Source organism: Chelmon rostratus, chromosome 5 (genome assembly GCF_017976325.1).
Source record: "Chelmon rostratus isolate fCheRos1 chromosome 5, fCheRos1.pri, whole genome shotgun sequence".
Classification (NCBI taxonomy): domain Eukaryota; kingdom Metazoa; phylum Chordata; class Actinopteri; order Chaetodontiformes; family Chaetodontidae; genus Chelmon; species Chelmon rostratus.
This window is the reverse complement of record NC_055662.1, coordinates 204,434-276,103: the sequence shown is the minus strand read 5'-3', so window position 1 is coordinate 276,103 and position 71,670 is coordinate 204,434. Positions and strand designations below refer to the sequence as shown.

The 71,670-nt window shown below is 42.5% G+C and overlaps 3 protein-coding genes across 6 annotated transcripts; 2 read left to right on the top strand and 1 right to left on the bottom strand.

The window, feature by feature from the left end:
* Positions 1–16,255: 16,255 nt before the first annotated feature.
* On the bottom strand, positions 16,256–32,783 carry ube2l3b (ubiquitin-conjugating enzyme E2L 3b). The gene is made up of 4 exons (XM_041936286.1): positions 32,757–32,783; positions 27,235–27,330; positions 26,966–27,152; positions 16,256–17,900 (listed from the first exon to the last, which is right to left on the bottom strand). Exons 1-4 carry the CDS (start codon positions 32,781–32,783, stop codon positions 17,746–17,748), a joined length of 465 nt encoding a protein of 154 aa, XP_041792220.1. The 3' UTR covers positions 16,256–17,745.
* A 1,527-nt stretch (positions 32,784–34,310) lies between these two features.
* On the top strand, positions 34,311–48,634 carry pias2 (protein inhibitor of activated STAT, 2). Its single transcript, XM_041936269.1, has 14 exons — positions 34,311–34,347; positions 37,055–37,239; positions 38,236–38,323; positions 38,504–38,554; positions 38,973–39,063; positions 39,162–39,296; positions 39,433–39,538; positions 41,393–41,466; positions 42,186–42,346; positions 43,716–43,849; positions 44,354–44,537; positions 44,825–44,961; positions 45,052–45,089; positions 46,579–48,634. The coding sequence occupies exons 1-14, from the start codon at positions 34,334–34,336 to the stop codon at positions 46,795–46,797; spliced, it is 1,617 nt and encodes a 538-aa protein (XP_041792203.1). The 5' UTR covers positions 34,311–34,333; the 3' UTR covers positions 46,798–48,634.
* Positions 48,635–64,874: 16,240 nt separating this feature from the next.
* Positions 64,875–68,991, top strand: LOC121607099 (coxsackievirus and adenovirus receptor homolog). 4 transcript variants are annotated; one of them, XM_041937777.1, is made up of 10 exons: positions 64,875–65,751; positions 65,964–66,066; positions 66,277–66,327; positions 66,410–66,565; positions 66,731–66,878; positions 67,091–67,120; positions 68,288–68,379; positions 68,559–68,603; positions 68,691–68,829; positions 68,930–68,991. In XM_041937777.1, exons 1-5 carry the CDS (start codon positions 64,880–64,882, stop codon positions 66,863–66,865), a joined length of 1,317 nt encoding a protein of 438 aa, XP_041793711.1. In that variant the 5' UTR covers positions 64,875–64,879; the 3' UTR covers positions 66,866–66,878; positions 67,091–67,120; positions 68,288–68,379; positions 68,559–68,603; positions 68,691–68,829; positions 68,930–68,991. The 4 variants fall into 4 exon arrangements, with proteins under 4 accessions (XP_041793711.1, XP_041793713.1, XP_041793710.1 ...); XM_041937779.1 differs by having other exon boundaries at positions 66,788–66,878; positions 68,691–68,842; positions 68,930–68,986; XM_041937776.1 differs by having other exon boundaries at positions 68,691–68,842; positions 68,930–68,986.
* The last annotated feature ends 2,679 nt before the right edge of the window (positions 68,992–71,670 follow it).

Sequence of the window (71,670 nt, the reverse complement as noted above, 5' to 3'; positions counted from 1 at the left end):
TTCAGCCAACAACCTGGTGCTGAACACAGGGAAGACCAAGGAGGTTATTGTGGACTTCAGAAGGTCCAGGAAGACGGATCACGCCCCCCTCCTCATGGAAGGAGAAGTGGTGGAGCGTGTGGACAACATCAGGTTCCTGAGCCTCCACATCACATCTGACCTCTCCTGGTCCATGAACACCTCCCGCCTGGTGAAGAAGGCACAACAAAGGCTCTTCTTCCTCAGGAAACTGAAACGGGCTGGACTCTCCTCTCGGTTGCTCGTCAACTTCTACAGGGCCACAATTGAAAGCATCCTCTGCCTTAGTGTGACAGTTTGGTATGGCAGCTGCACGGCACAGGAGAGGAAACAACTGGCACGGGTGGTTAAAACTGCACAGGGCATCGTGGGCTGCCCCCTTCCTGACCTAGACTCTATATATGAAGGCCGGGTCAGGAAGAGGGCGAGATCCATCGCCACGGACCCCAGCAATCTGGGCCACAGACTGTTTGTACCGCTACCATCAGGAAAGCGGTACAGGAACATCCGCACCACCACTAACAGACTGAGGGACAGCTTCTTCCCCAGAGCTGTTAGAGCTATCACCCCCAGCAGCCCCTCACTGGAGTGAAAGACTGTGAGAACGTGAACCACTGCACACCGCACTTTACACCTACACCTCCACCTGCACCTGCACCTTCTGTGTACTTAACTTTTAGGTCCACACATATACTTAACTAAATTATATACATTTTAGTATATTGCCACATTTCATTTTCATTGGCATATTTTATTGTCCACTGGTATATTTTATTCTGTCGGTACATTTCACTGTGTATATTTTATTCTGCTTGTATATTTTGTTCTGTTTGCACATTTCACTTCCATATTTTATTGTTTATTGTTTAGTATATTTTATTGCCTTAGTATATTTTCATTCTGTTATATTTTTAATTGCTTTACGAATATTTTTATTGCATGTTGGTTTATTCAATTTTATTGTAGTTATCTTAATTTTATTCTTTCTAGTCTTATTATCTTTCTTACTATCTGTTCCTAACATGGGGGTTGCAATGAAAATTTCATTGGCATGCTCAATGACAATAAAGACTCTTGAATCTTGAATCTTGAATATGTTCAGTGCCTTGGAAATTGTGCCCATGGTTGCAACATGTTCAGTCAAGAACGCAAGTTCTGCAGGGCTGAACCTGAAACACAGAGGCAAAACACCAAAATGTTGTATGTGAATAAAAGATCAAAATGATTGAAAACATCTAAGTAATTAGATGTTTTCAATCACATTAGGAATTTTCTCAAGTTGATCTTGCTGAAATTATCATTCCCCATTTTTAATATCAGAAAGTAATTTATATGGAACATTTCAATATTATGCTTATAAATCTGAAAACAACTTTAATTTTCACCATCATGTTTTTACAAGATTATCTGTTTGGTTGTGCAAAATACTTAAATTATGAAATGCTAGTATCTCAAATTAAGATCTAGTTCTACAAACATGAAACAGGTGGTTGATAAGATGATTATGTTCAAAATTATCTAAACACAGTTAATAATACAGTTACTTTAACAGCAGTCCCCAAACCTTGGGGTAGATGGTAAATCAATTACAATATTACTATACCCATACATGTGTATCTGCTCCCAGCCACACTTACATGGGGGGTTTAAGTGCAGTGGTCACTGCTCTGATGGCTCCTTCTCCACTCTCTCTAACTATTCGCAGGATCCGTTCAACAGAAAGAAAAAGAGTTCCACCTAGTGCCAACTGGGCGAATGAGTTGCAGCTTGCACTTCCCCTCAATGACCTCTGCAGTTGTAGAGGAACGAGAGCTCCTATTCCAAAGTGATGAGCACTTAGCAAATGCTTCACGACTTATTGTCTTGTAGATGTCGTTGGATTTGGCATTTTGGACGTCAGCTGTTGAGATGAAATTAAGGAGATGACACGCACAACGGTGATGCTTTGGAAGCTAATATTTGGCACACTCATCATCTTCTTTATTCATGAAAGCTTCCACTTCAACAGCCTCTGTCTCCACTTCAGGAACTTCTACTTCCTTCTCACTGTCATTCACATCTTCACATCTCCCTTCAGCAGGACTTTCTTCATCACACCCATAAACTCTGAAGGCCTTGATGAAATTGGAGGTATTGTCAGTTGTAGTTCTGACAGTCTTTTCCAGAATATTGTATTCCATGTGGATGTCATTCAGGGCTTCAGTTAGTATATCATGGGCATTGGATCCTTTCAGCCTTCACCATGCCAGAGCAACAGAGCATCTCTCCAGGCTTTTTGGCTCGATCCAGTGGGCAGTAACACCTATGAAGCTCTGATGGTGGGCTGTCCAACAATCTGTGGTTGCTGAGATGTATTTAATGTTCTGCATTGCATTCTTCACATTTGTTTTCATTTGCAGATTTTTTTTCCTATCCTGTCTCTTAAAGTTGAGTCCGTGACATCACTGTGTAGTTTGGCTGAATATGCTGCATGAAAGATATGAGTCCAGGTTGCTCCACTACTCCAAAAGGCTGCAAACCCTGAACAAAGTCATTACTGCAACATCTGTGGTCATTTGAGAAGCTTTTGTGTCTACCACCACCAGTTTCTGCTGCATACTAGTTGAAGGGTCTTAGCCAAGAGACAAGCTTCCCTTCCTTTTAGAAGTCGTTGCTGTCAGGTCATTATAACGCTGGAGATGTGATCTGTGCCTTCTCTGAAAATAAATCAACAATAATAATATATTGCTCATTAATATTAATTCTGGGGTGGGCAATGTTATCTAAAATTTCTATCACTGTATATATTTTTTTGTTTTAATGGTATTATATTACAGTACTATAGGAATTGTGAGAATAGTAGTATTGATACAGGGACACCCCACATATTTTTTAATTTAAATCTTATAACCTTAGTTTGTGTGTCATCTAGTTTTAATATCTGCTGCTGATTTTATTTGTTAGGGTTATAAGTAATTGTGCTCCAACAAGAATACACAGGTATGGTTCATGCTGGGTGTAGTAACCGAGGTTCGCCACAAGATGGAGTTTACTGTTTGTGAACACTCTGTCCAGGGAAAGCCTGCACAGCTCTCACATTGTTGTGCAGTGTTGTGATGAGAGTGCAAGCATGATGCAAACAGTGTCGCGTGTGTATATTTATATGGTGTATATTTACAGGTAAACTGAAAACACTTAAAGTGAATTAGAGGAAGTTGGCCGTTTCTCCCTATATTGTGTAGGCGTGTAAAAGTTAGTGTCATGCTATCAGCTAAGCTGACAATCAACTGGTGTGAAACTGACCTTGCAGTGGTGCTGGCGTAACATTGCTTAGCATTACCATCTATCATGCTGTAAACAGTGTATTAAAACAGGAGCCACAATAATTTAATAACTGTATTTTGTTGTTGATTACACATATTGCTAAGCTGTATTTTAGAAGTTGGAGAGATATGTTTGGGAGAAGATATATAGCTCTCACATTGTTGTGCAGTGTTGTGAGTACGAGCTTGATGCAAACAGTGTCACTATGTCTGTGTTGTTTACAGAACCCACTGAATTAATGTTTGCCTCCAAAGCACACTGAGTGACTCATTAAAGTGTGCTACAAAAATTGGTGGCAGAAGTGGGATCGTGGTGCTTCTGAGAAGACAGTGAGATTGTAGCGCCTACACGATGAAGCTGAAAAGACTGCAGGACCAGCTCAGTGAGTCCCTGGTGCAGTTACAGTTTGAGCAGCTAAAAGAAGTGTGTCAACACGCGAAAATTTCAACTGAAAAACAAGCCAGAAAGAAGACACAGATCAGATTAATAAATGAAATAGCTGATGCAGCTGTTGGATGTGAGGAACCATAGTTGGCATCTGAGTTCCTGGTGCGTCTCATAGCTTTTGCCAAAGAAGTAAAAGAAAGAGATGCACAGCCACAGGGGGCTGAAGATAGGACTAGTAACTCTCTCACTGATGTGAACTCCTCCCCTCAGGAAAACAACACACAGACACTTTAATCACCACCAGTCGTTAAGCTAACTTCTTTCTTTTTGCACTACCATATTCATTTGCACTACTACATTCTCTTAATGTGTCATTGTTTAGATTGTACAGTGTTTATTTATTTCTTTTTAATATATGTCTTGTCACAGAGGTTGAGAGTAACGTAATTTCGATTCTCTGTTTGTCTTGTACATACTGCAGAATTGACAATAAAGCTGACTTTGACTTTGACTTTGAGTAATGAGGATGTTGCATTAGCCAGCCCCCAAGAGCAATATGCAGCACTGCAGCTGAGCCTCCAGACCACAACAAAGAAACTGAAGGAGGAAAGGACAAGACTGACAAATAAAGGGATCACCCAGGAACCTAGCAATGTGTTGTCGCCTCAACCAGCTGTCTTGATACCCCCACAGCCACCTGAAGCGACTGTTAGACGGGAATTTAAGATTAATGGTCAAACTGGGGAGAGGGATCAGCGCTAACAATCAATCGGTGTGAAACTGACCTTGCTGTGGTGCTAGCATAACATTGCTTAGCCTTACCATGTAGCATGCTGTAAAAGGTGTATGAAAACAGGAGCCACAATAATTTAATAACTTTATTTTGTTGTTGTTGACACATATTGTTTAGCTGTATTTTTAGAAGTTCTAGCGAGAAGACTTTTGGAGAAGATGTATAGCTCTCACATTGTTGTGCAGTGTTGTGATGAGAGCAGGAGCGTGATGCAAACAGTGTCACTATGTCTGTGTATATTTCCAGAACCCACTGAATTAAAGTTCATCTCCAAAGCACACTGGATGACTCATTAAAGTGTGCTACAGAATACGCCACTGAAAATATGATTCCACCTCTTCCACTCTATCAGCAATATAGTAGAACATATCCTAACAAAGAAAAAAATAAATAAAAAACAGATACAGATTTCCCACAGGTTCAATATAAATGCTGTCCGCCACATAATAATTATTCATTTTTGGAGCTGTGCATCTCTTTCTCACTCACTTATAAGTGCACCGTCAGTGAACAGGTGGTGTTATATACTCTGATACAGACAGTAGATTGCACTGTGGCTTTTAGTCTGTCTGGAGCGGAGTGGTGCTAAGACTGACCACACCTTTATCTGCTAAAGAGCTCAGAAGAAAATGTACAGCAGTGGTTTTTCATTAATTGACTGGACAGTGCTGGTCCACAAACTCACAGCCCCCCCCACAAACACTATTGGAAGCGATCCATATTAAACATGAATGTTGTAATGTGTTGTAATAAATGCTAAAGTGGTAAAGTGTTTTTACCACCAACAGGTTCAGATTGTTGTTATAAGTGTATGACAACATTATGAAGGATTCCTATAGAGACAGGGCTGCTGTTCAAGGGTCACAATAAAAAAGACAAGACAAGACTAATTTTACCTGCACTATCTAGGCAATGTGCAAGTGCAAACTTGTCCATTAATACTAATTTCACAACCTAGAAAAGCGAGACTCTATATTACACTGCAAGTGACGTCCAGCTAGGATATGTGACAAGCTAACCTAACTTACCACCTTACGCTCCCATGGAAGTTAGCTAAATAATGAAAATATATATTAATATATAATATAATTGCATGTTAATATTATACTAACATGCAATTTGCTAGATTAGAGCATTTATAACATGCCAATAAACAAAACGAATATAACCTTGGCTCACATGTATAAGCCCAAGAAAATAACTATATTTGAGGTAAGCAAGAGCCCTGCTTACCTCAATGTGTTTCTTCAGATTTGACGGTGAATTTTTGAAAGCCAGTAGTTCTTTTCGTTGCGGCAGACAGAGACACTTGAATTTCCACGATTCATTCCTGGAATCTATATATTTAAACAATACCTGTAAATAGGGCCAAGGGTGGCTCGCCTCAGGGGGCTCCATCTCTGGGCCAATACTGAATGTTTTTGTTCAAATCACACTTGAGCTTCCAAACGCACGCTCTGCTGTCATTGGCGGTCATTGGGATAGCAGTACCTGATTGGTTTAAACTTCCACTTTGGTGACTGATCAACCACAAAATGTAACAAGGTTCATTTTGGAAATGTAGTGGAGTAGAAAGTACAGATAATTGCTGCAAAACATAATGTAGTAAAAGTCAAGTATACTCTATACTTAAAAGTACAGAAACATGAAAAATGTACATAAGTACAATCAAGTATTTGTACTCCGTTACATTCCACCACTGCATACCAACCAGGCATTGGTGTGGAAGATGCAGTCATCTACCTGCTACAACGATCTTTTTCCCACCTAGAGAGCACCGGGAGCACAGTGGGGTCATGTTTTTTTTAAATTCTCTGCTTTTAACACAATCCAGCCATCACTGCTGAAGGGGAAGCTGGAATGCCCCCACCCTTCCTCTTACCACTCTCCGTCGCTCACCTGTCCGCTCTCAGAAGGTGAAATCTGTCCAAAGCGATATGCGAGTCCAGCGTGAGTTCATTCAGCCATGTCTACATGAAGCACATGATTCTACACCAGGGGTCGGCAAAGAGCCATTTGGACCCGTTTCCCACAGTAAAGAAAACACAGGGAGCCACAAACTCCTTTGACATTTAAAATGAAAAAAACACTGCCTATAACGTTTTTTTTTTTTTTGCCTTTATGCTATGTATAAACAAATGATAATGTGTTGCATTTATGAAATCAATGAACGACTGCAGAGAAAATGAAAAGATATTTCTGCATGCAAAACATTTTGAACTCAGAATTAAAGAGGGTAAAGGTTACTTTCAAGTAAAATACTCAACGTCTATTTGAGTCCTTCTTGTATTTCTGAAAAAAATTCTCCACCGGCAGCAAACCAAAAATGCCGTCCACTCAATCAAACGTGGTTAATGTGATTTCTGCTCCTGAACCTCAGTGCACAGCCTCTGCACAGTCCAGGGGCCTGTTGCACAAAAGTAGGATTCAGACATCCAGGATAAGTTATTGAGCCTGGCTCAACCAATCCAAAAAAACAGAGTTCAGGCTTAATTGGTTGCACAAACGCCAAGCCAGGATAAGTAGACACGGATTCATCAAGCCAGGTGAAACCAATCATGGATAAGCTGCAGCACACAGCTCCTCAAATAGGGCCCGCAATTCTTCTCTTAGGCCCACCTACTTCCTGGTCGCCTCACTTCCTCCTCACCGCTGCTGGTGCAGGTAATGTGGCAGTAGCTGCCTCGGTTTGTTTGAGTTCGCCTTATTGCGCATATTGTTATATCAGTCGCTGTTTGATCCTAGAGTCGGATTGTCGGACGCCGTACCGACATAGCAGCTCGCGGGAATCCTCCACTTTGACATGCCTGGTTTATTGGCAGCCACTGTCGCTGAGCATGAAGCTCCCCTCTCCTCTTCCACATGTGGTCTGATGCGGCACATGTATGTATCGCACATGCCATCCTGTCTCTCTGCTGTCCTCATTAGCATTTAGTTTGTCTTTTATATTAATTTAGTTTATTTCTGTGTTTTTATGGCAGATACTACAAGTGGGCTGTGTGATGCTGCTTGTCAGGAACCGCTGCTGTTTTGCCTCTTTTGCTTCTATTTTGCTTTGCTTTGCTTTGCCTCGATCTGCTTTGTCTGTGCTTTGCCTGCTTTGCCTCTATTTTGTCTGTTGGTTTCTGCTTGCTCTGTCTGTGCCTGCTGCCTTGTGCGTTGGTCCCTGTCTGGCTCGCTGCTTGGCCCTGCTCTGCTCTGCCTGGTGCACGCTGCTGCTAGCCGTGCCCTGCTTCTGCGTGGCTTCCTCCCTGCCTTGCTCTGTTGGGGGCAGCAACATTGCTGCCATACTGCATGGGTGGCTAGCTTGGAGAGCAAACTTGCGCAGCTAAGACTGAGAAACATGGACTGACGGTTCCTTTAAAACCATATTTTACGTGTGCAAGCTGTGGGGTTAATTCCCTCCCCCATCATTTGATTCAGTTATTAACTAAGTGAATAAATTTACTTTTCATTTATTGTGTTTGGTATTTTTGGTTATGGCATTTTCTGACTAAGTTGCAATTTGTTTTCTTTAAAATTAAGTTGTTAAACTGTTTCTGTTTTTGTTTGAACTGTAATTTTGAATTATCTCTGGCAGCGAACTATTTTGTTAATCTAGTTAATTTGTGTATTTGGTTGCTGCCAACCCTTGAGAGTTTTGTTTGTTTTCTTTTTGTTTATTTGATTTGGTTCGGTTCATTTGAGTTGACCCCACTAATTTCCCCTCTCCCTTTCAGGCGCTGGAAGCTTACGGTGGCGGTGGTGGTGTCCCCCTTCCTGTGTGCTGTACAACCCCTGGTCTTCATGTTTCACTCCAGCCCTGTCACAGTCCCTCCTTCACTTCATGTCCTGAATGCACGGTATTTTTTTAAATATTTTTATTGAACATTTGTAATAAAGAATATTGTAATTTACCCAGAACCACGTCTCTTGCCTCAAGTAGAACGAACCTGAGTGCCTTGTGTTGGTACCAAATTAACCATTTCCCTGGGCGAAATTCCCAGGGTGCCGTTGTCTAGCTCTCTTGGGCTGTTTCCAAACTTAACAGCTGTACCTTATCCCATTTGTTCATGTCTGCTCGCCACAGTGTGATAACTGCAAAGGGTTTCTTGTATTTCTCTGCCTGTCTGACCAATAATGTAACAACATTTCCAACCACATTGTTTCTGTTTACAGTCTTCTTCTGCTTTTATTGGCAGATGGCAAACAGCTTTCAGGTGCATTACTGCCACCAGTGTTTTGTCTGGACTGCTTGAGTTTGGCCTTTGTGAACACAAACTGGACCAATCGTAAAACAATGTATGATCCTCGCAGTGGTGCAGTTGAGGAAACTGACCTTTTGGTGTGTACTTGACCTAAATCCTGACTGAAAACCCACAAATAAGCGATTGTATGCTGAAAGTCATGCAACTGATTGCAAATGTTCTCCAAGGATTTTAGAGAGAAAGAGGAGGTTACATGTAGGTCTATACTTGGCTAAAACCCCTGGAGATCAAGAGTAGTTTTTTAAAGAAAGACAAAGATTGCCGCGACTTTAAAAGGCTATGGTACATAGCCTGTTGATAAAGACAGGTTGGTCACATATAGTGCTAGTTAAAGGAAAAACTTCTTTAAGCAGGCTAGTTGGGATGGGGTGTCAGAGGTAGGTTGTTGGGTTAGATGAAGAAATCATTGAAGTTTGTTGATGAAAGTCTGCTAGGCTGACCAAGCAGTCACAGGAGGCAAATGAGGAGAGCAGTGAGGTTTCGTCTTAACTTTATTTTCCAATTATATCAGGTACATCAAATTCTGCCCAACGACACCAACTACAGTATTTCACCACACACAGACTGCCCCTTATATAAAGGTGTATGCTCACCTAATTGACTGGCACATACCATTTCCAGAAAGCAACACAGATATTAAATAAATATACAATGAATATTTACATAAATCCATCACAAGAAATAAACACAGTCTCAGTAATTATTTACACAGCCAAAAACACTAAATATACAATAAATATCTTGCATAAATAAATACATTTAAAGAATCCAGCCAAACTCTGCTCTTCCCACTTGTTGTTACCCTCCAGGAACTGATAAAAAGGTGTGGAAGCCCCTAGGGAATTCTTTTACCCGAATACCCCTGGAGAAGGAGAACAGGCAGAGTTAAGTTTGTGCATGGCAGCAACAACTTCCAATTTACCATTACAATTGGCTCTAGTGTGAATCTCACACTCTACTCAAACATTTCACTATTCTCGAGTAAAACATTACTGTGCATTATTTCCTCGTTCACAGGGGAACGACGAGGTGGACCAGCACCGCAGAACACTTAAACAACACAATGTAACTTCAAGTCAATCACACTTCTGTGAAATCAAACTGTCCACGTAGGAAACAACACTGATTGACAATCAATTTCACAATCAATTTTGCTGTTGTGCAAATGGAATAGACAACAGGTACAAATTATAGGCAATTAACAAGACACCCCCAATAAAGGAGTGGTTCTGCAGGTGGTGACCACAGACCACTTCTCAGTTCCTATGCTTTCTGGCTGATGTTTGGGTCACTTTTTAATTCTGGCGGTGCTTCACTCTAGTGGTAGCATGAGACAGAGTCTACAACCCACACAAGTGGCTCAGGTAGAGCAGCTCATCCAGGAAGGCACATCAATGCGAGCTGTGGCAAGAAGGTTTGCTGTGTGTGTCAGCGCAGTGTCCAGAGCATGGAGGGGCTACCAGGAGACAGGCCAGTACATCAGGAGAAGTGGAGGAGGCCTTAGGAGGGCAACAACCCAGCAGCAGGACCGCTACCTCCGCCTTTGTGCTTACAGCCCAACACTGTGCAGGATGTTTGGCATTTGCCAGATGTAACAGGGTATAAATGTTAAATAATTCCACTTGCTGCAATTTGGTTTTATTTATTTTATTGTTATTGGCTCAAAAGCGTCCCCTCAGGAGCTATTGTGTGCAACCGGATCGGTATAACGCTGTCAGTTCCCGAGAGGCGTGCTTGAAGTAGGCTGTTGTGCACAGCACAGGTAGATAAATGGTGATGATGAACCCTTGTCTATTTTATAAATCTATATGCAGTATGAACTACTTGGATGTAGAGTGTGTGAGGAATACTACTCCACTAAGGATGTTACCGAGGAGTTTGCGTTATTCTGTTTGCTAGCTATCTAACAAGCATTAGCATAAATGAATGTGCTGCTCCTTTTATAGTATGCTGTGCACGAGACGCCAGAGCCCACTGACCAGACTGTTCTCATGTTTGCCAGGTTGGATAATAAACTGCACGAAAAAAGACACTTCAGCTTCTCGACTTCTTTATAAAAAATATATACACAACGCAGAGTCGAGTATTGAGTTGAGTATGAACCAGCCAGTGACAGAGTGTGACTGAGCATGGTTACACAGAGAACACCAAGATTGGCAAATTTGCCACTGGCGCCCTGTACTCTTCACAGAGATGAAAGCAGGTTCACACTGAGCACATGTGACAGATGTGACAGAGTCTGGAGACTCCGTGGAGAATGTTCTGCTGCTTGCAACATCCTCCAGCATGACCGTTTTGGCAGTGGGTCACTAATGGTGCGGGGTGGCATTTCTTTGGGCCCTCCATGTGCTCGCCAGAGGTAGCCTGACTGCCATTAGGTACTGAGATGAGATCCTCACACCCCTTGTGAGACCATATGCTGGTGTGGTTTGACCTGGGTTCCTCCTAATGCAAGACAATGCTAGACTTCATGTGGCTGGAGTGTCTCAGCAGTTCCTGCAAGACGAAGGCATTGATGCTATGGACTGACCCGCCAGTTTCCCAGACCTGAATCTGATTGGACACATCTGGGACATCATGTCTCGCTCCATCCACCAACGCCACGTTGCACCACAGACTGTCTAGGAGTTGGCAGATGCTTTAGTCCAGGTCTGGGAGGAGATCCCTCAGGAGACGATCCGCCACCTCATCAGGAGCATGCCCAGGCGTTGTAGCGAGGTCATACAGGCACGTGGAGGCCACACACACTACTGAGCCTCATTTTGACTTGTTTTAAGGACAAAACATCAAACTTGGAACAGCTTGTAGTGTGTTTTTCCACTTTAATTTTGAGTTTGACTCCATATCCAGACCTCTATGAATTAATAAATTGGATTTTCATTGATAATTTTTGTGTGATTTTGTTGTCAGCACATTCAACTAAGTAAAGAACAAAGTATTTAATAAGAATATTTCATTCATTCAGATCTAGGAAGTGTTATTTTAGTGTTCCCTTTAGTTTTTTTTAGCAGTGCATATATGCCAATCTGTATTTAACACATTAAACATCTTGAGTGGTAAAGTAGACTATTACTGGAGATATAGTAATGGCAACCTATTTTTACAAGGCCAATGGGAGAAAAGCAGTCTATCATGTTCAACAGCTGATCTAAGGTAAGAAAAGTCAGTCCCAATTGTTTAAGAATTTGATCATTAAAGAAGCTTGTGAAGTCATTACAACTTATGGCTATAGGAATATGTGGCTCAATAGAGTTATGACTCTGTCAGACTGCCTACATTGCTGAAAAGAAATCTGGGGTTGTTCTTATTTTCTTCTATTAATGATGAGTAATAGGCTGCATTGCGAAGGGCATTCCTATATGGTTTAAAACTTGCCAAGCTAAACAACATTCCTCAATATTGGTGGAATGCCCTTTCCTTTCAAGTTTTCATCATGCTTGCTTTCATTTGTGGGTTTGGGGGGTATACCATGGAGCTAACTTCCTTTGTCTTATTATCTTATTTATTAGAGGAGCAATATAATCGATACACAGTGAGATAAAATACTGATAACTCAACCTGTTTAAGAAACCTTTCCTTATCACTAGCTACTCTGCCTTGCCATTTTTAGCAGTGGTGGGGATTTCAGTTCTGTACTCCAACCAGAGCTGGATAGATCGACTGGGATATACACCTCCCACCCTCAGGCAAGAAATGACCTACTCAATGTATAAAAGACTGTTACTTCCAGGCTGGATTATTGCAATTCTTTACTATCAGGCTGTCCCATTTCGTTGCTAAATACTCTTCAGCTAATCCACAATGCTGCAGCATGTGTTTTGACAAAAACAAGGAAAAGAGATCATATGTCTCCGATATTAGCCGCTCTGCACTGGCTCCCTATAAAATCCACTACTCTTACTGGTGGTTCCAGTAAAGTCTCTAAAACCAGAATGGGACACAGAGACTTTAGCTATCAAGCTCCTCTTCGGTGGAACCAGGAGGCAGACACCCTCTCTATATTTAAGAGTAGGCTTAAAACTTTCCTTTTTGATAAAGCTTACACTTAGGGCTAGCTCAGGCTTGCCTTGGACCAGCCCCTAGGTATGCTGCCATAGGATTAGGCTGCCAGAGGACTTCCAATGACGCACAGAGCTCCTCTGTTGTTCTCTGTCTACATTCCTGTCCTACCAAGGCATGTTACTGACTTGGCTACTTCCCCGGAGTCTTTGTGCTTTCTCGTCTCGCAGGGGCGCATGTAGAGCAGCTGAACCTGGACTATTGATTACAGCTGCATCTCCTGCCGTGGCCCTGCTGGACATCCACTGCAACTTACTACAGCTACACTACCATTATTATTAGATCAATTGTGCTTTATAATGTTCATATACCATCTACTATTAATTAGAAATAAATCACATACATAAATATATCACATACGTAAATACTATGCCATATGTACTTCATATAGCTATGAATCTATTAGAGCTGTCAATACTGTGATTTCTGTTCATCCCGAACCTCTCACTCTGCCTCTCTCTATATATATCTCTCTCTCACCGAACCAGTCGAAGCAGAAGGCCGCCCACCCAGATCCTGGTTCTGCTTGAGGTTTCTGCCTGTTTAAAGAAAGTTTTTCCTCGCCACTGTCGCCAAGTGCTTGCTCGTGAGGGAATTGTTGGGTCTCTGTAGATAAAAAAGTTTGGTCTGTACCTGTTCTATATGGAAAGTTTCCTGAGACAACTTCAGTTATGATTAGGCACTATATAAACAAAACTGAATTGAATTAGCCTCAGCCAATTGTCATAATAATCTGATGTCATACCCAGATCAGATCATTCCTCAATTTCATTCCATTTGAATTCCCCAACTTTTTTTGCGCCATTCCCTGAGATGGCATCTCCAGACAACTTGGTTTAGGGATCTAGAATTAACAGTGTTTATTGGAGCGCAAATAGATTTTTATTTAGAAAATAACGCTGACCAGACATCTGCAGTGGTGAGGTGGGAAGCCTTTAAAGCCTTTCTAAGAGCCCAGATGATAACCCTATCAAGCTTTAAACACATATCACACAGACCGGCAACTGTAAAAATTGATAAAAGAAATTGAAACACAAGTTTTCCAAAGTACCTGCCATTAGCTAATTATGGAGCATCACATCTATAAATAAGGCAACTAAGAGTTTGATGAGATTAAGGCAATCCCATAATGAGCAAGGTGAAAAAGATGGTAAGCAAATAGCCTGTCTCATTAAACAGATGCAAGCAGTGAAGACAGTGAAGACAGTAAACTCAATTCAAACCATCAGACAAGGGGGTTATAACCTGAGACCCAAAAGAAATAGACTTCCACCATAGCTTGTACAGCTCTAAATATTCAGATTCAGTTCCACATATACAAGAAGAATTTCTGGATTCACTGGAATTTACCCTTTTGAATGGAGAATCTCGAGGCTTGTAACATCTTAACCTTGGCATCCAGGAACCGTCTGATGGTATAACCATCCTGAAACGAGGAAAAGCAACTATAACAGATGGAATTCCAATTGAAATATATACATTTCTAAGACTAAACTAACACCACCTCTGCTCGATATGTATCAAGAATTGTTTGATACAGGATGCCTTCCTTCACCACTAAACACTGCAATAATAATGCTATTGTTATACACAGAACAACCATCAACTTGATGTGGATCTGACAGGCTGGTCTTGCTTCTTAATAATGACCTTAAATTCTTTGTGGCTAGGTGGATTTTACTCAAAATGATTCACTCCGACCAGAATGGATTTGCAAAGGGAAGGTCTCACAACACAAGACGGGCAAAATTACGTCAACTACCTGTAAACTTACTGGAACAAAACAGTACTGTCCCCCAGGTTTCAAAAAAGTGCTTAATCTTTATCCTAAATTATGTAATCTGAATATTTATTTGGAGGATTTTGTAACTTCAGACAATTTATGTCAATGTCGCCATTCAATGTTTGTTTTTTGGATGCTAAACGGTGCATTTCCTACTTCTGGAAGAAACAAACAACCTGGGGAATTATTCAGCAGCTGAACAGCTTTCTACTTAAATCATACTTAAAACTTAAATTTGGAACATTTTTCACAATTTTCCAAAGCATCATGACATAAAGAATGATGAACTGGTCTAATGATTGGGTTTTGTTCAGAATGGGTTGGGATGGGAATGGGATTATTTTCTTTCTTGTATAAGAATAATAAATTGTAATATATGATACTCTATCGATGTCAAGGGCCTTTGTGTTGCATGAATACTTTTTTTTTGATACTTAACGTAGATTTTTGAGTATTTGTCCTTGTGGTAATAATACAAAAATAATGAATGATTCAATACTTCCTCCATCACTGGTTCCCTGAACTGGTGGTGTTCAGGAGACCTGTCAATCAGCATCTTAACTAACATTATAAAATTTGCCATAACAATTAAAATTTTGCATTATTGCACGCAAAACTGGACTATCCAGCATTGTAACACAGACAAAGAAGCAGTACAAACATTTGAAGGTTTGCTTTTCACCTTACAGACAGCCACTTTAGTCCCACTCTGCTAAATATACAGTGATTGAGAGCAACTGAGAACATATATGAAAGCTTTGGACAGTTTTGAGATACTTGAACTTTACACTAGCGTTTTATACTTGTACTTCATTACATTTCAAAGGGAAATATTGTACATTTAATCCCACTTTGTTTATCTGAAATCTAGTTTCTTTTTACTTCACAAATAAAAATAGTATTTGTAAACAAGTGGTAAGCTTTTAAAACAGAGTTGTTATAGATTAGACTACAGAGCAGAATTTCTTTATTTTGAATTAGATTCACGGCCACCAGATACAACAGTGGAATGCCACTTCATTTCAGAAACATTGTGAATACATGAGTTCTGCCTGTAGTGGAGTATTTTTTACCTTGCTACTTTTACTTAGGGTACTACCTTTTCTACCACAGCAAACAGTCATCAGTTTTAAGTTATCCTACAGCTATTATATTGCATTTGTACTCACAGGTTAAAATGAAACAAACCCTCACTTGTAATGATTAGAAACTACTTCATACCTTTGTGTTGTATCAAATTTTTGCATGAATGTTTGTAGCCTAAAACACTAAACTGTGCTTCTTACATCAGTCCATGTAAAATGCCACATACTGTTAATGGTAACTGTGGGAAATTATTATGACCCAAAAACTATATCTTAACAGTTGAGCAGTGAAATTGAGATATTTCTGTAAGATCATAACTCAGCATCCACTTACTTGCTTTGAGAGCTAGAAAGTGTCATAATGATAGAGGAAGCCTGTGAGATGCTGTGAAAAAGCTCCATAAAAAGACTAAACAGTGGACTGTGAGTTGAGATTTTTGTCAACGGAACAACTGTATAATCATGACATTACGCAAGGTACTTTTGTGGCAGTGGTTAGTTAAATTGTATCATTAAGAGTTGATTTCTACCAAACTGTGCAAATTTCAAACACATGTAACATCCACTTGACTACCAGGCAGACAGTGAGGCCAAATCATTAGCCATCTTTATTATGAAACAATATTGGGACCAGATCAAACAGTTGTTACATGGTGGTTTATTTGGCCACTGCAGTCCCTTTGCATGTCCTGACACATCCCTGGACAGCCAGCCCTCTCCCAGCTGCCTTAAAGGTGCATGTTTCTAGGACCGACTTCAGGAGCTGAGCTTCATTCCAGCTGTGCATATCCTTCTCCAGCTTCTTCTTCCTCCCTCCCAACAAGTTAGGTCCCTTTCAGCTGGGCTGACAGTTGATCTGCTACTGGAATATGTCTCAGTGTGGTGAAGGGCTCCTTTTCTATATTATTATATAATATAGAATATTAAACTGGGGTGCCAAATATTAGGAGAGGAGACATCTGAAAGATTCAAATTAAGCAAATAAGTTCTTCCCACATTACCAATTTTCTATATTATGTGTCAATCAAATCAATTTCAAGTGAAGAAATCAAATTATTATCCATAAAGAAAATAAAATCACAAAAGCCATTTGTCATGCAGGTAAGTTTTAACAGCACGTTCTGAGACTGCAACTCACTTGTGTCGCAAGAACCCAACAAAGTGCAACCGAGAAAGTATGGGGATAGTGCTGTTCAACTGGTCTTTAAGGGCCTGCTGATGATGACCACATGTTTGAAAACCAATTGTTTTTACTTTAACACTCAAAAATGGTCTGTAGCATTTTAAGCAATAATCATTCCATTCATGTATGGCCTGCCAATGTTTGTTCCTGGGTGGGTGGTTTAAGAACAGGGGAAGGAGATGAGAGGGATTGTCCCACAGAGTACAGTGCAAGTCTAGAAGCAGTGGAGGTAAGTAGGGGAAACATTTCATTCAGCACACGCCTTCAGGTCCTACATACAGCTTCTCTTCTTTCTGTCAAGTTTGGGTTTTTTTAGCTCATAAGATTATTGATGATGGGGGGGGGGGGGGGGGGGGGGGGGTAATCATCCAGTTTTCCTGCTCTGCCAGAAAATACGTCAGAAAAACTATATCTAAGTGAGATCTATTTAACACAAGAGCTGTTTATAAAGACAAAAAGCCAACAGAAAATTAACACTTTACTCTGAGTATTTCCTTCTAACTCATCATTTGAACATCATGTTCCCATAGCATTTCTTTTTCCATTTTTCACATTAAGAAAAGAGTAGAAAGTTAGACATGATCTTGAGATTTATGGCCGAGGAGAAGGAGGAAGAGGGCAGGGAGGAAGCTGTCTGATCCACAGAGAGTCCTGGATGGGGAGGGAAGCTGAGGCTGCTTCAGCCTTCTGCCAGACTTCAGCTGGGCAGCTCCTGGGCTGCAGGGAGAACTGGTATGAGGGAGAAGGGAGGAGGAGAGAGAGTGAAGACTGTGGTGAGGTGTAGGGGAGAGCAGGGAGGCGAGAGGAAGATCAGCATTTGATCAGGCAGGTAAGATAGGGGGAAAGGGGGAGAAAGAGAAAGAGAGGGCTACAAGCTTGTCAGGTGATCAGTCCATTGGCCGCTTTTCACCATGTTTCTTTGTAAACTCTTCAGCATTCTTCAAGAATTTTTTGCGGTCTTTTGAGTATTCTTCTGCTAGGTCTGCCCTCAGGGGATGTTCCGGCTGGGGGTCGTTCACCAGTGCAATGAGGGATTGAATTACTGTGGGACACACAAACAAACCAACAAAAAAATCAAGTTAGATGTGGACAGTGCTTTTCCTAAAATGACTATTGGCTCTAGCTCACTGTGCAAAAAGAGTAATGTGTTAAGCTGGCAGCAACAAGACTAAAAGGGCAGAGTTAATTAAAGAACCACACCAGTCATTTTGCACAATAAACCCAGTTAATACCATTTATTTACAATTGACGTTTTGAAGGCCATGCCTTTCTAGTACCCACACCCTTCAACAACAAGGCCACACTGTTGTAAAATGCAGAATGTTGCTTGGCACTGTCTTGCTGAAATAAGAATCGAAAAAGACATCATTGCATATGTTCCAAAACCTCTAGCATTCAGCATGAATTGTGCTTTCACAAACATGTTACCAAGTTATCCATGCCATGGGTATTAACACACCACTATACCATCACAGATGCTGGTGTTTGAACTTTGCACTGGCTACAATCTGCACAGACAGAGTACCAGGAGTGGAGCATTGGAGTATCATGTGCTTAACAGAGACATGGCACAATATCTCACTCACTGTTACTTTGGATATTTTTCAACTGTCGAGATCAGACAGGACAACAACAGAGTGCGGTAAGAGCAAGGGTGGGGCATAGCGATGTTTGTGAACAACAGATGGTGTAACCAAGGACCCATCAGTGTAAAGGAGCTGTATGAGAGATAAAGCTGCTAGCTTTTAGCATTTGGCCATATTACCTCACAAGGGAGTTCTCGCATGTCATTGTGATAACTGTATACATGCCCCCTCAGCCGACACTGCAGCAGCATGCAAGCTCCTACACACTGTAGTCTCACAGCTGCAGACATCGCACCCCCAGGCCCTCCTCATCTCTGGAGACTTCAATTACACTTCCCTGTCTTCATCTCTCTCCCACATTGACTGTTGTTAAATGCCACACCAAAGACAATAGAACACTGGACTTACTGTATGCAAACACCCCTCTCCCTGCTGGGCCGCTCTGATCACATCCTGGTTCATCTGCTCCCTACCTACATACCTCTGATGAATTAACAACCACCAACCTTAGGACATGTGAGGAGATGGTCAGAGGAGTCCAGAATGGCACTAAGTGACTACTTTGACACCACTGACTCAGAATTGTGCAGTCCACACAGGGAGAACACTGACAGTTTCCTGCATCACGGACAACATTAACTTGGGTGTGGACAACAATGTGCCTACCAGGAAGGTGCAGTGTTTCCCAAACAACAAACCCTAGGTGTCCCCTGAACTAAAAGCCCTATTGAATGAGAAGAGGAGGGTTTTAAGATCTGGGGACAAAACTGAGCTGAGGATGGTGCAAAGGCAGATTAGGAGGAACAACGGCAGAGAGGACTGGAAAGCAGCAGTGACAGCCGCAGGGGCTGTGAATCTGGAGATCGGTAATGGGCAAACGACCTGAATCTGTTTTCCTACAGATTTGACTCTACCCTTGTTCCCTCCCCATCCACCAGTGACCTGACCAGACAGCATAACTTCTCCACACCCCCTCCTTCCCTATCCCTGACACCAGCAGCAGCCTCCTCCACTCCACATCACAGACCACATATCCCTCCACCAACCCCACCCAGCAGGAGCCCGGCCCCAAGCCTCTCCGTAACAGCAGATCAGGTAAGGAAGGTGCTCAGGAGGATGAAGGTGAGAAAAGCAACAGGCCCTGATGGCATCAGCTCCAGACTGCTAAGGGAGATCAACTCTGCGGGGTCTTCATGCATATCTTCAACATGAACCTCCGTCTGGAGAGAGTTTCAACACAATCCAGTGATCACTGCTGAGGGGAAGCTGGAAGGAACTGGAGTAGGCTGCCAACTGGCTGCATGGACCATCAACTACCTCACCAACAGACCACAGCATGTGAGGCTTTGTGACTGTGCGTCAGATGTGGTAGTTTGCAGCAGGGGTGCTCCGCAGGGCACAGTGCTGTCTCCTTTCCTCTTCAACCTGTTCACATCGGACTTCAGACACAACTCAGACAGCTGCCACCTCCAGACATTCTGCGATGATACAGCAAACGTTGGACGTGTATAACAAGGGAACAACTGAACAAAAACTGGACAAAACTGAATACAGGGAGGTATTCATTAACTTTGTCAATTGCTGTGGACTGAAGCACCTGCACTTAAACACAAGCAAGACAAAAGGAGATGGTGAAAGACTTGCCACAGATTACACTGGTGGGCATCCAGGAGTACAAAGACCTGGGTGTTCAACAACAAACTGGACTGGACAAACAACATAGATGTCCTGTACATGAAGAGCCAAAGTTGTCTCCATCTGCTGAGAAGACTGAGGTCCTTCTGAGTATGCAGGACAATGTTTAAACATATTATGACTCTGTGGTTGCATCTGCAATCTTTACGCAGTGGTCTGCTGGGACCGTGGGAGCTCTGAGAGGGACAGAAAAAGACTTAACAAACTGGTCAGGGTAGTCTAAGAGAGAGCCAGCGAGGAGGTGGGTGACAGAAGGGTGTTAGCCAAGCTGACATCAGTGATGGACAACCCCTCTCACCCCCTGCATGAGACGGTGGGGGCCTTAAGCAGCTCCTTCAACAACAGACTGCTGCATCCTTTGTGTAAGAAGGAACGCAACGGCAGGTCCTTCATTCTAACAGCTGTCAGATTATTCAACTCCAGTATTACTTGACATAAGAGCGTGTTGATGTTATTTTCATGACATCACAAATCTACTGTTTTGCACAAGCATTATTTATGCCAACATATGCTCATATGCTTTACATATTGTGCAATATTAGATATTCTTTTTACTGATTTTGTATTTTTTCTTCTAATGTGTAATAGTATTAACACTGTTTTTATTATCCAATAATCTGAAGGCAACATATATTTTTTATACTCTTGTGGCAGCAGTATTCTTATATAATGAACAGATACATACTGTAGCTGACTTTTTTTTTGTTGCTTGCTGCATGTAGTAATTTAATTTCCCCGGCCTGGAATTAATAAAGTGTTATCTTATCAAATGTATGATACTTGAGACTCCATTCAAGCATCAAAAAATAAAATTAAAACAGTTCATTGAGGATGTGTGCTCTTATTTAGATCTTTGATACTATGGATACTTTTTATTAATTAAATTAAATTATTAAAACTTTTCATCTCCATTATTTTCTAATGTGAGACAAGTCTGTGCGTGAGACAAATTGTTCAGTGTCAGAGTGGGGAACGAGCTGTCTTCTAAATCTTTCTTTCACTCTTTGTACTTTTTGTTTTTTCACATCAAGACATAAGAAAATTTGAGCTGTTTGCATACATGTTACTATGGAAGGAAACACACTTTGGCTTTTGGCTCACTGTGCTTACCAGCTACAGAAGCACCAGGAAACTGTCACATTAAATCTCATATTAACTGAGAGCACACATTTCGAAGGATAAAAAATGCACAGTATAGTAAAAATAATACTGACAATAAAGGGGAGGAGTAGCACAATTGAAAGAGAAACAGAAGGATCTCCTGTGGTGTTGTTTTGAGCACTTGGTCACTCCTCTTGATCTCTGGCTGAATGTGCTCCTCTAGCTGACCAGAGCACCATGTAGAGGGTGTGAGACGTTGTCCATTATGGAGGGGAGTTTTGACAGCATCCCCCTTTCTGTGACTACATGCAGAGAGTCAAGCTCCACCCACAGGACAGAGCCGGCCTTCTGAATCATTTTGTTGAATTTGTTGATGTCAGCAACCTTCAGGCTCCTGCCTCAGCAGACTACAGCACAGAAAATGGTTCTGGCCCCCACAGACATCTGCCCTTTTTGTAGAGAGCAGCACAGTTCCTGGTCCAGTCCATTTTTCCGTCCTGGTGGACACCCAGGTATTGGTACTCCGGTATGATCTCCACCCTCTCTCCCCTAGTGGACATGGGAGTTGTAGGAGTCCTGGATCCCCTAAAGTCCACCACAAATTCCTCTGTTTTGTTGATGATGAGCTGCAGGTAGTTCAGCTCACACCAGTCCATAAAACCTTGTCATCTGAGAACTTCTGTAGGTGGCAGGTCTCTGTGTCATACCTGAAGTCAGTGTTGTACAGGGTGAACAGAAAGGGGGGCGGGGCAGTCCCGTGTGGAGACCCAGTACTGCTGAACACTGAGTTCTGGAGTCGCACATGCTGGGGGCGTCTACTCAGGTAGTGCACAATCTAGGACACCAGAGGAGCATGGCTATCATCTTCATCCCCATTCCCAGAGGGAATCCAGGACCAGTCTTTCGAAAGCCTTCATGATGCGTGAGGTCTGCGCTACCGGCCTGCAGTCGCTGGCATTACTGGGATGGGCCTTCTTTGGTACAGAAACCAGGCAGGATGTCTTCCACAACACCAGATCTTCATCAGGCATAGGCTGAGGTTACACAGGTGATGGAGTATGACACACAGCTGGGGGCACAGGCCTTGAACACCCTTGGGCTGATGCTGTCAGGACCCGCTACCTTTGCCAGGTCGAGCCTACTCAGCCCTCTCCCCACCTGGTCAGCAAGATTCAAGATTGCCTTTATTGTCATTGAGCATGGACACATCAACAAAATTTGCATTGCAACCCCTGTGTTTGAAATAAAGATAAGAAAGATAATAAAATAAACTAACATGCAGTAAAAATATGCATGAATGCAATAAAAATACACCAAGAAATAAAAATATACTAAGACAATAAAATATACCAAAAGCAGCTGAATACACTAAAATGCAGCTGACAATTAGGTAAGCGTGTGTGTACTAAAATGTTACGTACACAGAAGGTGCAGGTGAAGGTGGAGGTGAGGGTGAACAAAATCCACTTTGCAGTGGCTCACAGTCCTCAGTGTCTCTCACTCCAGTGAGGGGCTGCAGGGGGTAATAGCTTGGACAGCTCTGGGGAAGAAGCTGTTTCTCAGTCTGTTGGTGGTGGTGCGGATGTTCCTGTACCGCTTTCCTGATGGAAGCGGTACAAACAATCTGTGGCCCGGATGGCTGGGGTCCGTGGCGATGGATCTTGCCGTCTTCCTGACCCGGCCTTCATATATAGAGTCTAAGTCAGGAAGGGGGCAGCCCACGATGCCCTGTGCAGTTTTAACCACCCGTGCCAGCTGTTTCCTCTCCTGTGCCGTGCAGCTGCCATACCACACTGTCACACTAAGGCAGAGGATGCTTTCAGTTGTGGCCCTGTAAAAGTTGACAAGCAACCGAGTGGAGAGTCCAGCCCGTTTGAGTTTCCTGAGGAAGAAGAGCCTTTGTTGTGCCTTCTTCAGCAGGTGGGAGGTGTTCATGGACCAGGAGAGATCAAATGTGATGTGGAGGCCACCACTTCTAGGTCCATGAGGAGGAGGGGCGTGATCCGTCTTTCTGGACCTCCTGAAGTCAACAATGATCTCCTTGGTCTTCCCTGTGTTCAGCACCAGGTTGTTGGATGAACAAGCAGAGCAGAGATGGTCAATGAATAAGAGACATTGTTGTTGCTCTGTGGCTGTTGGACACAGAGGTCGATGGGAGGCTGTAAACAGCGCTTGAGACGGCAAGGAAAACTCCCTAGATATATAAAATGGATGTAGCCCCACAGCTTACAGTTCAGTCTCAGGGCTGCAGAAACTTTGCTTAATGGTAATGTGACTGGGATGGCACTAACTGTTATTCATAAAAGCGTGTTTAGAGAGGCACGGTTAAATAAATAACTAAATAAAAGTGTAAGTAGTATAAAAGAAAAACACTAAAAAAGTAGGAAAAGTAAGGGAAACTGCAACAGGCTGCATGCACGGTGCTGCATATCTGGCTGCAGCGACCCTCTTTTTCTAAGGTGTTACTGAAGGATATCATTGAGGCTGGATGGGCAGGCCGCATTTTCACTCGAACACTGTGATATCCAGTACGAAATGAAGAGCACCAGACAAAATTGTGGCTGGGCGCAGCCTGCAGCATGCCCTTAGTGCTCCTCTCGTAACCAGTGAGACCGCTGTGGCCGGCAAAATTACCAGCATTAACTAAGACAACCCGCAGCAACTGCTAGGGGCCGTGTCTCACATACCCGTCCCTCCTGCTCCCCTTCCGCCTCCCAAGCTTCCTCAGCCTATTCTCCTGTCTGTACAGCCAGTGATATGGAGGGACTCCATATACGAAGTATTTATGTGACTTATTCCTCCACAGGAGACTCAAGGGAAGCTGAGCAGGAGGCTATGATGGTTTGGGGATAATGTCTGTGAGAATGTTAATGCTCTTGTAAAACACAAACATCATCCCGTAAAGCATGCTTCTTAGTCAAATACAGTCTGTCCCTGGTTCTGTTGACTGTCACATACATCTTCTTCACACTGCGTGCAAACAGTCTCTTACGGGTACCAGAGAGTGGGAACACGCAGTGTGCTTTCTGGTTGTCCTTGAGTGCACAGGATAACCCACCACAGCGGGTGAACATGTTTGTGCATCCACCATGGTGCATGGGTACAGGAAGACCAGATATCAGTGACTCTCAGAGCTCCTGAGTGCATGGGTGTATCATGGTTTCCATGCCTGCAGCCGTTGCTGTCAGGCCAGCCATGGTAACTTCCATCACAGGTGGAAGAGGTCAGGAATTACCTGTAAATAGGCCAGCATTTGTGGGCTTGGCAGTTTTAGAGAGGTTGGTGATGTTGTGTGCACTAGCCTGGGTGCCTAATATAGGGTGTTGCACAGCCAAATGCTGTGGTGTGCAGACAGGGGAATGAACCCCACTGCGTTCCGTTCCTTTCCTTTGCCTCAAGTGCTTTAATTACTACAACTCTTAGTGGACAGGAATCTGGTCATCAGCACAGTTAAAATTTCAGCTGTGCCAATTAATTTTTTTTCTGAGGGGGGTGTGGAGATGCAGATCACTGTCACATTCTTTCGTCTCTCAGTGGGATTTTAGCATTGGCTTTATGTGCATTGGTTAAGGCTCCATTTGAGCCATTGGGTCAGGTTTCAGTTAAGTTTCTGTCGACCAAACTTTACTTTATTCTTGGTTCTGATGTCAGCAGAACAGTTGATGGCCTATCTGCTCTCTCGATGGCACCGTCCTGTTTTAGGATCCAAGGAGAAGGCAGCTTTGCTGTTTTGCCCTTAAACCTGGCTTACACGCCAAAAGCATCACTTGCTCCTTCAGAGCGAGGGTGATAATCTTGGATCATTTTAGCTTGTCCTGACAACTCTGATAAGGAAGCTAAGTGGATGCACCATCCACAGTGACATGTCTGTGCAATTCAGAGAGCATTCTTTGGGGCTTCCTCTGTCTGCACAGCACCTGTCATGCTGGCTGGCACTGAGGCTGTTTCACAGGCGTAGCTCTCTTAGGTCTGGATACTCCATCCATTCTCCATGGCTCTGCACGAAGGGATGTCTATGGAAGACTTCTGTACTGCTGCTTCTTGGTCTTCCCTGGTCTTTCATTTGTTTTTAATCTGCATGATACTTTATGTTTCTCTCCGACTCACTCCGCATTTTGTCAGAGAGATTGACGTTAAAGTATCCGGCTGTGAGCAGTAGGTATTTTTCTTCCAAGCCTTTATTTCCTCATCAGAAATGTTGGATGTTTCTCATACTGTGCAGTAGTGGCGCTTGTGGCACTCTATTATGCACAGCATGGCATGTTATTGTATCTCTCTCCCCCTCTCTCTCTCTGCTCAGCTCTTTAGACCAATGCCTTTTCTGTTTCAGTGTTTAGTAATTCAGTTCATTTGTGTGTTTCCTTTACAAAGCTTGGCTTCTATAGGTACTTCCTAGGCAGTTCAGCTTCCAGTTTTACATGGTTTGTCCGCAGTGCAATATTTTATTATAAAGTTATCCTACTAATGTTTCTACTTCTGCAGTTTCGGCTAATTCTCACATTTTTAACCTTATCCTCACAAATGACATATCTACATGTTAAGCAAAATTGTGAGGCAAAGTTTTAGATGTAGCTCATAGGTTGTATAGATAATGCATTTAAGCTTCCTATTGTAGCAATTACTTTTACATTTTTGCATTGCCTTGTCAGCAATGCTTTGTAGCTTTTAGCTCTTTTCTGTTCCAAACTGTTTAGCTGTTCAGTTCATCTGTGTGATATTAATTCAAAGCTTTTGTATTTTTAGACTTTTCAGGCAATTCATTTCAACTTCCAGCTGACAGTATTAAAGTTTAGCTTCCAACTTTCCAAGAAATATATTTCAACTCTTCTTCAAGTCCAGGTTCCCATTCTACCTGTTTTACAGTTCAGCTTTCAGGTTTGTCAGCAGTACAGTGCAGTGCATTTCAGCTGAGAAAAAGTTTTAAGCAATTCATTTCACATTTCACAAGTTCCCCCTCTGGTGGATCAATACATCTTAAACCCTTTGCAGGTAGAAAAATTCCAGAGCACTAGTTCTCACTATAATTTCATGCACTGTATAATATTCCTATGACAGGTTCACAAAGTGGTTATCTGTTTGCAACAAAGTGGACTTGTTTCCTCCCGACTCTCTCCAGACACAATCAGCATTGTATTTTAACTTTAAAGACACCATGACTAACATAAACTTTCTGAAAAACTGTCACTCCCTTAGAATCTGGTCAGTCTTTAATGGTGACTTCATGCAGCACATGGACATATAAACAGAAGGTTCCCATATACACACTGTTTGATTTCTCCAATTTAATTTAATATGGGACATTTAATTACAGGTAGGGCTGAGCATCATGGCTTAATACTTACTGTAGGATACTGACAGAATACATTGAACACTGAAATTCAGCACTACATGCTTGGTCAGTGTTCAGAAATTATTGATTATTCAGATATTTCCTGATTTAAATCATAATTTTGTGAATACTATATTTATTTAGGTAAAGTTAACATTTTAAACAAATTTTAAGTTTGGCATAGCTTGTTTACTGAAAAAACTTGTTTATTCCATGAAGGTATTCAAACTGTTTTGGTATTGGCACTTAAACTTGTATCAGCACTTTTAGTGAATCAACCAAAGTCTTGCTCTGTGTAGAAGCATGGACATATAATTATGTGAGATCAAACCGAAAAGTGATTGTGGAGCATCAGTTTACCTACAGAGGCTAACTAACTAACTAACCAACACCCACCTTGGTCGGTTTTGGTGGCAGGCTTCCAGTTTTCTGCGCTGATCACAGGCAAGCACACCTGGCCCTTTTCATCAATGTTGGGGTGATAGATTTTTGTCTTGAATGTGATCTTGGGGGGCTTGAATGGGTACTCAGTGGGGAAAATGATTTCGATCCTGAAAGCACCTTTGTCATAAGGAGGGTTGTCCTGGAAGCGAGCAAAGGAAGTTTGTAAAGAAAACTGTGTGCCAACAAATGTCAGAGCAGTCAAACAATGAACACTTACTTACAGGAACAATGAGCCCTTGCCATGACAATAGGTTTGATTCCTCAACTTGAATGTTTCTGAAGTTTTTCATTCCAGACCTGCGAATCTCGTCAAGCTCCTGAGAGAACCAGCAGACAATGTATGTTACAGAAGAGAAAAATGTCAAAACACAGATGCCATATCCTGAGCAGTTGATAAAAACAATATTTACTCAAGAGCTGTACTGGATTTATTAAGAAACGCACTTTTTTGATTTCCAGTTCCACTTATTGGTTCCTGAAGGTCTTAGTGGAACTTCTAGGGTTGGATATGGACCAAATTAGTATTACAGAGTGTGGTTACTCTTTTTAAAACTTGATGCAGATAACACTAATATTTGAAATTTTATATTTATTATATATTAAAGCTGGCGAGGGGAACACGTCTTACCTGAGGAAACACTTGGTCAAAACATGTGAGGCATTGACAACTGTATGGGTAAATTGGTAATCTGTAATTCAGGAAGGTTTTTGTTGGGGGTAGCGGGGCTGTTTTTTTTAAACTGTCTTGGTTGACATTAGCGTCGCATTTTTACTAGCTCTATCCACCATTCATTGTAGAAAATTCCTAAACGTGCTATTTAGTATCCTAAAACAGGATGTGATGTTTTTTAGTATGTCCGAAACCTTAATATGAAACAAATAGCATGTGAACTGCACACTATTTACGGGCATATTCCAGTATGCAAGCACTATGGTAGTGATGACAAGTTGGACAGGTGTTGCAATTTTTGATAACGTTCAAACTTCCCCAAATGTTTCAGTGGTATGTTATTATAAGTTGATTCCAAAACACAGTGGAGGACATTTAAGAAAGCCTCCAATTGCTGCTTTACAAATTCTTGCCACCAGCAGTGCACTTCAAGTATGGTTTTTCATCTTATGTTAAATTACTGTTTTTATAATGTTTTTACATTAACTTTATATCTAATACTGTGTGAAGTCCACAGTGCATGTTAATTATTTGTTGTAAAGCAATTTGAACTGCATTTCTTATATGAAAAGTGCGATACAAATAAAGTCTATAACTATTTTTATTTTCACACGATGACAGAAATGTGGTACATATTCCAGTTTTATTCTCTACACATCAGAAACAGAATAGCAAATGCTAACAATATTAACATCTGTTAACAACAAATATACAACAAATATAGTGCAAATACAGCGGGTGGCCGAAAGTAAATAAAAAAAATAGCGCAAGGACCTGACATTACTTCTCATCTCAACTCTCATCTGTCAAGCAAATGGAATGAAATTAACAACAAATTGTCAATAGCTACAATCTAGCGAATTAAAGTAATAGCACAGCCTATAGCATCCAGGAGGCTTATCATATAACACATTAATGAAAAAAACACAAACGGCAGTAACAAAAATGTGCTTAAAAGTGTGTCCTACACACTGCAACGTTTCTTTTCTTTAAGCCTGTTCCATGTTTTTTGCCAGAAAAACAAGGATACTTCGCCTGCAGTCCTGAACACCCGTTCTGACGGTGAGCTCATGGTACACACGCACAAGTATTTCTGGGCTACACTTGACATCAGTGGAAAGCAGCTAGGCATTTGTCTTCCACAACAGAAGCCGATCTTCATATGAAATGCTGCCAAACTGCAGCAATTGTGTTTTTTTGGGATGGACACATTGGCATTCGCTATCTATATTCCATAATTCTGCCTTCTGAGGAGAAGCTGTCACGTGACGTGCAGTCATGATAAATAGTTAAACCCTTTCTGACAGGTTGTTTTTTTGGACAGATTAAATTGTTTACAAAAAAGTTCTGTCATCACTTTCACAGCATCTTTAATAACATATTGTGGTGTTGGACAAATATATACACACACACATTGCTTTCATGACAGTAATGAAACAGACACTGTTGCTATTTTCAAATACCCTGGAACACATGTTATTACCGTTTTTCCCAACCAACCCTAATGACAGCAACAAGAGAGAGACATAGCAATCTATAGTTTTGGCAAGTCCATGAGGACATCTACTTTGTGCATGACTCAAGACATTTTTCCAACAATTGTTTACAGACAGATTATTTCACTATATCACAACTCAAATGGGTCAGAAGTTTATATACACTAAACTGACTGTGCCTTTAAAAGGCTTGGAAAATCTCTGAAAATTAAGTCATGGCTTTAGAAGCTCCTGATAGGCTAACTGAGATAACTTTAAGTCAACTGGAGGTGTGCCTATGAATGTATTTTAAGGCCTACCTTCAAACTGAGTGTCTCTTTGTCTGATGTTGAAAAGACTTAGGTCCTTTGGAGTATGTAGGACACTGTTAAGAAAATTTTACGGCGTTGTGGTGGCATCTGTGACCTTTTACACAGTGGTCTGCTGGGGCTGTGGAAGCTCTGAGAGGGACAGGAAAAGACTAAATGAGCTGGTCACGAGAGCTGGTTTTGTCCTGGACTGCCCTCTGGACAACATTGAGGATGTAGGCGAGTGGAGGATGTTGCCAAGATGACATCTATCATTGACAACCCCTCTCACCCCCTGCATGACACTGTGGGGCCCTCAGCAGCTCCCTCAGCAACAGACTGCTGCATTCACTTTGTAAGAAGGAACACAGGTCCCTCATTCCAACAGCTGTCAGATTATTTAACTCCAGTAGTGTATAATGTAGTACTGTGTCCACATACATGCTGTTTAAGCACTAATGTTGTTTAACATCCTGCTATCACATACATGCAATACCTTGGTGCAATATTAATTTTCTATTTTCTTTAAGTACTACACCTATGTATATATATTTTTATTCTACTGTGACACATATATACTCCTCTACTGTGCGGAGCAAACACTTTACTTAATTCATCCATACCCACCACACCAATTTTCAAATCCATGTGCAATTTTCAATTTCCATTGCAAATTGCTAATGTGCAAATCTGCCAAGAACTCATGAAAAAAATTGTGGACCTCCACAAGTCTTGTTCATCCTCGGGAGCAACTAAACACCATGAGACCACGACGCTTGGAAGATGATGGACGGAAAGAAGTCACATTCTGTCTCCTAGAGATGAATGCACTTTGGTGAACAAAGTGCTAATCAAGCCCAGAACAGCAAATGACCTTATAAAGATGCTGGAGGAAACAGATACAAAAGTATCTATATGCACAGTACAACAAGTCCTATATCTACAGTACTGAAAGGCCGTTCAGCTAGGAAGAAGCAACTGCTTAGAATCGCGATAAAAAAGATCAAACTACGGTTGGCAACTGCACACAAAGACAAAGATCTCACTTTTAGGAAAAAAGTCCTCTGGTCTGATGTAACTAAACAGTTGACACCTACAATAAGTAACTAACAATCTACCGCAACTGGCTAATTTATTATGCAAATTATGCAAATGCAGACCTGGTATAATGAGCAATTACCACTTAGATGACTTCTTCGCATTTATCAGTACAACTAAATTTATAATTCGGACCACCAGTGCGACTTGCAAATATGTCTTTTTTTAATCATCATTATATATCATGTGAAACACCGGGAGTAGTGTTCCCGCTGTTATTGATGCTGCACAATGATTTGTTGAATGCATTCATTCAGCCATCACTCTGACACTGTGAATCCAGTGTTGTTCATACAGTTAACTGATAAACCAGACAATATTACAGCAGCAATGAAAATTTTTGTATTAAGTCTACACTTCTGTCCATGCTTATGCACTCCTGCTCTCTTGTCCACATGATCACTCTGGACTGACATATATGATAATAAACTTAGAAAAAACAAAGTATATCCACCAACAACAACTACACATATAGCCCGTATCCCAGTAAGAAAGGAAAAAAAGTATAGTTTTAACATTTTGTAAAGCAAAGTTGTATTTTTAAACAATTTTATTATATCCGGCTAAAAGGAGGTGTGCAGCCGCCCTTCAAAAATTCATTGGCTGAAGTAAAATTTTGTCTCCACCTACATTGGTCCATCTGATCTTGATGTCAAAATGAACAATCGAAGACAAAATAACACACTGAATACAAACATTTTTGAAGATGTTATATAAAGTGGTAACACCACAATGAAAGTGTTGCAACTCTTTTTGCTTCAGCATTAATTGAGTGATTCTTTATACATTTTATATATAATATGTCATAACTACAATACGAGCAACTTACTATAATTATTAGAACTATGATTAAACAGGTATATAACGAGTAATAAGCATTTAATTTGATGATTGTATATCCTATGTGTATGTTGCAGACAGAGATTCAGGTGTACCCTAGATCATAGTTTAACTTGCATTGATTTCATTTCTCCACTTTACACAAAAACAATGGAACTTATGTTTGTTCTCTATAGTCTGCCAGCCCATTTGCCTGCTGCTGAAAATTTTCTATTTCTCTACCACAACTTGCAATAAGTGACCACCCAAAAAGAACTGTTCTTATATTACTTCTACCTCAGAACAAAACGTGCCAGATTTAGTCAGACACCACCTGATGGCAGAAGCCATGCAGTACATTTACACGTGCTAAATTATGAGCATTGCAGCCTAGAAAAACATATATCATTAGTACGTTTTATCTAGACATTGCCAGCACATAAAAAAGCCATTCCAATCGATAAGATAAGGATTAGATAATGTTACATCTTGACCTAGGCTTACTGCTCAAGTAGGTGAATTTGTTCTAATAAGATTCCCTCAAGCAATTACGTGCAAAGGGATGATATAGCTAACAGTCGGTCAAATTAATTATGCTATTAACAGTCCTGTAGTTACTTATGTAAAAATATATTACTGCTCTGGTCTAACGTCAATGCTATGTCGCAAATTATGTATATTCGCAGTCTCACATGGTTTCACTTCTGATCATAGTTCTGTCTAAGTCTATATTCGATAAAGATGGAATTTCCTTCACATCCAACTTTAGAATACGCTTGTTCCGCCCGACCCCCTCAGCGGAAGAAAGAAAGAAAGAAAGAAAGAAAGAAAGAAAGAAAGACGTAAAAGAAAGGCTGTGGAGCTCCTCAATTTAACCGTTTGATTCCACATTGAGCACCGCCCCGAACTGCACACCGCAGAGGCTTGCTAGTTGAAACGCAGCTATGGTCTGAGGCTAGCAAGTTGGCTAGCTGATTAGCAAACGCCTTGTGCCGTGGAAATTTCCTCACGGTCTTATGTTGGTCACATCTATACTTACTCTCGGTCACACAACCAATAACGGCATGAAATCCACTGTTAGCAAGTGAACGATCCGTTCATTAGTCGACTTCGGAAAGCTGATTCTCGACTGTCTGGCCTAATTTGCCGGTGCTTTGCTGCCTAACGGTGATATTTGGTTGGCTAGGTGGCCAACAGTGACCTCTCGCTTTATTAAGTTTACGGCTAAAAACAGGCACTAAATGTGTCTCCACACAACAACAGTGTCTTATACGCCATGAGGAGAAGAACAAATAAGTCCACTCACCGCCAATGCGTCTAACAAATTACACACATTACAAATTATATGAAAATAACGGGATTGAGAGATTTACCTTGGCCAGCCTCCTGCTCGCCGCCATCTTGAAACTACTGTATGTTCCCAGAATACACAGCGTGGCGAATATGGGTCTGGTCCTTGGGCTGAGGATCAGTCGTAAGTGCACTTACTAGATCTGTTCAACACACATTTCGGAGAAATTCCGAAGTTTCCGTCCAATCTATAGCCCTCAGACAAAAGCACCCAGTCAAATTCACCTTTAATACTAGGCTGGATTGGGCTCGGTATTGTCTAATGTAGACCTTATGAAATCAGTATTTTACATATTCTGACACTATCTTAAACTTATTAAATGAAATAAAAATGTTAAGCCTGTATCAACACAGTCTTTCAGGCAAAGCAGAAAAAGGTTAAATGAAATTATTTCAAACACAACAATAATCAATGTTGTTGCATTATTGCAGTAGCAAAATGGTATTTAAACAGTATTTTTAGTACATTGTGTCCCTAACATTGCTGTTGCTACATGGTCAAACTATATTTAAGTTTTGTGGTGTCTGTGTGGTAGCTGTGAATGGTGTAGAAACTAGCTCAGTATTTGATGATGAATGTCATAACAACACTATATAGCTAACTATGGATGTGAATGGCAGTTTTCACCTGCATCCAAGAATTTGATAAAGGTATTGTTAAAAGAGTTCCCAGTGGATTATTTGTTGACAGGCAGCAGTTACAGTTATCAAATGCTAGTAATGAATTTTGAAATATGATGTTATTAAGTATTCAGTGATGGAAATAGATATTAATATCTTGTTTGTTTCGGTAGTGGGAATACAGGGAAATTTGGCCTGAATACAAACTGCTTCCTGCAGGTTTGATTTGCCCCACTGACCAAACACCTGACAAGTTGGATGTATAGTTAATTTACATTGTCTATGAAGAATAATGTATAACAACTTCAATATTGGAGTTGGAATATCATTTGTGAGATCATTTGTGTAATTTATTGTAATTTCATCAAGGTAATCCAAACTTTTTAGGGTCTGCGAACAATTCGCAGAACAAGCATATTTTCATTTTGTTGTTGCTTGTATTTTTTCTTGTTATATATATTGTATTTTTTTAATGTTTGATATTTTATGTGAAGCACAGGAAGGGGCAACAAATGATTTCACTGCGCAGTATAGAGATACCTGAAATCTTAAAAAGCACAGAATCATTTTAACCACCTCCACTTAAAATTTTGTTGCTCACAATTCACTTGGAATTTTGGGCTTCATGTGTAGTATGATATAAGTCTACATTGAGAATCGGCTTTTCAGTAGTAAACATCTATGTAACATCTATATTTTTATTTAAACTGGGTTTTTCATTGAGGGAGCAGGAGTATGTATTGTTTTGACCTTTTGATGGCGTTTCATCACGGATTTATGTATACTTGCACCATGTACCGTAGTCATTAAGCTACATAGCATAATTCAACTCTCACAGATCAGTAAATATAGCATGTTTAGTGATTATAGTAGCATGAAGTAAATGGCGTTCCGTACTTGGACATCCACTGCCCAGCTGGGGCGCCACCTGGAAGTACTCATGCTGGGCGGGTTAACCGGAACAACAAGATGGCGGAGAATGAGGAGTTTCGGGTAGGGTAAAAGAAAAACATAGATTATAATTGACTTCTGTCAATATTACTCCACGTAGCGATAACTTGTAACGAATAAACACGTCGATATAGATACCCGGAGATGATGCTTTAAGACGATAGGGCACTGCCAGGAAAGAGTGTGCAATTTCAGATCACATCGTTTGCATTTCGGTAGTTAGCCTAAATGCTAACCGTTTATGATTAGCCAATCGCTAATGGTCCCTTGTTATGTCGTTGCAACCAGGTTAAACTATACTAAATTGTGTTTATGTGAACGTTGTAATTGTGTGTAGTTACGCCGTCATGGTCTGTGTTTGTAGTGAGCGAGGTGTTTGAAATTGTGAACCAATCCTATCGGTAGTGGCATCATACGGTGGGCGGTGGGCAACAAAAGAAAAATAACGAAGCAACTCTGCAATTTATCATGTATAAAACTTTTGATGGATTATTTGAAAACTTATTTAAATCAGTCTCGTAGCTTTGTGGTCACCCACTCAATATGAGGGAGGGTAATGTCTGTACATTAGAGATTGTCATGACAATTAATTGTTCTGTTATGGTTATTGGAAATGACTCATTTAAGCACTGGATCAGAAATTAATCCTTTGGTCCAAATATAAGCTAGTTTCATCTGAAACCTCAATTCAAAAACATCTTCCTTAAGCATACATAATTTTTACACACTAATAATCTCTAAACATAGCTTTCAATTTTCAGCTGAGACACATATCAACAATCCACCATGTCCACCTCTTCTGCCTAATAATGTGCAGTCTTGATGGTCCTATCAGAAACCAACCAGCTGCAGTGTCATCCCCCTTTTCTTGATCTGTAATTGAATTATGAGAAGCAGTTTTTATGTATTTACTTTAATGTCATAGTGTATGTCATGACTCTATTTATGGAGATGTAAACCTGGAAAAAGTCATTGCACAGTGTAACTTCTGATTGGGCTGTAGAGCATATTGAGGCACGCAGTTTGTTGTTTTCTAATGTGTTCAGATTGTGTAAAATTGTACTGAATGCCCTGGACTGAAGAAGCACACTCTGTTTCTTTGTTCATAAGCGTGAGCATGCAGGCAAAACATGAAAACAAGTAATACAGTGGTGCACCAGCAGAGAGTAGAACTTTAAGTTTTAGACCTGACCTGTTTAGAAAAAAACATCTTATTTAAATCATTGAGACATTAATAGTAAAATTCATTCATTAATTTTTAACTTTTAATTGAAGTTGTTTGCTTTAATCTGTATTTGTGGCAATCATGTTCTCAGTTGTACTAATGCTAAGTTATCCAGAAGCCTGTTTGAACTATTGTATTCAGCAAAGTGGGGAAAAAACAACAACAAAAAAAAAACCTTCAGACTTGTCCATCTTGAAATTAGTGGCTGCCTAATTTCCAAAATTGGGAAGTGCACAATTATGCTCCATGACAACTTGTGCTCAATGCAGGAGGCATAATAATGTGGAGTGCGTGCCCCGATGTCCTGAACACTGCATCAAGTATAAACAAAGCTTTACAGTGAAACACAGGCATTCGTTAATTACGTCCTTGGGAGCACATTGACCACACAGCAAACGTATCAGAGCAATAAAGGGTGTTTTGTGATTGGTAATTAAAATCATGTTATCAGATTAAGAAGTTGTGTCCATGAATTAACAAAACACAAAGTTAAATAATGGTTAACATTTTAACATATGTGTTACCGACTTAAAAAACAACACTCCATTGTTTAACAAGCAAACAGGCTAAATATGAAGTATATCTCAATTAAAAAAACCCCATTTAGATTCAATTTTGGTCTGACAAAATAGTGGTGTATAATGTATAATTAACTGAGCAGCCCTAATCATTGCATCCAGTCATCCTTTTCCTTCAATTGACACAGAGCAGTTTATAAAATGTAAATATTAGGAGCAAAACAAGCAAATTATTATAAGATAAGAGAAAACTTTATTGATCCCACATCAGGGAAATTAAGTTGTTACAGACAGCAAGAATAAAAGAGATTTAGGAAAAGAAAAAAAAAACAAAATAGACAATTAAAAAGGATACAGAATAAAATCAACTTTATATATTTACATTATATACAAGAATTTAACAGTACTATATACTTCAGTGTCTCAAAGGAAAATGGAAAAATTCTGAATTGCACATAAGTCAGATATGGATAATATATTTACAGTGTTTTTTGCACTATTACACAATAGAAAAATATGACATAGTAAAGTTTGTAAAATATGTAATATTGCACAAGCTATTTACCCAGATGTCATAGACAAATACAAAACATAAATAATAGTAGTGCAAAACAATGGTTTGTGATGTTGTGATGGGAAACAACATCAACACAGTGCTACATTAAATGATGCCGGAGTTAAAAAAGTCTGACAACTATTGGAATGAAGGACCTGCAAAACAATCAAATTATTATTCCAAAATGATGGCTCGAAAGCCTGGAAACAGGAAAGCGTTTTTTTCATATTTCCAAGGGATACAAGGTTTCTGTAGGGCGCACATGCAATGTAACTGACCCTTTTACTTTAATAATCTGTTGTTGGTTTGACGTTGATGTTTTCTCGAGTAGTTGCTTCTTATCTGATCTTCATTTTACCAAGTCTGTCAGTGCTCAGCTGTTGTTTGTGGTTAGAGTGGTGCACAGCTCGTGCTTCATGTCCTGGTGTACCTGTTTGTTCCTGTCAGCAGGATTCAGTCCTGTAATGCAGACTTCAGCCTGTTGACTGGTGAAACAGCCGCGTGGTACTACACCAAAACCAGCATGAATCTCCAGCAGCCAGCCACTCTCATCCCCCCCGTCCACCCTGATGTGCAGATGAAGCCACTGCCTTTCTATGATGTGCTGGACATCCTAATCAAGCCCTCAAGTCTGGGTCTGTGGTGTTTTCTTTTCTCTTTTGGTTTAAAGGACAACACTTAGTCTGAGCCTTATTAACTCCAGGTCATGCCATCATACTACTGCAACTGTGATATCTGAGGTTTAGTAACAAAACATCATGTTCGTCAACACAATACTTAACTGAATGTGAAAAATAGGTTTTTCTTGCAAATTCTTTGTTCATATAAAAGTAAAAGGAAAATAAGGCATAATACCATGTTAATGTCGTATTGGAGTGACGAGTTTCTGATGGAGCTATTAAATTTCAAGTCATAATTGCACCTAGAATTTTTTTTAAAAAGCTCCGATATATGTGACTTGGAACTTGGTAATGTGGAAGTGCCACATTTTGAAAACAAAACAAATATGGTTGTCTCTCATCAGCCAAAGACTGTTGTTCAATGCAATTAAAGCCAAATTGAATGTACATTGGGTTACATTGTCAGTGCACAACATTTTCTCCATATGGCTAATTCTCTAATAACATGGGAATTTTTCCTATTTCTACCATCCGTCTCATATGATGTGACGATAGCATTGGTAAACAAGACTCAGCATTTGACCAAGCATTCAATGCCAGCTGTCAGTAGTTGACAATTTGTAATTTTGGTATTGTAGTTTCATAGTTAGGCCTAATTGACTGTGCAGTTTTTTTCAAGTTTTTAACACAACTAACCTTTTTAATGGTGGAATCAAGAAAAAGGAAAACTAGACTTCAGACACAACTTAATCCTTGGTGGAAGTGAGTCTTTTAGGCAATCACAACACAGAAAAATGGAAGACATTAAAATATGAACCAAATATGGCACTACCCATTGCCATTAGGGATAAAATAAAGCCAAAAGTGTCAGTACATTGTAATCAGAATTTATGAGTTAATGGTGTGAAATGTATTGCGACAGAAATGAATGCAGATTTAGAATCTGTAAAATATGCCACAATGTGAACTGTAAGGTCATATGTGTATGTGTGCCATCATTTATGTTTTCAGGAGCAAGTACTGCACAGAGGTTCCATCAAGAAAAATATTTTATCTTTGCCTTGACACCACAGCAAGTTCGAGAAGTATGCATATCCAGGTGGGTTTGTTAATAGCTCAGTTATTCCACAGTTACTGAGAAAAACATGCCTGTGTCTGTGAATTGATAATTCATAAGTGTGTGTGTGTGTGTGTGTGTGTGTGTGTGTGTGTGTGTGTGTGTGTGTGTGTGTGTGTGTGTGTAGAGAAAATAAATACATTATATCTTGTTTGTTTACAGGGACTTTCTACCAGGTGGCAGAAGAGACTATATGGTTCAAATTCAGCTGAGGTGAAGTGTTCAGAGTTTTTTCTTTCCTGATAATAACAAATCTTGAAATTCTTAGCAACTTCTGAAATCTGAAAGCAACAAGATATTGAACTGACAGAAATCACATCTTCATTTAGTTGTATTAAGCAGTCAAAATGGTTCAAAGCAAAACTCTTTGAAGGTCGAATTAAATTAATGTTTTCTTGATTACTCCAAACCCTCCCACATGAATGTGTCAGCATGTCTTGCCATCACAGGGGAAACACTTATTCAGACCGTAGCACTGCAATAACATCCACCAACAGTTTTGCTGAACATAATTTGAACTTTTTTCACTTAAGCGTAATATATACTTCTTTTTGTATAACTGAGTCTTCTTTTGTTATGTGTTTAATATACTGTATATTTAGGCTCTTAAATGTTTCTTCATGCTGTCCAGGTTTTGCTTGTCAGAGACAAGTTGCCCTCAAGAAGATAATTACCCAAACAGTCTTTGTATAAAGGTCAATGGGAAACTTTTTCCTTTGCCAGTAAGTGCTTGTTGATCTCTAGAACATTTCCAGTGAAAAGACAATTCAACTTAAATATTCTACTGTAAAGATGTTAACGAAGCATTTTATCCCTGTAGGGTTATGCACCACCGCCAAAAAACGGTGTGGAGCAGAAGAGACCAGGAAGACCTCTGAACATTACCTCCCTTGTCCGTCTCTCCTCTGCTGTACCCAATCAGATTTCAGTGACATGGGCACCTGAAATTGGAAAAGTGAGAACACAACGTTATTGGAAGTCTTTTCAGCTTTTTGTGTTTCATCTTCTTTTCCGTGTGCTCGAGTTGGACATGTTTGGGGACAGTAACAATGACTTCTCTTTTAAGGTTATTTGATCATATTGTCTTTCAGACCTATTCTATGTCTGTGTACTTGGTGAGGCAGCTGACATCACCACTGCTCCTGCAGAGGCTGAGGATGAAGGGCATCAGAAACCCAGACCACTCCAGAGCACTAAGTAAAAATACAGTAAACCAACTCTTCAGTGTTGGCTAATAGAAGTTATACAGCAACAGTTTTACTGTGATGTAGTCACACTTGACTGGAAGGCTTTGTAAATCCCCAGAAATTACCTGACCTGAAAACCACATATCAGTGTGTTTAGATGCACACAAGTGCATCTAAACAAACAACTAGGTTACTCAGAAAAAAACATAAGGTTATACAGGTAATTAAACAATGTGCATACATGCAGTGTATTCATATGGTTACTGAAAATCTGTGTATACATGCAGGTCAGTGATTCGAACCTGGATAACTTTTTTACACAAGGAATCTAGCTGACATTAGCCAAGTCACATAATAGCAGAAAGCTGAGTGTAACCTGGCTGTAAGTGCATGACAATGAACTGCATGACTCTGTGATCTAGGGCTGTCAACAAATATTCTAAATTTTAATTTAAATTCGAACCGTAAAATAATCCAGACATTGGATTGTGAAAATTAATATTTCAGTGTGGGGAAAAAAAGCACCACTGCAGCTGCAGCTGACAGGAATCGCAAAACCAGAGTTTCTGTAGTGTAGTAATTACTGTTTTTTTATTTTTTTTATTTTACCGGGACATTCTGTTAAAGTCTCTCCTGTCATAATGTCTGGTGAAAATATTTGCTGAGTTTGATATGAAAATATTCCTGCTCTGCACGCAGTTTTTCCACGCTGCTTCTGTGATGTCCGCCCTGTCTCTTGCTCCTCTCCCGATTCGGTAAATTAGCAGTTTATTTCAACCAGTACAGAGTTAGAGATGATTGTTAGTGTAAGAAACAGTGAAAGATGAACCAAGGCTTTGTTGAGTTTTATTTTGTTTATAGCGATGAAGTGTGTTTCACGGTGATAAAATTATGAATATAATTGAAATTACTGTCAATGGAGTCTAGTGGCTTTTGCGAGGGCAATATTGTAGCTGTTTCTGGTTAAACAGAATGGATCTTTTCTAAAAAGGTCTATCGCTGTAGGATCTTTTATATAATGTTGTCAGAGAATTAAAAGTAACAATTTGAGCCTGTCAGTGGCAAAACAATTTTTTTTAGACATACACTCTTGTTTGATGTTTCAAAAACTGTCTCTATTTGTCACTTGGACACAAAATCATGGATAAATAGAGTCTATGATCACATAATAAGTGAAAGAAATTCCTCCCATTTGTCAGGATTTTGAAATCTTCCAGGACGTGTGGATAGGCACAACTGGAAACTGCACACTTTCATTGATTGAAAATGAAATGTAGGTCAAGCTGAAATGAGTGAATATTTCACCAACACGGTATAGGACATTATTGTATTTAATTATTTTATAATGTTTAGGTATGTAGATTTGTAGAAATGTTTATGTTGAAACAACATGCAAGTAATATGTCTCCAGTTGTACAGATATTCCCTTTTTTGGATATAATGTGAAAAAATAGATATTTGAATGGTTCAATTCTATCTGTTTTTAGAAGGAATATTCAAACGTCATTTTTGGTCAATTTTGACAGCCCTACTGTGATCAGAAACTGCGATCAGAAAGCATGGTTATCAGGTACTAGGATTTATCAGTTATTTGCTACCCTTGGGAGAGTAAATGTGCACTACCCAAGCCTGAAATTAAAGAAGTACACCCAGTTTTAGTGTAAACGGGTCCAAGACAATGTATCAACATTTACCATTTGTTGAAAGCCAGTGTGGAGTGTCAATGTCTTTGATCTGGCTTGGGGTCCAAGAACTGGAAAACTGTTTTTTTTTTTTTTTGCTGTGTTTGGTTTTGGCATATTTTATATGTTTTAAATTTGTCTCTTATCTTCTCTGTACTCTTCCTCTCTCCTCTATGTTCCAGTTAAAGAGAAACTGACAGCAGATCCGGACAGTGAGATTGCTACAACAAGTCTTCGAGTCTCACTTATGTGCCCGGTAAATTAAGCATCTTAATATAATGTTTGTGTCATTACACAACAACTGTCAAGTTATTCTCACTCCATAAATTGTATTTTGTCGAGAAAAAAGAAAATCCCCCTCAAAAGATAAGATAATTGGTATAATGTATTGTGTCCATGGACCAGATCTGGGTAGGGTATCAACATGCATCACTTTCTGCCACAGTTTCTCTTTTGAAACTACCACTGGGGGTTGGCATAGTTTGAAAAATTCAAATGCATAGCATACCATTATTATATATTATTATGGTTATGTAAATGTAGCCACAGATAAATTTTCATTACATTTGTCGTTGCCATTATTGAAACACAACTTCACAGTTTTGTTCTGGAAATGTGTAAGAACCAAAAAATCCTGCAAGCTGTTTGTACTCACTTTTTAATGGTGCCTTGGTCCTTAGACCTTCATTTGGTGACATTTTACCTGACTAAGGACTGAGGAAATGTTGTGAATAAAGTGAGTACAAGTAATTGACAGTGTCAACCCTCTTCCACTGCCACTATACCATGCCCCAGCAGGTTATGTTGATTCTTTGCTGACATATGCCACTGCTGTCCAACAACACATACACTTGTTACATGAAATACATAAATTAAAATGGCATTTTAATATCATGCCAATGGTGTATAGCTAGTGATCATGGCCATACTTTCATTAATTTATTTTGATTGACCTCAGTATGCTTTCTATTCCAGCTGGGTAAGATGCGACTGACAGTGCCGTGCCGGGCAATGACCTGTTCTCACCTGCAGTGTTTCGATGCTGCCCTCTATCTACAGATGAATGAGAAGAAACCCACCTGGATCTGTCCTGTGTGTGATAAGAAGGCTGCATACGAGAGTCTCATTATTGATGGGTTAGTGAAACTAATTTAACCAGTTCACACAACTGGTTAAATGACCTGTTGTTGCTGAGGCTCATTCAGATTTTGGTAGATTTTCCAGTGAGTCAGGCATCATATGCCCCTGTCCTTCATCCTAACATTTAAGTATGCATCTTCTCAATATAGTAATTGAAACTCAACAAATTTTTGCTCTATGTGTTTCAACTAGAGAGTGGATCCAAAGCACTGATATCTCTGCTGATTCAGATGTATTTTAATGGACCAGTATCTACTAAAATAAAGTAAAGCTGATCAAAATCCAATAATTTCTTAACTGAACTCTATTGTGTTTAGTCCCCCTCCAATGTTAAGCAATGCTCCCCTTTGTGTAAGCCGGGCTTTATATATTTATTTATTTATTATTATTATTAAAAGACAAGACATTATTCTAAGACAAAAAGACAGAACACTTACAAAAAACACTGACAAAACAACATAAGGAAAACAAGAACAGTCAGAACAGTGATTACATACAGGCCAGTTAATTGAATTTCACAGGGAATTACAGAACAGGTTGACATTAGCTATCGTGTTTACAGGTGTGTGTGTGTGTGTGGTTGTGCGATCTGGCTGTTTTTTGTCTGCTTGTTTGTTTTTTCGCCTGATTCGCTCAGTTTCTGGTCACCCCCACACCCTTATAAGATAAGATTTTATTAGTCTCACAATGGAGAAATCTTCTGTTACAGAAGCTCTTTAGAACACACAAGGGGGGTGTGCAAACAGTATTGGAAGGTGCTAATAAGAACAGTGCAATCATGCAAATAGGCAGCAATAAAATGAATTTAAGAGATTAAAAAATAAGGTATCCTATGTACAATGAATTCAAGAAAAAAATAGAAAAAAGTGTTATGCCTTGCAATAATAATAATATTACTATGGCAAAGAGTATAAAAATACCTTCTAGTGCAAGAGGAGGAGATTATAGATGGGACCTTATGGGCGGCTGCTTACCCCTGGGGCTTGATCCCTTATAAATCTACTCCAAGACCTGAAGGAGGGGGGTAGTTTGTTAGGGATTATCAGTGAATTACAAAAGTGAATGGAGTCAACAGTAATGGAGTGAGCGAATTTCAAAGTGAGGAAATGAGGGATATGTTGACTAAGCCTTCCTTCCCCATGAACTGTCTTGATTCTGCAAGCATTTCACTACATATGAGAGTGAAAATTAAAGTTAATGAATAACTTAATTGGTTTCACCAGGGATTAAAACTGTTCTGACACCCGGCACTCAACTTTGGAACCTAACAAGCCTCATGGGTTTCTCAGCTTCTGATCTATTAAGCTGCCAGTTAGTGTTAAGTTATTGTGTATTGATGATTTGAGTGTTCTATTCTTTGTTCAGTTTATTCTTGGAGATCTTGAACGACTGTTCAGATGTGGATGAAATCAAGTTCCAGGAGGATGGAACATGGTGTCCCATGAGACCAAAGAAAGAAGCCGTCAAGGTCCCCTCGCAGTCAATTCCAAAAATTGAGAGTAAGTAGATCATCGTAATACCAGGGCAAGGTTTGAGTTGATCCTACTAACCAGCTAATTAACTTATTCTTCTGTGTCATAGAGCTCTATTGTTGTCCAAGAACTATTAAAAACACATTAATGTGCCACACTGTTGCACTGGGTGACATGTTCCTTTATTACCATGAACACACACATAAACTGTCCTGCTGCCCCAAATAATCACTAGAGCAGTAGTCTATTAATCTGCTATTGAAAGTAGTCCCCAACAAATGCACTATTCACTCCTGTTTGAGTAATGTTTGTTTAAAACTAAATTGGCCAGCAATTTTCTGAAATCACTGAGCCTTTTTTGGAAATTAAACCATATACTTTGTGAGTTGTTTTACAAGATGTAAGTTTTAGGTAAGGACCAATGGACTGGGGATGACAGCCACAGACAGAGTAGGGAAGTCAGTCGTAAGGGGCAGCACATTGTTGCTTGGTCTTCTCATTTCAGACAAATAAATGAACCTTTTCTTTTAGCCTCAGCTCCTTTGCGCCAGTCTTCAGTGGTCCCCCATTCTACTGAGCCCAGCTCCAACAAGAAGGCTGATGTGATTGATCTGACTCTAGAAAGCTCCTCTGATGATGATGAAGAGGCCACAGACCCGCCACTGAAGAAACGCTGTGTTTACATTTCCAAGAATGAGGACATGCATGCAAAGGGGTGAGTAAGCCTCTCTGTGTTGTATTTTGAACCATAGACCTGTGTATACAATCTTCCCAACTAAAGAAAAAAACTGCATCAATTTGTAATCTCATCTTAATTTATTAGTGACAGTGGTCTACAATATCCACAATACATGTAGGTATTTTTTACTGTTGAACACACTGGACACCATAATGTATTAGACATGTGCTGTTTTCTGAAAGGATAAGATCTGGAGCACAAAATTATATTAAAAGCTTTTTAGTGTGATGCAGCAACTTTTCCAGTTGAATGTTTTCTCACAGAGTGTTGACCTACCAGCCTACTGTGCGCGTGCCAAATGTCCAGGCCCTGGACCCGTCATATCTGACCTCTACACTTGCTGACTATGCAGTCCCCTTCCACCCATCCACCCTGGCCACCATCCCCACAGACATGCAGAGTGAGTCAGTTGATTAGAATGAATGAAAGCACTATCACCATCACTATGTGGTACTGTTAATAATCTGTTGTTTCTGTCTCTTACCTGTAGGTCTGGATTTGTTTTCCTTAATTCAAGCAGATCCTCAGGTATGTCTGTTACCGCTTAACACTGTTAGAAGCTGCACTACGCGTGATTTCTAGCTCATCTTATCAGTCTAAATCAGGAATTTTAGACTGAACACAGAATATTCTCCAATTGCGACTTACTTAGATATGTTTTTACCCCTCTTGGACTTTTTTCCACATATTGCAGTGTCACAACGTAGAATTACAATTGAATTTGTTTGGTTCTTTACCAATTGATGAATACAACATGTATATTGTTTTGAAGTTGCAAAATACTTTTTCTCGTGGCACAATAATTAAGACAAAAAAGCAGATATCTGTTGGATGTACAGGTGCACCCCCACAATGAATACTTAGTTGAACCACCTTTCGCTGGATAGACGCCATTAGACGGATACCAGCTGTGAACGGCAATTTTCAATTATCTCCACAGATCAGTCAGATTGCAGTCTGGGCTTTGACTGGACATGAACATCTGTCCTCTCTTTGGTATCTTATATAAAAAGCAGAGCAGCTAGGTTTCCTAGATGACTGCATACCTTCAAAATGTCAAAATCAAATTTTAACAACTGAAAGGACTTGGCCTGAAAATGAAAGCCAGTTTTGTTTTTTTGTTTTTAAAAAGACTATTGCCTTTTAAATCACAAGTAGGTTGACACCTTCAATTTAGGAAGGATGCGGGGAACAAACAAAAAGAAATACATCTTAAATACTGTAGGTTCATTGTGGTGTGAGTCATTTGACAGCCCATGGGGCTTGCAGAGGTAGATATAGAGTGGGACAGCTCTGTTTCTTCTTCTGATTGAAAATGTATTGAATATTATTATTTTCTGATTATTTTTTAAATAATATTATATGTACAATGAGATAAATTTACTGAGATCTGTACTGAATCTGTGTTATTTGAAGCATAATATATGGATGTCTTGTATAGGAAGAGGTGTTATATCCCTCCAATTTACCATTACGGGTAATTAAAGAAAATATTTGTCTGAAAACATTTCTTCTTCAGGTTTGGAATTTGTGTGGACTGTACATTACCACATTGCTGTCCTTTGCCAGTCACAAGCCTATTTAAGTGATGTACTGTTCTACTTGTGGTGGTTTTTAGAGATGGCAAGACAAATTTTATACTCGTGCTACAGTTTTGTGGCCTGAGCTGCAAAACTTTCAACCTCTATACCAACAGTGCCATGTGCAAGCAAAGTTTACAAGGATACAGCCCTGCCATTTTGCTTGTATATTAATAGCAAGATACACCAGTTCACACATAAGCCCTACTTCGTTCTTGTGGGACTGAGGCAGTGAAATGTATTTGACAAAAACTAGCTGATAATATTCGAAAGTGAAGATTGTAGCAACTGAGGTGGTGGATGTTGCAGTGTCACAATAATTGACATACATTGGATAGGAGAAGCTGTATTGTAGCAATTCATATATTCTAAAAGGTTTTACATTTCTAGTCGACATAAATGATGTTGATCCTGATCAGTTTGTTTTTCCTGCTCAGCATTACCGGCCACAGATGTTCCTGGACAACCTGACAACCATGCAAAGTGCAGCTGCAGCCAGCACCAGCTCAGCCTTGGTATCCTCCTCAAGCAGCCATTATGACACCAGCACCCACGCTGCCAGCTCCATCCATGAGACCCGGGTCATCACAGGAGGAGGGGGGGTTGCTGGAGGAGGGACTGACAGTGCCATATCAGATATCATTTCACTAGACTGAGCCACATCTCACTGGACCTTTTCAGGCCTGTTTTCTGTGGCCTTTTTAGTCCACATTACATGTACATGGCATGTTGAGTTTTACACAGAAGCACCCAAAATGGTACACACGAGCACTTTGGCCTGAATATTTCCACAATGTTAAAAGCTGTGTTCAGGCATGCTTCGTTTTCCCTTGCATTTTTCAATTGCAAATGGGTTTGTCATCTCATCTGCTGTGATTGGAAATTGTTTGATGGCCAAGGACAGCGTTGTGTGTCTGTGCCATTTCTCTAGAAGTTCCCTTGACTTTGGCATTTGGGAAATATTCTCCTTTGATTTAGCCTTGGTTTAGCCCAATATTCCCTGGTGTTTTGGTCCTGGTTTAGTCCAATATTCCTTGGTGTTTTGGTCCTGGTTTAGTCCAATATTCCCTGGTGGCCCTATTTTGTTCTGCCACCTTCTAAAGAAAATATCTGTTTTTCTCTGGCTTGCTAGATGTTTCACTCTTTTCACCAAACAGCAAGCCTGTTCTGGCTTGGTTGACCTGAATTATGTGCCTAATTAGCATTGGACAAAGTCAGGATGAATGGTAGAAGAGCTGGGAATCACTGCTATCAGCCAGACATTTCATACAACATCCATGCAAGTGAATGAATGGTTGAAGGTAGGAAGCCCCTAGGTGTAAAAGTCTTGTGGACTGATGACTGTAGTGGTGTCTGACCTCCTCACACACCATGGACATGGCTGTTTTTACTGTATCTGTACTGGCTTTTTAAAGCCCTGTTTTGCCTTTTGATTCACAGTAATGGAAACATGGAAGGCAGCTCAGTAATATAAAGGGTTTCATTAGTTCTAACAGCTATCAATAATTTCATGAGGTTTGTTACAGGGCAGCTTTCATGTCATACCAACATAAAATGTTCTTTTATAATTTAGAGCAATAATAATTTAACTTGTGTTAGGTTTAATAAAGTTGTAAATGTCGTTCAGATAGTAAAAGATTCCAGCTGGTCTGTACAACTCTGCTACTCTGCCTCCTATATGGAACCTCTTTCGTTGTGTATCGTGAATTTGTTGTTTGATATAATTTACATGATTTGGTTTTGTTTGAGAAAAACACAGTCCAAAATGTTGGCTGAAATGCTCATTTTCTTGCTTTCAGCAACTGAGATGTTCAGATGGGTATCAGTCTCATGTACCTGTGTTAAGCACAGATCTGGAGTCAGGACCTAGTTAAACTAGCTTTGCATAAAGCCTGGAATCAAGGGGAAAAAGCAAGCCTGGCTCTGTCCAAAGCTTCATAAATCTATTGACACCTATAACATTTTGTACCCTCATTTGTTTGCTCCTAACACGAACAGATGTGTAAGAAACACAGTTTGTGGTTGTGGAAGGAAATGCGTGCTGGCATTTAAACATTTAAATATCCATTGTGTAATTCTTCTAAACTCTGACCTCTCTGCTATTTTTGATTTTTTTTTGTGTGTTGATGATGCTCTGTGTTGGTATAGGATAGATGGACATGACATCCAGTGTCATGTCTCAGTGTTAACACCTACACAAATGGCCACTTTCTTACAGTTGACAGCACGCAGTAACATAAAGAACAGGGCAGCTGGTATATCAAACCCACATTATCTGGATTGCTTGCCATGTATGTGGACTCCCAGCCACCAGGAGCTCAATCTCAGGGACCTACACTCTACTTTTATGGGCTTAATGTAGTGAGCAAATTAAACTAGTGACACATACACTCTCAGCATATGTAACTGAAATACAGATGGTGATGTAAAAGTTAGGCTAGTGTATAACATTTGTAGATAAAAAAAAAAAATCAAACATGTTATTAACAGTTTCAAGTTAACATGTATGTTGCGATAAGGACCAAGTAATCCAAATTGCAAAAAACATCTGTCTGAGACTTCAGTCTTCACACAATTTAATTTGTGCATTGAAAAGTGACATTTTGAAAGTTCAATTAAAAAACTGTATTTTTAGATTCCACATCCCTTTTACTCTGGATAATTCACGGACCGGGGATAGTTTTTATTGGAAGTACTATGAAACTGTCAGAAAAAAATGTTACTTACCTCCATTTACCTTCATTGTATTGGGGTAGAGGCAAAACTTTCAGAGACAGGTATCTCAAAACCTGGATAAATAAAACAACAACTATATGCATGGAGAGATACCACTAGAGGCAGAAAATAGAGTGAGAAAATATTTTCTGTAATTTTGGTGAACCAACACTCCAGATAGCATAAGTGGAAAAAATAAAAGCGTACAAGATCAACAACACCATCAATGTCTTTCCCCAACTTTACAGTACCTTAATTTAAACTGTTGAAACAAACTAACAAACAAAAACCCAACATGTTAGTGAGGAGTGCTTGCATAGAGGTCACTGTTTTGTGAAAATTACTGATTAGACTTTTAACACTGTCACCTGCAGGCAGTTGCTGATGACAGGAGTACATGGGATTCCATATCATGTTTTCTGTTTTTTAAATTTTCTACTCTTTGTATTTTATAGGCTTTGAAACATAATCAGGATCACTTGGATGTTTCTCTTTTGACACCATGTTAACAGAATCAGAGAAAAGGACAAATTTTTGTTTGCTTCAAATTCACAAGGTTTATTACAGAATGGATTATTACAAAATTGTTTTTGTTTTCCCATTTCTGTAAACTTACAGCATTTTGAATTGTGGTTCCATGTGTGGGTGTTTTATTAAAAGTTTTCTTTTTTATTCAGTTAAAATCTGTCTTGGAAATACTATTCCCAGGAAACAATGGTGTGTTTGCTGTTGTCTTCAGGGGACAGGGGAATGAACATGCTCCAATCAAGCATCTTTACTCGGGGACTGTATTCAAACAAATAATTACGAATTACACTGAAGAATGCTATAAAGCTGATGCAGGAGAAAACGTTTATTTGGCAACTCATTCCTACTTTAAAAGAAGAACATTTAAGAACCACTCAAGTGATAAATACATGATTAAATACATGTAGAAATAGCCAATTAGACACATGGATTTATCTTCATCTGCCAATCCTATTGTTCATTGTTGTAATTAAAGTGATTGACAACGCGATCACATTATGCATATTAGATGACCACTTTGCATTGACACCAAACAAGGCCGTAATAGGTTGCATATCAAATGTGTATGCTTCACTTAGAGATCCAAACACTGCCTTCCAAAACGCTAAGGCAGGCCCAAAACATATGAAACAGAGTCATTGGCACTGCCCTGCACATCTCAGAAGTGAGCTCAATATAGGACATACTCTTTACAGTTCAGTTTAAGAAATGTGTTAGCAATGGACTATTAACTATTGACTATTTAAAAATAGACATGGGGATTGCCAGCCACTTATCCTCAGAAAAGCTGCCAAAGTGTTATTCCGTAAGGGTTCTTAAATTTTCCAAAGGTCACATGTTCAAATTGTTTATTAAAGACTATATCTGAGCAATAGACCTTTTGTGGTTTGAGTTTAAGAAGTTCATCTGCAATTATAGATGGTGGCTTATTTTCAAATAAGCCACCATCTATCAGGAGGGTAGCTTTTTTTTCACCAAGTCCCTATTCTGTTGATAATGAAAAAAGTTACAGTTACAGGCACTTCTGATAGTTGATTAAATGAAGCAAACAGTCCTTCAACATATAAATCCTCAATAAAACAAATTCCATTTGAATGCCTGCCTCTCTGCCTCTCTCTCTCTCTCTCTCTCTCTTAATCTGTCCATTAATACATTTTACAAAATCAGACCCTGTTAAGAGAAGGGGATAAAGACACTATGTTCTGAATGATATAGGACTGTTGGAGATCCTAGATTGAAAAAGAAAGGGGTGTTGTTCTTAGCTCTTGAGAGACCCCTACACAGTTTATCCAAGTTTGCACTAACTTTGCTGCATACTGAACCATGGGGAAAACAAAAAGTAGCTGTGGTAGACTGGCAAGATAATTGGTCTGGATGCCAAAAACAAACAAACAAACAAAAAAAACCAGCTGAAATACAGGCTTCTCTGCAAAAAATGGTGTGGCTGTTTCAAAATGCATAATAAAGAGGTAAGAGACACAATGACCTTTTAATTGCATTGGACAAAGGACTTGTCTCTGTACTTGTCTTGTTAGATACTAGTACAGCATTTGACACCATTGACCATCACATTCTAGTAAAGAGACTGAAACACTTAATTGGCATTAAAGAAACTACAACCCTGTTTCCAAAAAAGTTGGGACACTGTGTAAATGTAAATAGAAACAGACTATGATGGTTTGTGAAACACTGAAACCTCATATTTAATTGAGAATAGCACAAAGACAACATATCAGATGTTGAAACTGAGAAATGTCATTGTTTTTGAAAGTTATATCCTTATTTAGAATTTGATGCCACCAACATGTTTCAAAAAAACATGGTCATGTTTACCACCTCTTCTTTTTACAATGCTGTAAGCCTTTGTGAACAGAGGAAACCAATTGCTGTAATTTTGAAAGTGGAACGTTTTCCCATTCTTCCTTGATGTATGATTTCAGCTGCTGACTCCAGTCTCCTTTGTTGTATATTATGTTTCATAATGCACCAAACATTGTAAATGGGTGACAATTTGGGACCGCAGGCAGGCCAGATGATGACCAGAGTACATTTTTTACACCTCTGAGTCTATTGGACAGAGAGCACACTTGCCAGGTTCTACCAGAACCTCTCACTGGTGTTGCTGATTTTAGTGTAGTGTCAGTGTGGAGTTGGATCAGTGTTCATTTTGGGTTAATGAACTCCCACAGAGTCTATGTGACCATTGAGTCTGCCCGGTTCTCATCTGAGTTTAGGTTTCGATTCGTCATCAGATCGGCCTCGCCTTCCCATTGGTTGAACACATACTTTTAGAAAGGTTCAGGTTATGCTGAACAACGCAGATTGTCAAGGTTCTTCAGCAAGCTTCACCGACTGCAAAGGATTCAGGTAAGAAATGTGCAAGTGAATAATGCAGAATATAAAAATTTTGTCTTATACTGGAAAAATCTTATGTTAGCAAGAAGTGAAGGCGGTGCCTCAGGCTTCAGTTTAAGATTGAAATTTGGCTAGCGTGCTCTGCTAATTGTTGTATTGGTAACGTTAGCCTGGTGAAATATTGTACACTGAAAAATACATCATTCGTGTCTTAACTAGCAATAGGTAGCTGTCGCTCTGCGTACTATTCAAATTTTAGGGCAAGGTTAGCTTAATGCTATAAACAATTTACGTTACGCTCATAACTCCCGACTCCCACCTGAAATCATGATATTCGCGGTGAGTCGGTAGGACGGCTTTACTCCATATTTGTTCCTGCTGTCATGCCCTCCACCTCTGGCTCCACCTAGTGGAGCTTCTCCCTCTCTTCTCCTTCTCCCTCTTTTCCCATACAGGTGACGGCAGACAGGGAGAGTGAGTGCGTGTGGGCAGGTGCAGCCGATCAGTGATCATTGAGTGTCTCCAGCTGCGGCGGGGAGTGGTTCTGCCTCTGTCATTGTTTCAGCCTCCCTTAAAAGTCGGCAGCAGACCACTACACGATGCCAGACCGTAAACTTACCTTGTGTCAGTAGTATTGGCTCATAGTATTTGAATCTCAGTCACAGTCGTAGCTTTTGTAACTCCTGTGTTCATTTCTCCCACAGTTCCGACCCTCCTCGCTGCCTTGGTTCTCCTGCCTCATATCTTCATCATCTTCCTGCTCAACTACTGGCTTTCCTCCAACGATCCCGCACCACCGACATCCACACCTCTGCTCCTGCACGGCTCAGCTCACCCACTCTCCGCAGACACGCCACGCCACCACGCTTGCCGTCTGCCTTCCTCCACACGACAGTAATCGCTGATTCTCCCTCTCTTGCCTTGTCCATGTCCTTAGTCATAGTCTTGTTTAGTTATTGGTATTTTCTGTGTTGTGTAATTAGAATCCTGGTTAGTTTCAGTTTCTCTCTCTTGTTGTAATTTCTCCCCTCCTTACGAAGGCGGCTTAGCCTACATTCAGTTTATTCTTGTATTTTGCTTCCCCTCCTAATGAGGGCAACCTTAATTTACATTTAGTTTCCTTCCTGTATTTCATTGTATCCCTGCGTTAGTAAAAATTGTTTTCTTGTGAACGTTTGGTCTGCTGAGTATTGTGTCTGCACCTGAGCCTCTGAACCTGATTCGTAACACCTGCGTGTGTATTAACGGTGCGTTTGTGTTGCAGTAACGTTGGAGAACTACAGCAATGCTTTCAAAGTGCAGTACCGGGGGAAAGAAGAAACATATCAAGCTAAATGGAGTCTCACATCTAGCATTTCTTCAGGAGGGTAATGTTTATTTCTGCTTCATGTAACCACAGGCACCACATAACTTTACTCTGTCACATGAATTTGTTTGATCTTAGAACCATTCTTACATGTGTTCTCTTGATATTAACATTAGCGTTAATCCTGTTGGTAGAAAAATTGGGGAAATGTTCAGGTGGGACTTTTCTTAGGAACAACTTCATGTCTATATTTCCAAATATTAGTTTGCATAGTAACAATACATTTTTTAAAAAAGTAGTCAGCACCACAAGTTTTCTTTGTCAAGAGTTTTCTGTTGAGCATTGATGTAAAATTAATATTTAGCAGCAGCGAACTATGAATCTATATCAAATTATCCCAGACATGTTTATGCAAATCAAAATTAACTTCACTGAATAGTCACTGCCAAGTGACAGCAGGCTAGCAAATTGAAAGGGCCTAGAATCGACACCATTCTTTATGAATGACACTGTTGCCATTGATTTTAAAGTAATCTACAGATACAGTAACTGTTTTACAGTATTTATCAGGAATGTAGAAGCTGTATCAATGTTCAGGCCCTTGATTACCTCAACACAAGAGAGCATTAAGCCTTTCAGAGACAGGCCATTATCTTCTCATAAACTATCCTATTAAGTTCCAAAGATTACTGGTAACCTGTACCTTAGGTAGGATGTGTCAGTGAGATCATAAGAATATTAAAGTTGCTTGATATGTGTTTTTTGGTGTTAGTGTCCTTTGTCATTATTTTTCATATTAAATGAATCCAGTCATGAAGTCGGAATGTTGTGGTTTCCCTGTCAATTTCTCTTCCTGATGCAAATGCAAATGGCAGTTTACGTTGTCTTTGTGGCACTGTACTGCTATATAGTAGCTTCACCCATTAAGACAGAAATTGTGCTAAAAGTTTGTTTTCCCGCTTTGTGGCATTTTAAGCATAACAACCTCTGTATCTATGACGGCAAGTTTAACATTATAGCATGTTCCGGCCTTGGCCGTATTGTTTTGTTCTTTGTTGCTGTCCCTGTGTTGTCCTTTTTGTTTGTTCCCTGTTTTTGTGTCAGAGTGAGTGTTCTTTCTTTTTGTAGCAGCTGTGCTGGTCCTGCCTCCGAACGATTGATGGCGCAATCTGATTGGTCCCTGCAGCTGCCTCCAGCTTTTAAACCAGAGTCTTCCCCAGTTGCCGGTTGGAACCTCGAGTTGGCAGCAGTGGCATTTGATTCTGGCATTGAATATTACAAGCCTTGTCCCCACATCTCGTCTTGTAGCTTTGTGTGTTTAATAGCTCTTTGTGGTGTTGTGTTTTTCACAAAGACTAACCTAAACTTTACTTTAACTTTGTTGCACTGTATATATATTTGCACTATTGTGATTTTTCTTTTCTTTATTGTAGCTGTTCACCTGTATGTCAGGCCTCTTTTTGTTCGGTAGATAATAAATTTGTGATTGTTGGTACCTCGTTCAGAGTGATTTTTGATTTGGAGACAAGGTTTGTTTTTTTTTTTTTTTCGTTCTCTTTTGTGTTGCATCCCTGCTCCCCCTAAGCTGGGTCATAACATAGCATATTCCAGATTTCATTACATTTTTTTTATTGTTTGTATTTTAAGAAAGGGAAATTCAGCATACCCACTGAGACAGACATATATGTGGTGGATGACACTGGAACAGAAGTTGATGAAGAGGTCTTCAGCGATATCTTGGAGGAAAAATCAGACATTCTGTGGACTATTTTTGATGTTCACTCTGTAATGGATAAATGACTGTACAATTCCTTTGTACATTACAGAGATACAATTTTTTGCCACACAAAGTATTAGGTTTCACTAGTGTCCAGTTGTATTTCCAATCTTTCAGAGCCCATCTGAGTAATAATTAAGTGGACTGACCGATAACCGTGCTGACACAAGTACTTAAAAAAGTCTTTCCATCTAGTAGGTTACCTATCATGGCCTATGCTGTTTAAAACATGGCACACATCAGCCACCAAAACTGATATGTAGTCAATAACTGCCAAAGAAAAACAGACGAAGTTTACAGAGACCAGTCTCCCCCATACTACGTATCTCAACTCTTGAGCTTGTGGATTGTGGAGAAGGAAAAAAGTTTTTTAGAAAATTCTGTGGTCCCCCTTTTCAGATACTTCTGTCCTGTCCTTGACACCTTGTCTTTGTCATCATGCTCATCAGACAGTGATGCTTCTCTGATGTCGCCAAAAAACAGCGCACTGATGACACCTTTCTTATGTCCCCAAAAAGTCAGCATATTGATGATAGTTCATCACAATCCAAAGAGGTGAAACATTTCTCCTTATGTCGTAAATATTGTATATTTTTGGCATGAATATTTTGTTTGTTGGTCTTACTCTTTTCTTCTTCCTCTCACCAAGTTTGTCAAAAGAGTTCTGGAACAAAAGCCTGGAGGTGAGAAGATACTAAAAGAATATACGATGAGAGGAGAAATGAAGGACCGAACACATTGTGAACTTGTCAACATTGTTGTTGCTGGTCTGGTGGAAAAGTATGGGTAAGTGAAATGCTTCATTGTTCATGATTTAGTGAAGTATGCATTCATAGTTTTTAATCTCAGCCATCAGTAGACTGATGATTGCAATCACACAGTAAGTGATGATCAGTAAATGGCAATGGCCATTGAGTTGTGGTCTGGAATCACCTTGCAGTCAGCTGGTTTAGCCTATTCATATGGTCTGCATAGGTAGACAGCATTGATGACCTGTTTGATGTCATATTTTCTTTGTGTGACCATGCTAGAAAAAAAAAATTTTGCATTATGATATGCTGAACAGGTCTGGCATGGGAAAAAAGCCATCAAAGGTCAGGTTTCTGTTAAAGTCTGACTTACCTATCAAAATGTTATGTATAGTGTAGCTATCATTTTGTTTATTATTATCTTACAGTCATGTCGCAGCCTTCAGGAGCACTCTGGTACACAGCAGCGGAGCCAGCCCTACATCCTAGCAGTTGGGATGAAAAGAAGAAGCATCCATGAGTACTACACCACATTGGATGGTGAGCTCCTTCCCTGCAAGGCCAAGTCTTCCCAGAGTTACAATGTATCAATGCTTCGTTTGCAAAGCCACTTTTGTCACCATTCAAAAGTTGGTGCGTCATCTCAAGCTTTCTCATGCGTTTTATCCTGGCAAAACATTCCAGTTAATGTGTGACCAGAATGGATGCCGCCAGAGATTTTCAACTTTTTCAGGCTTCAGAAAACATCTTCATAGTAAGCATACCACTGAAAGTCTATATGAAGTTGATATTAGACCAGTCACTCATTTAGTTGATGTGTCTGATCAGCAGATGGCTTCAAATTTAATTCCAGATCAGCGAGAGAACTCTCAAAGTTGCATTGAGACCAGGCAACATACCCAACAAATGTGTGCATCCCTTATTGCAAAACTCCAAGGCTGTGGTGTGTCTACTAATGTTATAAAGACTGTTGTTGAAAAAATAGATGAACTTGTAGAGGAATTGCATTCTATTGTCAAAGAGGATGTTGTAAAATTACTCCCCAGTGATGAGGACATGAGAAGAAAATTTGACAATTATTTTGAGAGCCTTGAAAATCCATTTAGTGAACTCAACACTGAGACAAAATGGAAAAAATATTTCTGTGAGAAATGGGGTACTGTAGAACCTGCTGAGATTGCCCGAGGCGTAAGGTATGACATCAGAAGGAACCGCACCACTGGCACATATGATCAAGGTTTGGGGCTTGGCCCAGGCAAACCTGTGTGGAATAAAGCAGGTCTAAAGGAGAAAAGAAAGCTTGTAGTGGAACAGGTGCATAGGCAGGAGGAGTTCTTAAGGGGGGCAAAAGCAGTTGGTCAAGCCAAACAGGGACAATGGTTGAATTGGGAAGGTGTTAAGAGGAAACTTAGTTGGAGGGAACTGTGGAATATGGTGTTTTTCAAAAACACAATCAAAAATTTCAAAAATATAACAAAGTCATGAGCCCAAAAACATCAGATGGCAATAGCATTCCACTGGTAATCAATGCCATTTAAAAGTATTAACTGTGGACCAATCAAAAATGTTTTGCTGAATGATTTGCCAAATGGTGAGTTGATTGCAGAAGAACTGCAGGTTGGCTTGGACTATGAAGTTCATGTAACTTCTTGGATCATTTGTTGTCGGACAGAGTATCGCCCAGGCCTGCTGGTTTGCTCAAACATAGAAGAGAATTTGCCAGTATTTAGTCAAATAAAAGACATTGTTGTATTTGAAGGAGAGGACTTTTCTTTGAGACACTTAGCTTTGCAGAACATTTTCATTCCTTTCATGTGGTACAGGGAAATGACAAATGCTTCCCTGCTATCAAGTTGCTCTCCCGTGGAACCATATTTCAGTCTCAGTCCAGGAGGCAGACACCCTCTCTATATTTAAGAGTTGGCTTAAAACTTTCCTTTTTGATAAAGCTTACAGCTATTGCTAGCTCAGACTTGCCTTGACCAGCCCCTAGCTTTGCTGCTGCAGGATTAGACTGCTGGGGGACTTCCCATGATACAGCAAGCTCCTCTCTCCTTCTTTCCCTCTCCATCTGTACGCATTCATGTCCCATCAATTTATGCTACTGACTTGGCCTTTTCCCTGGACTCTTTGTACTTTTGTGGTGCAGGATCCCATGGATCATGGTTGCGCCAGTGAAAAGTTTGCCAAATCTTCTCTGCCAATGCCAAACAGCTTATTCATTTAACAAACAGGAGGCTCTGGCAGCATGTGAAAGAACCATACATAGCCACAACTGCCTGGCACCTCCTCCTCATGCTGATCACCAGCCTGCTCACACACTGCTGTGGGATGGCATCCCATTCTTCAACCAGCATTTGTCGCAAGTCAGCCAACATGGTTTTGTTGGTCACTCTGGCACAAACAGCACGGCCAAGCTGATCCCACAAGTGTTCAATGGGGTTGTGGTCGGGACTACCGGCTGGCCATTCCATCTCACCACTCCCAAAGTCTGGAGATCTCTGATAAACCCTGCTCTGTGGAGCTATGGGATTGCCACTGGTTATAGAATCTCATCTCAATATCTTTCTGCATTGAGATTGCCTCTAATGGTGACAAGCCTTGTTTTTCCAGAGAGGGAGATGTCGCCCCACACCATCACACTGCCTCGACCAAAAGATGCTACTCTGTCACTGCAGCAATCAGCATGGCGTTCTCAGCACTGGCAGAGAAGATTTGGTAAATATTTCATGGGTGCGAATAAAGTGGGGTGGGAATACAAACCCTGGTTCGGGTAGGGGGTAGAAAGTAAAGAGGTAGAGTCAAAGATGAAAGTAGGGATTGGATACAGACCCTTGTTCGGGTAGGGGGTAGAAAGTTTAGAGGGTGCTGAAGGTGGAGGCCTAAGCCACAGACTAGATTTAACTGCCTCTTCTAACATTTCGAGAAGATGAAGAGAGCGAGGAGAGGTGTCTTGTTCAGACTTTAACCTCTTCTTCTGCCGGGTTTGGCATGCATGTCCTCTGCCCCCCCCCCCCAGCTTTCCTCCCAAGTCAACCTGCATTTGCCAATCATCCGCCCCTACCAGGTACCCACCTTCCTGCCTTCTCCCTGACTTAGCAGCTCTATTTTTCTCCCCCCTCTCGAACAAACTGCACACCTAACCTCTCCTTTCTAGAACTTCCAGAATTCACCTGCTTCCTTCTCTCTTCAATGACTGCGGCTAAGCTTCTCAGCACCTGATTATGCCGCCATGTATACCGGCCTTGTGATAAGCTAATTCTACAACCTGACAAAATGTGCTTTAAACTTGCTGTACTTGAGCAGAGTAGGCACGATTGATCACCCTGTACCCAGAGACTTAGGTTCTGCGGGGTTGGCAACACATCGTATGTCGCCCCTATCAGAAATTTAATACGGCCTTCCTCCATATTCCATTGGTCCCTACAACTAAGTTTCCTCTTCTCAACACCTTCCCAATTCAACCATTGTCCCAGTTTGGCCTCACCAACTGCTTTTGCCCCCCTTAACAACTCCTCCTGCCTACGCACCTGTTCCACTACAAGCTTTCTATTCTCCTTTAGAACTGCTTTGTTCCACACTGGTTTGCCTGGGCCAAGCCCCAAGCCTCCCCAGCCAAATTTAACATTTCCTACTATTTCTGCATGCCTAAGAGCTGCCTTCTGCACTGCTGCCCTTGGGTTCCATTTCCTCCCCCTAGTAGAATTCGGAACCACATTGCTAACGAATATGTCCTTAGTCCCAAGTAAGTGATAGTAGTAAGGGAAAGAGAAAGTAAGTTATAGGAAGTTTGCTATAGATGGTGAGGAAATCCCAACAATTAGGGAGAAAGCAGTCAAGAGTCTAGGACGGTGGTATAATGTGGACCTGAATGATGCTGAACAGGTTGTGCAATTTAGAAAGGATGTTGCAGAAGAGCTGGAGAGAATAGATAAATCAGGGCTCCCAGGAAAACTGAGGTTGTGGTGTTTGCAGTTTGGCTTGTATCCTAGGTTAATGTGGCCAATGTCAGTATATGAAGTCCCATTATCTGTAGCAGAGAGAATGGAAAGGCTAGTTAGCGGGTTAGGGTTAGGGTGGGGGTTAGGAGCCAACCCATTCATTCTGCTTCAAGTCGGAATCTGCTTCCAGTTTGTGTACAGCTAAGTGAGAAGTCGGAATGTGGAAGCGGACGGCCTCTAGATGGCGGCATTGGACAGGCCGCGAGAGGCGATTGAATGGGAGTCTATGGGGAGGTGGAAGCGCAGGCGTTATGTGGAAGCGGGTCCTTGCCGGGTCGAGTGAGGGGGGCGGATGGGAATGCGGAAGGACTTCTGGTGGGCGTTTCTGATCGAGGGAGGGGGCTGGGCGGGCGGCGCTGGTTGGACCGGAGAGGCCGGGGGTGCGGCTAGGCACGGGCGGGTGCCCGGAGAGGGTGGTGGAAGGCGTAGAGGACAGGGCTCCAGGGGTGTGGAGGTCAGGCCTCCAGGGTTGTGGATGTCCGGGCTCCAGGGGCTTGGAGCTCCGGGCTTTGGCCAGGCTGGAGGACAGGGCTCCAGGGGTGTGGAGGTCAGGCCTCCAGGGGTGTGGATGTCCGGGCTCCAGAGGCTTGGAGCTCCGGGCTTTGGCCAGGCTGGAGGACAGGGCTCCAGGGGTGTGGAGGTCAGGCCTCCAGGGGTGTGGATGTCCGGGCTCCAGGGGCTTGGAGCTCCGGGCTTTGGCCAGGCTGGAGGACAGGCCTCCAGGGGTGTGGAGGTCCGGGCTCCAGGGGCTTGGAGCTCCGGGCTTTGGCCAGGCTGGAGGACAGGGCTCCAGGGGTGTGGAGGTCAGGCCTCCAGGGGTGTGGATGTCCGGGCTCCAGGGGCTTGGAGCTCCGGGCTTTGGCCAGGCTGGAGGACAGGGCTCCAGGGGTGTGGAGGTCAGGCCTCCAGGGGTGTGGATGTCCGGGCTCCAGGGGCTTGGAGCTCCGGGCTTTGGCCAGGCTGGAGGACAGGGCTCCAGGGGTGTGGAGGTCAGGCCTCCAGGGGTGTGGATGTCCGGGCTCCAGGGGCTTGGAGCTCCGGGCTTTGGCCAGGCTGGAGGACAGGCCTCCAGGGGTGTGGAGGTCCGGGCTCCAGGGGCTTGGAGCTCCGGGCTTTGGCCAGGCTGGAGGACAGGGCTCCAGGGGTGTGGAGGTCAGGCCTCTAGGGGTGTGGATGTCCGGGCTCCAGGGGCTTGGAGCTCCGGGCTTTGGCCAGGCTGGAGGACAGGGCTCCAGGGGTGTGGAGGTCAGGCCTCCAGGGGTGTGGATGTCCGGGCTCCAGGGGCTTGGAGCTCCGGGCTTTGGCCAGGCTGGAGGACAGGGCTCCAGGGGTGTGGAGGTCAGGCCTCCAGGGGTGTGGATGTCCGGGCTCCAGGGGCTTGGAGCTCCGGGCTTTGGCCAGGCTGGAGGACAGGGCTCCAGGGGTGTGGAGGTCAGGCCTCCAGGGGTGTGGATGTCCGGGCTCCAGGGGCTTGGAGCTCCGGGCTTTGGCCAGGCTGGAGGACAGGGCTCCAGGGGTGTGGAGGTCAGGCCTCCTGGGGTGTGGATGTCCGGGCTCCAGGGGCTTGGAGCTCCGGGCTTTGGCCAGGCTGGAGGACAGGGCTCCAGGGGTGTGGAGGTCAGGCCTCCTGGGGTGTGGATGTCCGGGCTCCAGGGGCTTGGAGCTCCGGGCTTTGGCCAGGCTGGAGGACAGGGCTCCAGGGGTGTGGAGGTCAGGCCTCCAGGGGTGTGGATGTCCGGGCTCCAGGGGCTTGGAGCTCCGGGCTTTGGCCAGGCTGGAGGACAGGGCTCCAGGGGTGTGGAGGTCAGGCCTCCAGGGGTGTGGATGTCCGGGCTCCAGGGGCTTGGAGCTCCGGGCTTTGGCCAGGCTGGAGGTCAGGGCTCCAGGGGTGTGGAGGTCAGGCCTCCAGGGGTGTGGATGTCCGGGCTCCAGGGGCTTGGAGCTCCGGGCTTTGGCCAGGCTGGAGGACAGGGCTCCAGGGGTGTGGAGGTCAGGCCTCCAGGGGTGTGGATGTCCGGGCTCCAGGGGCTTGGAGCTCCGGGCTTTGGCCAGGCTGGAGGACAGGGCTCCAGGGGTGTGGAGGTCAGGCCTCCTGGGGTGTGGATGTCCGGGCTCCAGGGGCTTGGAGCTCCGGGCTTTGGCCAGGCTGGAGGTCAGGCCTCCAGGGGTGTGGATGTCCGGGCTCCAGGGGCTTGGAGCTCCGGGCTTTGGCCAGGCTGGAGGACAGGCCTCCAGGGGTGTGGATGTCCGGGCTCCAGGGGCTTGGAGCTCCGGGCTTTGGCCAGGCAGGGCTGGGCCGCTGAGCAGCCCTAGTGAATTTACATGCTAACTAGTGAGAATATGGAACGCACCATATTCTCACTAGTTAGCATTGATTTTCTTTGGGCGCATGTGGGAGCATCCTAACCTGCGGCAATAACGCTCCCACAGGGGCGTAGCAAAGAAGGAAAGCGCCGTTCCCGAAAGGTCTTGTGCCCCACTAGTGCATACGTGAGGATTGAGTGGACACCCACGCGTTTTGTCCGTGGGCTCTTGGTGGGCAAGTCTCATCAGATTTCAAAGATGAGAGGATGTTGCTTGCCAGACATGTCCAGATGTTAGGGTTAGGTTTAGACTCCCCCTGGGTCCGAGAGGCACGAACCGGGCATCTACGGAAAGGTCCAGCAGAGACGAACGCGATGCCGTTAGAACGGAGTCTCTCGGTGGCTCCCCCGCCGAGCTAGGAGGCGACAAAGGGTCAGAACCCCCACATCCTATAGGGCCATATCTCGGGTAGGGAAAGGCCGGGAGAGGCGTGGGGGGCGTCGTGCGAGAGCCGTCAGCGTCGTCTACGACATATCCGAAGCCTGGGCCACTGGGGCACTAGGGGGCTAGGGGGCGTATTTGTCAAAAATCAATGTAAACTGATAGGATTATGGAAGGCCACCATATTTTCACTAGTTAACATGGGATTGACCTTTGACCTCTTGGGGCGAAACGAAGGGGGGTGACAGCCATGGTCCTGGGCTTCAGATATTGCCAGGGTTAGGATGGGTTTCAGCCCCTCTGGAGGCCTCGGCGTCCCTCGTTCCGTTCCGAGCCCGCCTCTCCAGCTCAGACTGCAGAGAAGCTTTTTAGATGCCAAGCTGCGGGCGGGGGAGGGGTCAAATTCCGAAAAAGGCTGCCATCCAAAATACATGGTAACTGATAAGAATATGGAAGTCTTCCAACTTGTCACTATTGACCATGTATTGGCACAGGCCTGGCTGGGACGGGGCTGGGACAGGGCAGAAGTCGCCAGCGTCCAGAAGCCCAGGCCGGCAGCGCCGGTCCGGGCTTCCACATTCTTCCACATTCTCGCTTAACGGCGGTATTTAGACTTGGGGCAGCTTCCGGATTCTGGACGCTTCCGACTTGGAAGGGCAGACGTCGCCGGCGTCCAGAAGCCCAGGCCGGCAGCGCCGGTCCGGGCTTCCACATTCTTCCTCATTCTCGCTTAACGGCGGTATTTAGACTTGGGGCAGCTTCCGGATTCTGGACGCTTCCGACTTGGAAGGGCAGACGTCGCCGGCGTCCAGAAGCCCAGGCCGGCAGCGCCGGTCCGGGCTTCCACATTCTTCCACATTCTCGCTTAACGGCGGTATTTAGACTTGGGGCAGCTTCCGGATTCTGGACGCTTCCGACTTGGAAGGGCAGACGTCGCCGGCGTCCAGAAGCCCAGGCCGGCAGCGCCGGTCCGGGCTTCCACATTCTTCCACATTCTCGCTTAACGGCGGTATTTAGACTTGGGGCAGCTTCCGGATTCTGGACGCTTCCGACTTGGAAGGGCAGACGTCGCCGGCGTCCAGAAGCCCAGGCCGGCAGCGCCGGTCCGGGCTTCCACATTCTTCCACATTCTCGCTTAACGGCAGTATTTAGACTTGGGGCAGCTTCCGGATTCTGGACGCTTCCGACTTGGAAGGGCAGACGTCGCCGGCGTCCAGAAGCCCAGGCCGGCAGCGCCGGTCCGGGCTTCCACATTCTTCCACATTCTCGCTTAACGGCGGTATTTAGACTTGGGGCAGCTTCCGGATTCTGGACGCTTCCGACTTGGAAGGGCAGACGTCGCCGGCGTCCAGAAGCCCAGGCCGGCAGCGCCGGTCCGGGCTTCCACGTTCTTCCACATTCTCGCCTAACGGCGGTATTTAGACTTGGGGCAGCTTCCGGATTCTGGACGCTTCCGACTTGGAAGGGCAGACGTCGCCGGCGTCCAGAAGCCCAGGCCGGCAGCGCCGGTCCGGGCTTCCACGTTCTTCCTCATTCTCGCTTAACGGCGGTATTTAGACTTGGGGCAGCTTCCGGATTCTGGACGCTTCCGACTTGGAAGGGCAGACGTCGCCGGCGTCCAGAAGCCCAGGCCGGCAGCGCCGGTCCGGGCTTCCACATTCTTCCACATTCTCGCTTAACGGCGGTATTTAGACTTGGGGCAGCTTCCGGATTCTGGACGCTTCCGACTTGGAAGGGCAGATGTCGCCGGCGTCCAGAAGCCCAGGCCGGCAGCGCCGGTCCGGGCTTCCACGTTCTTCCACATTCTCGCCTAACGGCGGTATTTAGACTTGGGGCAGCTTCCGGATTCTGGACGCTTCCGACTTGGAAGGGCAGACGTCGCCGGCGTCCAGAAGCCCAGGCCGGCAGCGGCGGTCCGGGCTTCCACATTCTTCCACATTCTCGCTTAACGGCAGTATTTAGACTTGGGGCAGCTTCCGGATTCTGGACCCTTTCAACTTGGAAGGGCAGAAGTTGGAAGCCTTCCACATTCTCGCTTAAAGGCGGTATTTAGGCTTGGGGCAGCTTCCGGATTGTGGACATTTCCGACTTGGAAAGGCAGAATCTGGAAAGCTTCCATATAGTTGAAAATGTGGAATCGCTCGTAGGTTATAATGTGGAATCTTCCACCTTCTCACCTTATTATCTGGAGTCAACTTTTTCACTTCCTGGGTCAACAGGAAGTTGGCCAAAGCAAAAAAAGATGAGCAGCAGAAACAGCAGCAGCAGCAAACATGGTCCCCTCAAAGGTGCATTCGGAGGTGCAGGTAAGCTACATCGGTCACCTTGACATCCGCAAGTCATGGTTTCCCTCTGGACGTCAAATTTGCGGCGTACTTATTTGTCCATTTCTTACTTTTGCCAGCGTTTGAAACAGCGCTAATTAGCGGGCTAATGCTAGCGCAATTGATAGGAATTTGGAAGCAGACCGTGTCCTTCCAAGTTCACACCTATTACCATGTTTTTGTTGTTTTTTTTTTTTTAGGTATAAGAGGCAATTCTGTCTGTAAGACACATGCTACAATGGGAATGCAGTTCTTCCGACTTGTAATCGTAGCCCTAACGGCTCAAGGACTGGAAATCAACACCAGCAATAACAAGTTTGTGGAGAAGGCCGTGGGAGAGGACGTGAAGCTCGGCTGCTTCTTCACTACTGGCCCGAAGGATGAAGGAATGTTGGAGATCGAATGGACTGTGAAGTCCATACGCCACCCAATGGAACGGGCAACGGTCCTCTGGTATACGGCTGAGCATATCTACGACAATCTTTATGAACATCTAAAGGGAAGAGTCTACTTTGACGCACAGGACCCTCAGCAAGGAGATGCCGCCATTCATCTTCTGCAGCTGACTCGCAAAGACACCGGCATCTACTATTGCCAGGTTAAGAAGCTTCCAGGCATCCAAAGCATCAAGACAGTCCTCAGAGTGCTGGAACGGCCATCAAAGCCCAAGTGTAATTACACTCAGGGGGGCGGAGAGTTTGGCAAAACCAAAGTGCTACATTGTGGATCTGAGGAAGGTGCACCACCTATCCGGTACCACTGGTCAAGATTGCCACCCTGGGAACTCCTATCCTCCTTGGCAGTGTTGGATCAAAGGGCAGGCACACTCACCATTCCAGATTTCAGCGAGAGCGATACAGGAAGTTACAAATGTGTTGCGATCAATCGTGTCGGTCAGGAGAAGTGCATCCTAAAAGTGAACATACCGCATCCTCCATCGGTGGGAATTATTGCAGGATCTGCGGCGGCCGCTGTGGCAACCATCGGGATCATCGCTTACCTCACATACTCTATCATACGGCGTCGTCAACCAAAGTTAGAAAATTCCAATGAGATCGTTGAGGATGCGAGTCCCCCAACACCCCGCAAGATAATGAAGACCAAGAGGAGGTAAGGATTAGGCTACTTCCAGAATATGGACAATTCCATATCCTGGACAATACCAAATTCTCGCTCACCGTAGGGTTAGATTTAGGGCAGCTTCCTGATTATGGACAGTCCCAATTTGGTAGTCCATGATTTGGAATGCTTCCAGATTGTCGCTTATTTCGAAGTAAGTTCAGAGGTCAAATCTTTTTATTTACAACTTCCTGTGTCGACAGGAAGTCGGACAAAGCACTTGTCACAATGAAGCGTGGTTGCAGCACAGACAACACAGTCATCGCTGGTGGTGTCAAAGGTGCAGTCAGAGAGAAAAAGTTAATGGTAAGTGGACGTCGGCCACCCTGACAACTTCATAGTCACGTTTTCCTTCTGGAGACCAAAGATGTGGGGGGTGGTGTTTATTTGTGTTTTGCCAACATCTTTTCAGGCTAATACTAGGCTTATTAGCGAGCTAATACTAGCGCAACTGATGGGAAATTGGAAGCAGAACGCATGGTTCCAAATTCTAACCTATTACACTTTGCTTTTCAGCGTGGTGCATGGTGCAGGGTGCACGGCCTGAGTGCTTGTCCGTTCATGATGGTGAGTAGATGAAAGTTTCTTTTCAATTGCACACTAGCTTTCGAGCAGCTTGCTCATTTTTGTCAATTTGCATCCTCTCCAGTCAGACAACAATAAGTTGAACAACGCCGCCGTGTCTTGGAAAGAGCCCTGCCCGGGACTCGGAGGCAAACCTGCGAATCCTCCTGACTCCCCAGTGCCCGAGATGCCTGAGACTGGAGTGGAATCCCCGAGCTCCGGCAAGGTTGCTGATGGCAAGGTTGGGGCAGCTTCCAGATTCTGGAAGATTCCACATTCCATATTATGGACAGTTCCGATATGGAAGTGCAGAATTTGGAAGCCTTCCATATTCCTGCCTGTTGAGTTGAAATGAGGAATCGCTTGTAGGTGAAAATATTGAATCTTCCACATTCTTACTTGTTAGCAGAGGTCAACTCGTTCACTTCCTGAGTCAACAGGAGAACACTTCCTGTGTCAACAGCAAGTCGTCCATTACAGTGGTAAAGACGAGCTCGGCAGCAACACAAATAGCGGCTCTTCGCTGGTGCTCTTAAAATGACATTTGAGAGAAGGTAAGTGTACGTGGGTGACCCCAAAAATATCAAGTGGTGGTTATCCCTCAGGGGGCCAATGTCAGGGCATGTCAATTTGTGTAAAATCTTTATTTTGTCAGTATAAGAAAACAGTGCTAACTAGCGAGCTAATGCTAGTGCATTAAATAGGATTTTGGAACCATGTGGTCTGCTTCCACATTCTCATCTTTAACATTACTTTTGTTTCCCAGGAGGCAAATGGCTGATTTTGACACAAGATGGTAAGTACACAAGGATGCTTAACTGATATGTAAGCTGTGATGCAGTTTTTTCATCCCCATATGATGTCCCCCCAACCACGCAGTGGGACCCACTACCAAATCCGCCTGAGTACACCTGCTGCGTTCCCTCACAGCAACGCCCCACTTCCCCGACCCCCACCAATGAAAGCCCGGAATTGCAGATGTCCCAGGATAGTAAGCCGGGAGAAGAAAACCCACCCACGAAGGACACAAAGAAGTCCGATGAAGGTCCAGCACCCCCCATCCCACCCCCCTTCCTTCCACTCTCTTCCACCCCCCCACTCCTCATTCCGCCCGTTTGCCGCACTTCAACATACGTCTTTAACCTGCATCCTTCTGAACGGCAGATGGAGTTTTATTCCGAAGATCCTCAAGGCTGCTGTGGAACCTCAACTCACTGTATTCATACGTGTTGCTGTGTGTTATCATAGATAGTTGTTTACAATCAGAGGTAGCTTTTATTGCCTTGGTTAGGTGTGTTTTTATGTTCTATTTTTATGTTGAAGGTGACTGCCACAGGTCAAACATGTGTCTCTTTTTGCTTACTCATTTTGAAGCAATAAAGCTTTGACAAAGGCCCTTTCTTGCAATCATTACTGGACTTGGGGTAGCTTCTAGATGCTGGACAATTCCAGCTTTCACATTCGTGCTTACCATTGAGTTAGGGTTGTGGCAACTTCCAGATTCTGGAAGATTCCACATTCCATATTGTGGACAGTTCCGTTATGGAAATGCAGAATTTGGAAGCCTTCCACATTCTCGCTTATCATCGGGTTAGGGTTGGGGCAGCTTCCAGATTCTGGAAGATTCCACATTCCATATTGTGGACAGTTCCGATATGGAAGTGCAGAATTTGGAAGCCTTCCACATTCTCGCTTATCATCAGGTTAGGGTTGGGGCAGCTTCCAGATTCTGGAAGATTCCACATTCCATATTGTGGACAGTTCCGTTATGGAAATGCAGAATTTGGAAGCCTTCCACATTCTCGCTTATCATCAGGTTAGGGTTGGGGCAGCTTCCAGATTCTGGAAGATTCCACATTCCATATTATGGACATTTCCAACTTGGAAGTGCAGAATTTGGAAGCCTTCCATATTCTCACCTGTTACCTGAGAAGGTCAACTTTTTCACTTCCTGTGTCAACAGGAAGCTGGGAAAAAAAGCAGTGTAAACGGGCTGGGCAGCTGCACGCAAGGCACCGTCGGCCGAGTTGAAATTGCAGTTGAAACAACGTGCAGGTGAGTGGGCATCAGCTGCAAGTCATGTTTTCCCTCCTGAGACCAAACATGTGGCGTGTTTATTTTGTGTGGCTTTGAATATTGCCGGTACTTGAAATGGTGCTAATTAGCAAGCTAATGCTAGCGAAACTGATAGGAATTTGGAAGCAAAGTTCACACCTACTACCATTATTTTTCAGTTTGTGGCTGGTGCATCGCCTGTAATTGCTTTTCCACACGAGATGGTGAGTAGATGAGATTAACTCTTGGATTGCGGGATATCTCTTATGCAGTTTATTCATGTCCTTCAACTCTTTTCCACCCACACACAGCCAAAGTTGAGATCCAGAATTCTTTGCGAGATCCCAAAGCGAGAATTGGGGGTGCCGCGACGACGGCGGCCCAAGGGGCCCTCTGCCCAACCTGTGGCTCATGTGGACCCATGCCAAAGATGGGGAATCTCCGTCCGAGGTGCAGGGAATGAGTAAGACAGAGGCTTCCCTTTTATTTCGCCTTGCCCCACTGAGGTGGCCACCTAAGTTTGCTAACTCTTTTCCTTGTCTCTCTTCAGGGTCAACATCAGTGAGGTGCGGGGGGGCGGTTGGAATGTTGTCGTGCACAGCCCAGGCACCAGTCCCAACCCCAGAGTCAGGTCACAGCGTCAGCCTCCTGCTGAGGATTCCCCAGATGTCGGCAACAATCCGCCGAGCGTCAGGCAGCCTGAGCTTCCTTTGAACAGAGGTGCCAACGGGGACTTGGCAACCGATCCCCCAGTCGCACAGGGGTTCGACCCCCAAGTATCCAAATGGACCGTGGTGTGCACTCTTGCCATGTGATGGAATAAAGGTTCACCACAAAATCCCAGATTCTCATTGATTCTGTCCTTCCATGTTGTTGCTTACCGCCTGTTTAGTCTTGGGGCAGCTTCCAGATTCTGGACAATTCCATAATGTAAACAATTCCACAATATGGACAGTTCAGCTTCCACATTCTCACCAGGGGGAGGCTTAACTTCCATATCCTGGAAGATTCCACCTTCCATATTGTGGATAGTTCTGAATTGCAGAATTTGGAAGCCTTCCACATTCTCGCTTATCATCAGGTTAGGGTTGGGGCAGCTTCCAGATTCTGGAAGATTCCACATTCCATATTATGGACATTTCCAACTTGGAAGTGCAGAATTTGGAAGCCTTCCACATTCTCGCTTATCATCAGGTTAGGGTTGGGGCAGCTTCCAGATTCTGGAAGATTCCACATTCCATATTATGGACACTTCTGACTTGGAAGTGCAGAATTTGGAAGCCTTCCATATTCCTGCCTGTTGAGTTGAAATGAGGAATCGCTTGTAGGTGAAAATATGGAATCTTCCACATTCTTACTTGTTAGCAGAGGTCAACTCGTTCACTTCCTGAGTCAACAGGAGAACACTTCCTGTGTCAACAGCAAGTCGGCCATTACAGTGGTAAAGACGAGCTCGGCAGCAACACAAATAGCGGCTCTTCGCTGGTGCTCTTAAAATTACATTTGAGAGAAGGTAAGTGTACGTGGGTGACCCCAAAAATCTCAAGTGGTGGTTATCCCTCAGGGGGGCAATGTCAGGGCATGTCAATTTGTGTAAAATCTTTATTTTGTCAGTATAAGAAAACAGTGCTAACTAGCGAGCTAATGCTAGCGCATTAAATAGGATTTTGGAACCATGTGGTCTGCTTCCACATTCTCACCTGTTACCTGAGAAGGTCAACTTTTTCACTTCCTGTGTCAACAGCAAGTCGGCCATTACAGCGGTAAAGACGAGCTCGGCAGCAACACAAATAGCGGCTCTTCGCTGGTGCTCTTAAAATTACATTTGAGAGAAGGTAAGTGTACGTGGGTGACCCCAAAAATCTCAAGTGGTGGTTATCCCTCAGGGGGCCAATGTCAGGGCATGTCAATTTGTGTAAAATCTTTATTTTGTCAGTATAAGAAAACAGTGCTAACTAGCGAGCTAATGCTAGCGCATTAAATAGGATTTTGGAACCATGTGGTCTGCTTCCACATTCTCACCTGTTACCTGAGAAGGTCAACTTTTTCACTTCCTGTGTCAACAGGAAGTAGCAGCAACGAGGATATAGCAGAACCAAGTGGGGAAGAGCAAGTCTGGCAGCTGCCAAGCGCGGTCCAAGTGGTGACAGTTACAAATGCAGGTAAGTCATGGTGGGTGGGTGGGTGTCCGCAACAGTATGAAGTGCCCCTTTCCCTCTGGCGACCAAACAAATGGTGCATTTATTTGCATATCTTTGATTTTTTGCAATATATGTGGATATGTCAATTAGCATGCTAATGCTAGTGAAATTGATCAGAATCTGTAAGCATATCCTTTGCTTCCATGTTTTAACCAGTTACATTGCTTTTCTAGGCAGGACATCTGCTGTTGATGTGGCGTGAAGATGGTAAGCAGATGAGCCTGGCAAATCAGTTGTATGGTAGTTTTGTGATGCGGTTTGTCATGCCATTCACCTGTCTTCTCCATACACAGCTCAAAGATATCTCTGGATCCAGCAGCTCATCCATACTCAAACATCCCGTGGGCTTTCAAACCAGCAGCCCATCGTGCACAGACCAACAAAGCGAGGGCGATTGGTGCCCCCCCCCACCACCACCACCGTCCCCATGCCTACTGACCTTTGGGGTCCAACGCTCTCCTCCTGGATTCCTCACCCCGCCAGTTAGACATAGCTCGATACGACCCCCTACTGGCTTCTTCTACCTACCACACCAACCCATCGCCCCAACCATTGTGTTGGTTCCCCAGTGGAAGGAGAGCGGTTGGGTGTCTGAACAACCCAAAGAATCAGAGGCAGAGTCATGCTGCTGCCACAAATTTCCCGATCTCAGGACAATCTTCTGCTGTAATCTCTGTCATCATAAGTGATTTAAATAAAATTGATGTTTGACTTGTATGACTTAATTGTTCTTATTGAATAAACTTTACTTGGGTTTAGAGCTGGGGCAGCTTCCAGATCATGGACAATTCCATAATGTAAACAATTCCACAATATGGACAGTTCAGCTTCCACATTCTCACCAGGGGGAGGCTTAACTTCCAAATCCTGGAAGATTCCACCTTCCATATTGTGGATAGTTCTGAATTGCAGAATTTGGAAGCCTTCCACATTCTCGCTTATTATCAGGTTAGGGTTGGGGCAGCTTCCAGATTCTGGAAGATTCCACATTCCATATTATGGACATTTCCAACTTGGAAGTGCAGTATTTGGAAGCCTTCCACATTCTCGCTTACCATCGGTTAGGGTTGGGGCAGCTTCCAGATTCTGG

Bases quoted from the DNA above. Each gene is read 5' to 3' on its own strand.
- ube2l3b (XM_041936286.1), bottom strand. From the start codon at position 32,783: ATGGCGGCGAGCAGGAGGCTGGCCAAG. The intron at 27,331-32,756 runs GTAAATCTCTCA...TGGTTCTCTCAG, and splicing joins CGAGCAGGAGGCTGGCCAAG to GAGCTTGACGAGATTCGCAG. The intron at 27,153-27,234 runs GTAAGTAAGTGT...GCTCGCTTCCAG, and splicing joins GGCAAGGGCTCATTGTTCCT to GACAACCCTCCTTATGACAA.
- pias2 (XM_041936269.1), top strand. The intron at 39,539-41,392 runs GTAAAAATACAG...TCTATGTTCCAG, and splicing joins AGACCACTCCAGAGCACTAA to TTAAAGAGAAACTGACAGCA. The intron at 44,538-44,824 runs GTGAGTAAGCCT...GTTTTCTCACAG, and splicing joins GAGGACATGCATGCAAAGGG to AGTGTTGACCTACCAGCCTA.
- LOC121607099 (XM_041937777.1), top strand. From the start codon at position 64,880: ATGGGAATGCAGTTCTTCCGACTTGTAATCGTAGCCCTAACGGCTCAA. The intron at 66,067-66,276 runs GTAAGTGGACGT...TTTGCTTTTCAG, and splicing joins TCAGAGAGAAAAAGTTAATG to CGTGGTGCATGGTGCAGGGT. The intron at 66,566-66,730 runs GTTGGGGCAGCT...CTTACTTGTTAG, and splicing joins GCAAGGTTGCTGATGGCAAG to CAGAGGTCAACTCGTTCACT.